At 46.0% G+C, this 62,500-nt stretch overlaps 2 protein-coding genes across 9 annotated transcripts; one reads left to right on the top strand and one right to left on the bottom strand.

Annotated features, from left to right (window-relative positions):
- Positions 1 to 7,780: 7,780 nt before the first annotated feature.
- Positions 7,781 to 12,308, top strand: Mlf2 (myeloid leukemia factor 2). The gene is made up of 9 exons (XM_028892342.2): positions 7,781 to 7,978; positions 8,489 to 8,566; positions 8,800 to 8,926; positions 9,141 to 9,176; positions 10,088 to 10,141; positions 10,461 to 10,589; positions 10,734 to 10,893; positions 11,348 to 11,560; positions 11,777 to 12,308. The coding sequence occupies exons 2-8, from the start codon at positions 8,517 to 8,519 to the stop codon at positions 11,533 to 11,535; spliced, it is 744 nt and encodes a 247-aa protein (XP_028748175.1). The 5' UTR covers positions 7,781 to 7,978; positions 8,489 to 8,516; the 3' UTR covers positions 11,536 to 11,560; positions 11,777 to 12,308.
- A 15,787-nt stretch (positions 12,309 to 28,095) lies between these two features.
- On the bottom strand, positions 28,096 to 35,854 carry Cops7a (COP9 signalosome subunit 7A). Of its 8 annotated transcripts, none has more exons than XM_028892289.2 (8): positions 35,648 to 35,854; positions 35,112 to 35,316; positions 32,642 to 32,717; positions 32,378 to 32,466; positions 31,173 to 31,375; positions 29,766 to 29,871; positions 29,475 to 29,626; positions 28,096 to 28,421 (listed from the first exon to the last, which is right to left on the bottom strand). In XM_028892289.2, the coding sequence occupies exons 2-8, from the start codon at positions 35,271 to 35,273 to the stop codon at positions 28,373 to 28,375; spliced, it is 837 nt and encodes a 278-aa protein (XP_028748122.1). In that variant the 5' UTR covers positions 35,274 to 35,316; positions 35,648 to 35,854; the 3' UTR covers positions 28,096 to 28,372. The 8 variants fall into 8 exon arrangements, with proteins under 8 accessions (XP_028748122.1, XP_028748120.1, XP_028748121.1 ...); XM_028892287.2 differs by having other exon boundaries at positions 35,751 to 35,854; XM_028892288.2 differs by having other exon boundaries at positions 35,727 to 35,812.
- Between the last annotated feature and the right edge of the window lie 26,646 nt (positions 35,855 to 62,500).

Raw genomic sequence — 62,500 nt, 5'->3', positions numbered from 1 at the left:
GTGCTCTGCCAGCTGGACTACGTCACCGGCCTGCTTTTGCTGTTTTGAAGCAGGGTTTTGACAGGTAGCCCAGGCTGGCCTTGAACTTTCTGTGTAGCTGAATTCCCTATATTTAGGCTGGCCTTGGACTAGAAGAATTTTAGTGCTTTTCTATTTCTCCCTGAACTTTCTCCCTGGTGACATGTCGGTTTCACCGCGGTTCTTCTTCAGAACCTTTGACTGGCTTTCGTTTTGAGGCAGGGTCTGGCTAAGTAGACCAGGCTGGCCTCAAGCTTGTAGGGATTCCATCCCTGTGCTCCTAGTGCGTTGACTCTGGTTCACCTCTCTGCTGTCGCCTCAATTTCTCCCTCGTATTTGCTCTCCTTTATAAACGCCTTTATAGACTTTCAGAAAAATCCATAAGAAAAATAGCATTGGTGCTTCCTCGAGCTGCACCGAACCTTCTGTGATGATAGGCAGGTGCTCTACCACTGACCTACACTGTCAGCCCTAGAAATAGTCATCTGTTCTTGTCAATACAATAGTCACGTGATCACTTAACACTCTGAAAATACGGCCTGCTCACGGGCTTGCCTCTCATGCGTACAGTCCTGAGTTGGATACTCAGCACTGCATAAACTAGGTGTGGAACCCCACCCCCCACCCCACACCCCCACCACACACACACAATCCTAGTGCTTGAGGAGTAGAGTAAAGAGGATCAGAAGCTCAGATGTCATCCTCAGGGAATTTGAGGCCAGCCTGACATATATGAGACCCTATCTCTCAAAAAAAAAAAAAAAAAAAAAAAAAAAGTGGCTAGTTTCACTAAGAAATAAAGTGAATTATTTAGGTTTTGCTGTTTGTTTTTGCTCTGCAGAAAGACATAGAGCCTAGGGCATGCTGATCAAGGGTCACACCATTGAGCTACACTATCAGTCCTACTGAAATAGCCATATGTATGTGGCTAGCAGCTACTGTATTGGACACCACAATCTTAAACTATTATAAGCTACCTCCTTAAAAAAAAAAAGATTTATTTTATCATTCATGATTTAATGTATGTCTCCGTGTGAATGTGTGCAGATAAATACAGATGTCAGCAGAGGTGGCCGAGCTCCTAGAGCTGGAGCGACACTTGTGAATCATTTTTGCCATCCAGGCTCAGTAGGTGGTGGTAACCACTGAACCATCTACCCAGCCCCTTCAACTCTTTTTTTTTTTTTTTTTTTTTAGGGGCATGCTGAGGACTGAACCCAGGGCTTTGTACATGCTAATCACATGCTTTGCTACTACTGAGCTATCCACCCAGCTTGCAGCCTGCCTCCTTGCCCACATCCAACCCCTGCAATTTGTAATTAGAATGTCAGAAGGCAACCCTGGCTGCCTGCCTTGCTCAAGTTGGTACAGGCGACTGCTGCACACTTTCCCCCGGGTGTGTGTTAGAGTTTTCACACATTACACAGACCCGGGCTCATCGGGGACCAGTAAAGAAAAAAAAAAAACCTGCTCAGAGGCTCACGGTCAACTGCAGTTCAGCTTAAGCACCTCATGATTGTCATAGTCAGTTAAGGAGTTTTGTGTCTTCACACCTTCCTCGGTTTTTTGATTTCCATACCTGCTCTATTGTACAAGCTCAAAAAAAAAAAAAGTTTCCAGGAATGTGCAAATGGCCTTTCGATTTAAAATACAAACAGCCTGTTGTAACTTCCCTGCTCACAAGGTTGCTCCACCCTCACCCTATTCAAATATCCAACTGTCCTGGGTTGGTTCCAGATGTGTGACCTCACATCCAAAGAGGGCCCCTTCTCTGGCCCAGCTCTGCCTTCTCAAGGCTTTCCTGACTGACTCCGGACTGACTTCCAGCCGGACAACCGTGGAGGCAGGAGGCACACTTAGTCCTTGTCCGGTAGCCTCTTCCCTTGAAGAAGTGGCCATCCGCCTGGGTTACAGCTTCTCCGGGAAATGCCTGTGACTGACCAACTCCCCACCTTCATTGATGGAACAAAGAAGAGAGAGAGACCGAGGCAGCCGGAGAGGGAGGGAGGGGAGGGGGGAGAGGAGAAAAAGAAGAAGAAAAAGAGGGAGGAAAAGAAGGTAGACAGGCTGAACTGCTAGTTGCTTGTAAAATTCTATCCCTTCAGTTCCTAGAGAGCTGCCTATGTATGTCACCAGGCATGCTAAAAGGGAGCTTTCCTATCTCCTTCCTTAGTCTTGCCTGTTAAGTGTGTGTGTGTGTGTGTGTGTGTGTGTGTGTTGCTGAGGATCCAAGGCATGGCCTTGTGTACAAGGTAAGCTCTCCGGCACTGGGCTACATCTCAAGCCCAGCTCAAGAACTTGTGGGAGCCAGGCGGTGGTGGCGCACCCCTTTAATCCCAGCACTTGGGAGGCAGAGGCAGGTGGATCTCAGTGAGTTCAAGGACAGCCAGGGCTACAAGGTGAGATCCAGGACAGCCAGGACTGTTACACAGAGAAACTCTGCTTCGAGGAAAAAAAAAAAAAAAAAAAGAACTTGGGCTGGAGAGATGGCTCAGAGGTTTAGAGCACTGGCTGTTCTTCCAGAGGTTCTGAGTTCAATTCCCAGCAACCACATGGTGGCTCACAATCATCTGTAATGAGATCTGGCGCCCTCTTCTGACCATGCAGATATAGCACTGTATACATAGTAAATAAATAAATCTTTTTTTTTTTTTTTTTTTTTTTTTTTTCAAGACAGGGTTTCTCTGTGTAGCTTTGTGCCTGTCCTGGATCTCACTCTGTACACCAGGCTGGCCTCAAACTCACAGAGATCCACCTGCCTCTGCCTCCCGAGTGCTGGAATTAAAGTCGTGCACCACCACCACCCGGCCTATAAATAAATCTTTTAAAAAAAGAAAAAAGACGGATCTCTGTGAGTTCGAGGCCAGCCTGGGCTACCAAGTGAGTCCCAGGAAAGGCGCAAAGCTACACAGAGAAACCCTGTCTCGAAAAACCAAAAAAAAAAAAAAAAAAAAAAAAAAAAAGAAAAGAAAAAAAGAAAAAAGAACTTGTGGGCCAGGAGAAACAAACAAACAAACCCCGACTTCAAGCTATGTCTAATAGAAGTTAAGCTGTAATTTGTAAACATCCCTAGGAGAAGAAACACACTCATTTAAAATCATGCAGAGGGGCTGGAGAGACGGCTCAGTGGTGGAGAGCACTGGCTGCTCCTGCAGAGGACCCAGGTTCGGGTCCTGTATCCACCTAGTGGCTCACAACCACCCATAACTCCAGTCCCAGGGGACCTTGACACTCTTCCGACTTCTGCATGTATAGACATATACCCCCCCCCAGTGCTGGGATTAAAGGTGTGTGCCACCATGCCTGGCCTAAATAAATCTTAAAATAAAATCATGTAGAGCCAGTGGGATAGCGCAGCAGGTAAAAGCAGTTGCCGCCCAGCCTGACAACCTCAGTCTGATTTCCTGGAACCCACATGGTGGAAGAGGAGAACTAACTCCTCCAAGTTGTCCTCCGACCTGCACATGCATGTCATGACATATGCACCCCATGCACAAATGAATGTAATAAAACATTTTAATAAAAACAAAATCATGAAAAGACAGGGCATAGCACCACATGCCTAGAATCCCACCACTTGGTTGGTGAAGATCGGAGAATCAGAACTTCAATACAGTAAGTTTCAGGTCAGCCTGGGTTACACAATGGGACTGTCCCAAATAAAAAATAGGGCTGTGGCCTTAGCTCAATGGAAGAGCACTTTCTGTCATATGCAAGGTCCTAGGTTCAACCCTGGATTCTCACACACACACACACACACACACACACACACACACACACACACACACAGAGGTAAAAATGGATGTATGAGATTCTTAGGGTTTTCTGTTTGGTAGTCATCTTTTTTGACAACATCTTACCTAGAGACTTGCTCTGTAAGGAGCTGGGATTACAGATGTCTACACATCATTCCTAGTGACATTCTTATCATCTGAGAGACAGAAGAGAAAGGGCTCCAGACACCTAAGGGCAGCAGATAAAGATACCAAATAATAGAAAAAGAAACATGGAGGTGCTGGGCGGTGGTGGCGGCAGCGGCGCACGCCTCTAATCCCAGCACTCGGGAGATAGAGGCAGGCGGATCTGTGTCCTAGGTCAGCCTGGTCTACAGAACAAGTTTCAGGACAGCCAGGGCTATGACACAGAGAAACCCTGTCTCAAAACAAACAAACAAAAACAGAAAGAAAGAAACATGGAGATACAGCTGGCCTTGCTGGCACACAACTGGAACCCTTCCAGCCAAGAAGCTAAGGCAGAATTACCATTAGTTCAAGTGCTCCCAGCCAGGGCTCTATAGCAAAACCCTGTCCCAAAACAAAGAAAACTCAGAGCAAGGAGGCTAACAGACTACACACCTCAGGTTGGCAGGGACTGTCTCACTTAGCTTTGTCTGTTTGTTTAATACACTGTACCTAGCACAGGGCAAGTGCTCATTAAATACTGATTGGTTGGCCAAACAATGAAGAGCTTGCTTTGATGGCCAGGTGTGATGGCACACACCTTAGTCCCAGAGCTACGTGGTCCAGAGCTACGTAGCGAGACCCTGTCCCAGAGAGGGGCTTGCTTTGAAAGGAGACAACGACAAAAAAGGACACGTGTAGCATCTATTTTTATTTTTTAAGATTTATTTATTTTTATGTATGAGTGCTCTATCTGCATATACACCTTTATGCCAGAAGAGGGTATCAGATCCCACTAGAGAAGGTTGTGAGCCACCATGGTGGGTGCTGGGAACAGGTCCTCCAGAAGAGCAGTCAGTGCTCTTAACCGCTGAGCCATCTCTCCAGCCCCATACCTCTTTATTTAAGTCTAGGTGGCAGAACACTCATTGAAGTAACTTTTTTTAATAATCAGATTTATTTTTATTTTCTGTGTATAAGTATTTTGCCTGTATGTACATGTAGCATGAGTGTGCACTGGCCACAGAGGCCACAAGAGGTATTGGATATCCTGGAACTGGAGTTTTACTGCTGGCTGTGAGTCATGACGCAGGTCCTGGAAATTGTATTATGTTGTATAACAGGTGTGGGTTCACGAGGGTCCGTGGAAAGAAGGCACAGAGCACGCTAAGGATGATTTTTAGCCTTTTCCCAATGCAGGGAGGATCAGTCTCTCTGGACTGACTCTCCCTTGCTTAGCAAAGGGCTTTTTTATTGTTCTCCAATAAAATTAACAAGTCAATTGCTGTATCCCAAAACCTCTTATCTAAGCCCCCCAAACAGACAATGGCAAGTGCAAATTCTCAGTTAAGGAATGCTGTAGGGTTTCCGGGTTGTCCCTCAACCAAGTTAGCATAGGCTTTGCACCCTTAGAAAACTCTCTGACAAGAGTCACAAAGAAGGTCCCGGAGACAAAAGGTAGCAATCACAAAAGGCAGATTAAAGCTAGGTGCTAACACTCCGGAATCAATCCAGCTGCAGCTCTGCTGGAATCCCCCAACAGTACTAGGTCTCTGCAACAGTGAGTTCTCTCCCTTTAGATTTAGTGTGTGTGTGTGTGTGTGTGTGTGTGTGTGTGTGTGTGTGTGTGTGTGTCAATGCCAGGGGTGTGAGCACCCTTGGATGCCTGAAGAGGGTGTTAGATCCCGTGAAGCTGGAACTCTGTAATCATACTGGGTTCTTCTGGAATAGCAAAAAGCACTTTTCTGTTTGTTTTTCAAGACAGGGTTTCTCTGTGCAGCCTTGGCTGTCCTGGAACTCTCTCTTAGACCATGCTGGCCTCGAACTTACAGACATCTGCCTGCCTTTGCCTCCCTAGTGCTGAGATTAAAGACTTGTGACACCACCAACTAGCTTTTTTTTTTTTTTTAATGTATTTTATGTATGAATGCTCTATCTGCATGTATGACTGCATGCCAGAAGAGGGCATCAGATCCCATTATAGATATTTGTGAGTTGCCACATGGTTTCTGGGAATTGAACCCAGATCCTCCGGAAGAGCAGCCAGTGCTCTTAACCCCTGAGCCATCGCTCCTGCCCAGTGCTTTTTTTTTTTTTCTTTTTTTTATGGTTTTGTTTGCTTGCTTTAGTTTTTTTTAGACCGACTATGTAGCCCAGGACAGCCTCTTACTCAGAGATCTTCCTGTCTCTGCCTCCCAGTGTTGGAATCAAAGGCCTGCCTGACCAACTGCAGGCCCTTAGGAACTGAGCTGAGCTGGCTCTGCATCCCTGAGATGATTTTTTTTTTTGGGGGGGGGGTGTTTGAGACAGTTTCCCTGTGTAGCTCTGGCTATCCTGGAACTCACTCTGTAGACCAGACTGGCCTGGAACTCAGACATCCTCCTGCCTCTGCCTCCCGAGTTAAAGGCATGGACCACCACTGCCCCACCCTGAGGTACTCTTGATAGAATGCCAAACTGCATTTTTTTGGAGCAAGAAGGGCAGTTGTCGGGTGGGATATACAGACTTAGGGTTTTATATATCCCTAGAAATATCAATGAAAAACACATTTTCTTATATTCTTTTGGTTTCACTTTGTTGATCTGCCAGCACATCTCGATGATATCACTGCTCCTCTTGGTAATACTATTTTTTTTTTTTTCATTTAGTAATGATCAAATCGAAAGGAACTGAGAATCTCTGCTCCCAATCTTTTCCTGAATAACTATGGACCCTTTTCCCCCAGGGAATTGTGGAGAATAAACCTTTCTCTTTGGATCAGGTTCCACACGGTACCAATGTGGCTGAAAGCCAGAGTAAAGAACTAGGGAGTTTTGAGTTTGGATCTCTGTGGGTCAAAGTCTACCTAATACAGTTCAGATCCTCTGACCCAAAGGGGAGGACTCTGCAGCTCAGCCAGACTTTGTGCAAGACAATTAGTATGTCAAAACACCAGTCTTTGGCTTCGGAGTCAGGCCTTTTGGGCTTACTTTGTAGCTCCGCCCCTGGGTGATTGTGCTTAATTTAACTCACCACCCTTTTATTCTTCTAAACTTTAGTCCCTTGACCTACCTACCTGCTTAGAGCAAAGAAAGCTTTTGAAGATATAAAAGCTAGAGAAAAAGAGGCTGGAATGTAGCCTAGTGGTAGAGCACGTGCTTGGCATGCACGAGGCCCTGGGTTGAATCCCTAAGCACCAAAACCAAAATAAAAAAATAATAATAAAACAAAAAAAAAAAAAACCAAACCCACACAGACTTTCAGAAGTAACGCAGTTGCCCAGGCTCGCCCTTCACAGACGACAGGTCGAGCGGCTGGCTCAGAAGCCTAAGCCAACACCGAGTCCTAAAGCGCTCAAGCTCCAGTCTGGCCCAGGAGCGCCCTCTGGCGGCCAAGCCCCCACCCTGGCTTCCCTTTCCCTGCCGGCCTTTTCCAAGCCTGAACTAGACCGGAGCTAAACTGTCGCCGCCTCCTCCTCCTCCTCCTCCTCTGCGTCACTCCGAGCACCCCGCCCGCCGGAGCGTCTCTCCCGAGGACGGGCCCCCGCGTCCCCGCGGTGAAGCACCCCTCCTGCAGTGCGTTTAAAGGTCCCCACGGGGATCCGCCCCGCCGGTCGCCCACAGACAGCCCGCCTCCCCCTGCAAAGAAGGTGCGGCACACCCTGCCCCCGCGCGGCGTCCAGCCGCTCCCTCCCGACTCCGCTCCGCCCTCCCCCACCGTCGCCGGGGCCTCTTCCTGTCCCTAGGTCCCCAAGCCAGCTTAACGAGGCCTCCCCGCGCCCCAGAGGACCCGCCCTCCCCGGCTCCGCCGCGCGCCGCCCCCTCCCAGGCCGGTGGGCGGGGCCCCCGCGGCCCGCCCCGGGGGGCGGCGCGCCGTGACGTCACTTCCGCCCGGGCCTGGCCGAGGTTCGGCTCCGCGGGCCGAGGGCGGGGGTACGGAGGTGGCAGCTGAGACAGGAGGCGGTGCGGGTGGCGAGGAGCTCACGCGCGGACCAATCCCTGCGTCCCGGGCCGCGACCCCGCTCCTGCAGCGCCCCGAGCAGAGGCCGGCCGGATGGGCCGCTGAGCCCGAGTCGGGGACCGGTGAGGCTGGGGCCGGCGCGGCCTGCGCGGTTGCAGGGTGGCGAGCCCGGGAGCGGACCTCCCTCTCCGGCTCGCTCGGCGGGAGGCACGGGCCGGGGCAGCCGGCGGCCGGCTCGGTGGGCGGTGAGGCCGGCGGAGGAGGCCTGGCAGAGGCCGGCGCCAGCAGAAGGCGGAGTAGTCGGGGTCATTAATGGGGCGGCGGGCCGCCGATCGGGATTCTTGTCTGAGCCTGGCGTCGGAGGAGGAGCTGACCATGGCTTGGGGAAGAGGATGGCGCGCGGGGGTGGGGTGGCGGGGAGCAACACTGAGAGGCTTAGGAAAAATTCCGTGACCCGTGAGATGGGCATGGAGAGCCGCTCGCTGTCAGGACTGAAAGGTTGTATGGCCCACCTGCCGAAGGGTCTCCCTGGAGTTTGGAGGGGTCAGTGACAGCGTGTGTAAGTAGCGACACTGAGCCGGTGTGCAGAAGTCTGGCCGCCTGCACGGAACTCAGCCTCCGTGTCTTCACAGTGTGGAGCCCCCTGGAGCTGAGATCAGGATGTTCCGTTTCATGAGGGACGTGGAGCCTGAGGATCCCATGTTCCTGATGTGAGAACCCCCCCCCCCCCAGCACTCTGCTTCAGGTCTGAGCAGTTCAGACAGCCCTCCGAGTTCCTGTCTGGAACTGGTTAGAACTAGCTGGATACTCAGCTGCAGCTCTCAGTTAGGGGGAAGTTGGTGTCCGTGCCACTGTGTGCCCCTGACTTATTTTGGGGATGTGGGGAAGGCTGGGTTTGACAGCCTGATCTTTTTGCTATCTGTATTGTATGCTCGCTCCACAGGGACCCCTTCGCAATTCACCGTCAGCATATGAGCCGCATGTTGTCAGGTGGCTTTGGATATAGCCCCTTCCTTAGCATCACAGATGGTAACATGCCAGCAACCAGGCCTGCCAGCCGCAGGATGCAGGTAACAGTTGGAACATACCTGAGATGCAGGGTGGTTAGTAACGCATGCCGTTGTTCTTGCCCTACAACCAGCTTAAAGAGGAAATGGTCTGTGTGGGAGGCTGAGGAGTGGGGTCAGGAGTCTGACTCCTTTTGAGAGAAGGATGGAGCAGGGACGGCCTTGTTCGGTATTAAGGTAGAATGTTCTAACTTGTGTTCCTCACGTGTTTGTGTAGGCTGGGGCTGTCTCTCCCTTCGGGATGTTGGGAATGGTGAGTCCTTATGTTCCTGTTCACGTGTATTTCAGACACACACTACAATCTTAGACTTTGTTTCCAAATGTGCCCCTTTGGGGTAGTTTCAGGGATGGCGTCAAAATCTCTTTGGATAGTTAACACATCCGGAGCCCATTTGGTATAAATCCCGGAGTTAGAGCTGGAGCACAGTCAAGAGCACCTAGCTGCTCTTCCAGAGGACCAGGGTTCGATTCCCAGCACCCACATGGCAGCTCACAACTATCTTATCTCCAGTCCCCAGGGATCTGATGCCATCTTCTGGCCTCTACCACGCATTGCATGAATGTAGTACACATACATGCAGGCAAAACACCCATACATGTAAAAATAATAAAATGTTCACCCCCCCACCCAAAAAAAAGGGAATCCTGGTGCTGGCTCCTTCTGACTCCTCGAAGTTCTTAGCCACTGAGGAAACTACAACTGTATAGCAGTTCTCTTAAGTAATGGTGCATTCTAAGGGCCAGGAAAATGGAGTCTGGGATACTTTCATGACTCTGTTAGAATGTTAGAGGTTTTAATTCATTGACATTGGCTCACTTCCCCAAAGATAAGGAAACACAGCAAAAGAAAGATCAGAGCAGCCACAGAGCCTGAGGAGGTGGCCAGCAGCTTATGAGGGAGGAGGCTGAGTGTATAGGAAGGAGGGAAAGGCCCTGTAGTCTAAGGTGGGTGGTAGTTCCAAAACAGCGTCACCATATCTACTTGGTTTTTGCCGGGCAGTGGTGGCACATGCCTGTAATCCTAGCACTCGGGAGGCAGAGGCAGGCAGATCTCTGAGTTCCAGGACAGCCAGGGCTACACAGAGAAACCCTGTCTTGAAAAAACAACAACAAAAAAAAAGAATCTACTTGGCTTTCCTAACTGTCTTTCATCTCTTTCCTCAGTCTGGTGGCTTCATGGACATGTTTGGGATGATGAATGACATGATTGGGAACATGGTATGACTCTTGCTCCGTATTCTTCCCAGGCCTTGTTCTCAGTGGCAGCCACCATACCCGGCATCCTTTGAGGCAGGGGTGGAGAAGTGTGCTAGTGAAGAGGCTGGTTTGGATGAAGTCATTGATGCAGAGCACAGGGTCCTGTGTCTGCTCTCCTACCTGTGTGCTTAGTGCTGAGCTGTGAGGAACTGGGGAAGTTAGGATGTCTTTCCATCCTCACATATTTTAAGAAAGACATGGCGAGAACACGCACCTGAGGGGAGCTCCCTTCCACGGAGTAGCTTCCCCTGTCGGTCTGACCCTCCCCTTTCCTCCTCAGGAACACATGGCCGCCGGAGGCAACTGCCAGACCTTCTCCTCCTCCACCGTCATCTCCTACTCCAACACTGGGGACGGTGCCCCGAAAGTTTACCAGGAGACATCGGAGATGCGCTCTGCCCCAGGCGGGGTGAGTAAGGAAGCAGGACTGAGCAGCACCCACAGCAGCCCAGCACCCACAGGAGCCCTGACACCTTTTCTCAGGAGGGGGTCATGGGTGGTGTAGCCGGGGCTTTGGGGGTGAAATGAATATCCCGTGTTCACGTCATCCCAGATCCGGGAGACACGGAGGACTGTCCGGGACTCTGACAGTGGTCTAGAGCAGATGTCCATTGGGCATCACATTCGGGACAGGGCTCACATCCTCCAGCGCTCCCGAAATCACCGCACCGGGGACCAGGAAGAACGGCAGGACTACATCAACCTGGATGAAAGTGAGTCTTCTGAGCAGCAGCCACCGGTCTAGCCTGTGGACTAGATCGTAGCTTTCTCCCCGTCCCACGGGCGTCTCTCAGGCAGAGCTGTGGGTGAGCCCTATGCTTAGTTAGGCCTTGTTGCCAGCTGCAGGGCTGAGTCAGGTGTTGCCAGGGAGGGGGCAGATCCTGTGACTGAAGTCAAGTGTTGATACGCTGCCGTATCTGGATCAGTGATTTTTTTCTGTTCCAGCCTTTACTTCATCTCAGATGAGTGGCTTTATTAAATTCCCATGGTGTGTGTCACTGCTGGTGTCTTTTTCCAGTAGTTGGGCCTCAGGCTTGCCTCCTGAGGCCCATTTTGTGCCAAAATGGCGCCCTACACCTGTTCTCACATACATGATCTCACCCTTTGCCCCTGACTTTTGAAAGGCTGTGACTCATGGCCTCCATGTCTGCACCGTGTCTTCCACAGGCGAGGCGGCAGCATTTGATGATGAATGGCGAAGGGAGACATCCCGATTCAGGCAGCAGCGTCCTCTGGAATTTCGACGACATGAGGCATCTGTGGGTGGGGGACGAAGGGCCGAGGGGCCTCCCCGCCTGGCTATCCAGGGACCTGAGGACTCGCCCTCCCGACAGTCCCGCCGCTATGACTGGTGAAGGCCCCAGGCTCTCGGCTTCTCTTGTAAGTGCCTGGAGGGAGGAATGGAAAGCTGACAGACCCGAGGAGGCTGGGTGGCAGACCTGGGTGCCTTTTGGGTTCCCGGCTAGTCATGCCTTTGGTAGTGTAGCTTAGCTGTCATGGGAGGAGAAACGTGCTCCCTCTGAGTGGCTGGAAGAGTCGCCCAGCCCCCGCCTCTCATCCCTTCTCCCCCTGACACACTCATCTTTTCTTCTCCAGGTACAGGCTGAGAGGCTGAGATCACCCCATGAAATAACGTTGTCCTTTCCAACCTCCACCCCAATTTACTATTAACTTAACAGGCACGCTGGCCCCCACCTCTCCCTGGGGGTCTCAGGGAGAGCCTTTTACTGCCCCCTTACCCACTTTTTCCGTCTCGTACCCCTCACCGTGATGACCCTACCCATCGTATCCACTAACTTGAGTTTTCATTCTGCCGCTCCCTCTCCAAGCCGCCTCATCTTCCCTGAGCCCCTCCCACACGTTGAAGGTTTGGGGGGCAAGCTCTGGGTTTAGGGATCTTCTCCCTCAGCTCCCCTGGACCCTTGCCCACCTCTTCCTCAGAGCCCCACTGCAGATGCCATAGCCCCTGAGGGCTGTGGAGGGAGTGGACTGGTTCCCAACTCTTTGTCCCTTCTCCCACCCCACATCACAAAAACACTTCCTCTACCCTTCTCTGCCTTTATAAAAAGAAATGATTTGTGCAACTTGTAACTAGGTGTTTATGGAATAAAGGAGAATGGGAAAAGTAGCTTCCGGTTGTGCCTTCGTTCTTCCTAGTTCAACCTCGCACACCCTAGTCACTTTCTCAGCTCTCCTCTTGGCTCCGCTGCGGCCCAGCTCTCTCAGGGTCTCTTTTGCTGTGATGAAACACCATGACCGAGGCAGCTTATAAAAGAACACATTTAACTGGGGGCTCGCTTACAGTCTCAGGTGCGTCCATGACCACCATGGTGGGGCATCAGGGCAGGCAGGCAGGCATGGTGCTGCCGCAGAAGCTGAGAGCTCACGTCTGATCTGCAAGCAGGAGGCAGACAGAGGGAGACTGGGAATAGCCTGGGCTTTTGAAAGTTCAAACCCAGTGACCCCCCTCCTAATCCTTCCTAAACTGCATCACAACTGGGAACCGAACATTGAAATATATGAACCTGTGGCGGCCACTCAATCGTCAAACCAGCAGAGCAGAACCTCAGTGGTGAGCGCCTCAGTTGCCTCAGTGCCTCAAGTCAGCTCAAGTCGTGAGCTTGGAGCTGTTGCGCTCAGCAGGGGGGGCCAGAGGAGGAGAAACCGGGCCACTTGATCCCCCACTCCCTCGCATCTGACTGACTTCACTCCAGGGTCACACTAGGGTACAGGGTGTATGTAGCCTATGGAGTTGGCCAGACCTTCCTTTGGGCAGACACTCGGACAGGTGACCTCATACAAGTCTTCAAGACGGGGGACTAGGGGTCAGCCTTTCTCAAACTCATCAGCCCCAAATGCTGAGAAGTGGAGCCAGGGAAGGAGCGCAGTGGAGAAGGTCAGCTGGAACCGGAGCAGTCTGGAGGATAAGGAGGAGCTCACGTTTCTCAGCATGCTCACTCTTGCTTTGCAGCCAAATGGGTCACTCTGTCCCTCCTGCACGCTAGGCAAGCACTCTGCCACTGAGCTATGTCCCCAAGGCAGGTTTCCCGTGTGCTTGGTTTTATTTTCTTCTGCAGACAGGGTCTCTTACAGGACCAGATTGGCTGTAACTAAGAACAACCTTAAATTCCTGATCCTCCTGCCTCTGCCTCTCAAGTGGTGGGATTATAGGCATGTAATCCTATAATCCACCATGCCTGGAAGCATTTCAGATTTCTTCTATTCAGTTATTTTTCTCTTGATAAAAGCCAAAATATAGTCGAGTGGTGGTGGCTGACGCTTTTAATCCCAGCGCTTGGGAGGCAGAGGCAGGCAAATCTCTGTGAATTCAAGGCCAGCCTGGTCTACAGAGCAAAGAGTTCCAGTACAAGCTAGGACTGTTACACAGAGAAGCCCTGTCTCCAAAAAAAAAAAAAAAAAAAGCCAAAATATAGAGCCAGACATAGTTGTGGTGAATGCTTTTAATCCCAGCATCTGAAGGCAGAGAGAGGTAGGTCTTCACAGTTGAGGCCAGCCAGGGTTGCATAGTGAGAACCCTATCTCATAAACCAAAAACAAAGAAAAACATACACAGGTAAAAGGACCTTAAAGTTCTGGGCCCTCTCAGAGAAGAAAAGATTTCCTATGACTGATAGACAAATAGATTCCAGTGGATTAGGGATTGTCTAGTCGGCCAAGAAGCAGAGAGATGAAATTGAGCCCACCATTCAGGCTCAGAACAGTCACTAATCTGGCCAGAGGGCTGGTGAAGATGGCTGCCTGGAGGGGCAGCAGCAGCATTGCCTGGGTTTCGAAGCTGTGTGGTACAGACTCAAGCGGAGCAGCCAGCCCTTTACGGATAAGCTCCGACGTGGGTGGGGAGGCACATACTTCAGGTGTAGAAGTAGCTCTCATGGGTAGCTAGGGCTGAAGACCAGAGGCTTGGTCCCCAGGCCAGTCTACTAACTTGGTCTTGGGCAAGTTTTGTACTTACCTGGGCCTCAATTACATAGTTATATTCCAACTGTAAGAAATCTCAGGATAAACTTCATGCCTGGTCTCTTTCTGCATTACAGTACTGTGTCCACATTCCAGTGTTCTTTCCGTTCCTTTGTTTTGTGGGCTGGGATCTCATATAGCCCAGGCTGGGCTTGAACTCAATGTGGAACCGAAGATGACCTTGAACTTCTGATCCTCCCAGGTGCTAGAATTCCAGGCTTGAGCTACTACAGCCAGCTTTTAAGTGTAGTTATGGATGGACTAGAGCAGGGCAAGGACCCTGGCTTCAATCTAAGTGCTACAACCAATGGTTTTCAGGTATATAGATGAATTGATTCTGTAGTGCTGGGGATGGGACCTGGCCTTCCTCACATATGCTAGTCAAGTGTCCTACCACTGAGCTACTGGCCCAGCCCTAATGGAACTAATGTTCCCCTGGTCCCTGCTCTAGGGTTGGTCCTGATCACCTTGCTTCAGCCTGAGCCATGTGATTGTAGTGCTCAGCAGGAACATATTATAGGACACAAGGTGCCAGGATGAGACTGAGTTACAGAAGAACTAGCCATTCTGGGTCCCCCCAGCATCTCACCTCTGAGATCACAATGAGGGAAAGCTAAAGATCAGGAAACTGGAGGCACACACCTTTAGTCCCAGCACTCGGGAGGAAGAGGCAGCGGATCTCTGGGAGTTCGGGGCCAACCTGGTCTACAGAATGAGTTCCAAGAAAGCCAGGACTATGCAAAGAGTCAGTCCCTCTCTCATCCTCCGCCCCCCAAGGTGGTTTCTTTGTGTAGCCCTTGGCTGTCTTGGAACTCTCTCTGTAAAAGAAGGAAGGAAGGAAGGAAGGAAGGAAGGAAGGAAGGAAGGAAGGAAGGAAGGAAGGAAGGAAGGAAGGAAGGAGACTCTCCTGAGGAATGCTGGCCAGCTCTCCATCTTGGCTCAGTCTCCCAGCAACAGCTTCCCACTCAGCCCCAGACACTGGGTAAACATACTCAGGTCTGACCCCACCCCAGAAGAGTATAGGTCAGAAGAGGCTGGTCCTGGGTGTGAGACCAAGCAGAACGATGCAGAGGAGTGCAGTCAGTAATGAGCAAGACCTAGCCAAGCTCTGCCACCTACCAGCAACGATGCTAACCGGCTCTTCATCTCTCAGCTCTAGTCCCGGAGGGCTTTTCTAGACACTGGAGGCCTGTATTCCTGGAGCCACACCGCAGGACTGTGAGTGGACTCAAAGGACACAGCTTAGGAGATACCAAGTCGTATCCTGCTCTGATGTTTCTATTACCCTCTGGTGCTCCCTGCTACTCTCTCGGCCTCCTCTCTCCTCAGAGCTCCTGAAACACTTCCGACACAAACTGGAAATCATTCTCTCAGCTAGGAACCTCTTTGGCTTCCTCCACGTCTCAGACCCCCTGCAATGGCAAGTGGAAACAAGTGTTTTGACTCTGCTCTGCTGTGGTTTGGATTTTTTTCTCTCTCCTTCCATAACGGCCCCAGGTTTGGTACTTTCTCCATCTTCCTTTACTCTGTGTCCAAGTCGTATAGATGCTGTTATCTGGAGAATCAGGAACCAGCCTGCAGGAGGGCCACGGTAATTCTAGGAGTCTGAGGAAGAGCTGTGAAATCATGACCAGCCTGGGCTACATATTGTAGTACCTGGATGTCAGCCCAGGCTACATAATGTCTCAAAAGAAACTAAACTAAATTAAACCCAGTAGTCTGTGCTGTCAGTTCAGATTTTATTTATTTATCTGTTTATTTTATTTTCTTGAGACAGGGTCTCTCTACATAGCCCTGGATGTTCTAGAACTCACTATGTAGCCTAGGCTGTCTTTGAACTCACAGATCCACCTGCCTCTGCCTCCCGAGTGTTGGGATTAATGTGTGTGCCACCACTGCCCAGGGCAGCTCATATATTTTAAGTCTTCTTAATTACACATGTCAAGACAAACCCTGCTCTTGAGGTCCAGGACTGAGGGAGCCAGAAGGGCAAGGAGTCCCTTCACACAGGCCATTCCTGTCAAGCCGGGGGCTCTCTCACTAAGCTGCATCTCCAGCCCTTTCTTGCTGTCTTTTTTGAGGTAGGTTCCTGCTGTGAAGCCTGTAACTCACTGTCCTATCTCAGTTTCCCTGTGGATCCAGGTTAGAAGCACGTACCGCCACACCCAACTACCTCTTGCTCCTTTATATCACAAGGTCTTCAGATAGGCGGGGCAGGAGATGAGAGACGCTGTGTGGGAGAAGGGATGAAGACTGGGAAAGCATGGCGGCATAGGCCCCGGGAGCTGAAGGAAAGGAGCCCCCAGCTGGGGCCCAGAGAAGGGACCTTGTGTGGCTGTTTTCCCACACAATGTTGTTTCCTCCTTAGAACCAGCGGTGGAGACAGAGCAGACCCTGCTTGACGGGAAGTTACCTTGAGGGATCTGCCCTACTGAATGCTGCTGGCCCCTGCCTAAGGCCCTGTGGGTGCCCCTGAGAGTGGGGAGTTGGACTGTTCGGAGCTCCTCGCCCTTCCTCTTCCCTTTAACATCCTTCCCCCTGAATGTGCCCCCTCTCGGCTGGGTGTAGAGCGGGCCTTCTCGCTTCTCCCGCCATCAGCATCCGCCCCTCTTCTTGCCTGTTCCCTGCCACATGCAGGGGCTGCAGGTTCTGTGCCATCATCTTCAGTGACAGTAGGGACAGTGTCCTCCAGCCAGGAGACAGACCACGTGACTGAGGGGGCTGAAGGAAGAGAGAGGATGAGGGGCCTAGGAAAGTGTTATGAGGCCAGGCGGTTCAGGAGGCAGAGCCAGGAGGATCTCTGTGAGTTCGAGGCCAGCCTGGGCTACAGAGTGAGTTCCAGGGCAGTCTCCAAAGCTACACAGAGAAACCCTGTCTCTAAACCAAAAAAAAAAAAAAAAAAAAAAAAAAAAAAAAAAAAAAAAAAAAAGAAAGAAAAAGAAAAGTGTTATGGGGTTGTGGTTGGGGCTCTAAAAGATGAGCAGAGATAGCATGAAGGTCAAGGGGACAATGAGGTGGACATGGTTTTGTGGGAGAAGCAAAGCCGCACCACTAGGGATGTAGGCAGACCTTCTGGGACTGAGGGTGCAGTCCAGTCAGCAGAGGGCTTGCCTGGCTTGTACAAGGCCCTGATTCCAGCCCAGTAAAATGTATACAGAGAATTGCCATCCTGGATTTTCCATGAGAATAAATGCCAGTTCACAGAGATTGTAGTAGGAAGGAACAAACTCATTCCCAGTAGAGAAGGGATTTAATTTATGATATACACAACAATCTCAGAATTGAAAGACTGTGATCCCAGCTACTCAGGAGGCAGAAACAGGAAAATCATAAGCTCGTTCAACTGCCAGCTTAAGTCATGCTGGGATCAAGAAAAATGGGCCTTGGCGGTTCGTGTCACTGGAGTTGTATCCATACCAGTGGATGTCCACACAATCCAGAAGAGAATTTGACATTGCTGCTGCCGTTGTTGCTGTTATAGCAACGGTGGCCACTGCTGCTACTGTTTCTGGGATTACCATTTCATAATTGCTTACTACAGCTAGCACAGTGGAGACCCTGGCAGCAAAAGTAGCTACCACAGTTAGTTAATCTTTCATTCTATTGGGCATGATAAATTTAATTCAATAGTTATATACATTTCGATTGGCTTTGAAAATTTTAAATTTATAAACTCAAGTTCCATTTGCTTTTGGGATACCATCTTACAAGGACTCCAATTTGCAGTAAGGCTCGTTAAGGAGGGGAATGGCTCAGTTGCCTTTAGCCTACTGGCTATGGGTGGGATAGGACCTCTGTTGGTCTTTTCTGTGTCGAACACACAGATTGCAAGCCCAGTGCCACTTTGAGATCTTTGGCAGCAGTTAACTCTGCAGCTCACACACGATTCAGCTTGTATGATAATGAGTATTCAGAGACAGGTAATGCCTGGAAGGCGCTCACCAACCTAAGACAGAGCACCCGTGTGGCCTGGGCAGGCGTCTCCATGACAGGTAAGGTGACCTGCTGACGTTCCAAGCAACCTAAGTCAGAAGCTCATTTTTTAGTAAGCTTGCTTGCTGACCTTGACCTTGATATCCTATGCTAATTCTCTGCTGGGTTCCACCCTCCTGAATGCTTAAGGGAAGTTCCTCGTCTGTGTATCCTGCATAATGGGCATTAACAGCTTAGATGCAAGATTGTAAAACTGTCAGTAGCGAACTTCTGCCCTGCGGGGTTCTCCCATTGTGCTGTAAGCCTGTATTTAAGACCTCTTCCCTCCTTCAATAAACAGCATTTGGCATTTAAAAAAAAAAAAAAAAAAAGCTCGCTCAAGGCCTGGGGACTGGAGAGACGGCTCAGGAGTTGGGAGCACTTGCTGCTTTTGCAGAGGACCAAAGGTCAGAATCCATGGCAGAGGACTAAAGGTCAGATGCCAGCACCCACACTGGGTGACTCACAGCTAACTGCTTGAACCTTAGTTCCACGGGATCCAACACTTCTGGCCTCTTTGGGCAGAGAGAGAGAGAGAGAGAGAGAGAGAGAGAGAGAGAGAGAGAGGAGAAACATGTATTGTTTTGAAATACGGTCTCAATATGTAGTCTAGGTTAGACTTGAACTGCAAATGCTCCCATCTCAGTCTCCCAGCCAGGATCCTGATAGCACATGCCACCACACTAGCTCTTACCTCAGCACTTGTTTTATAGCACTGGGTTGAACCCCCCATCTTGTGTGTGTTAGGTGAGCACTCTACTGCTTTTTAATTTTTGGGTTTTTTTTTGAGAGGGTCTCATTCTGTAGTCCAGACTGACCTCCAGTAAGTGGCCATCTGTACCTGAGCCCGAAGAATACTTGAGAACACAGGCATCATCACCAGGTCCTGCTGTGCTCTCTAGAACTGAGATACATTCCCAGCCCTGTTTGCTTAGTTATCGAGAGACTGGGTATCATGTAGCCCAGGCTGGCCTTGCACTCTCTATGCAGGCAAGGATGACCTTAAAATTCTGATCCTCATACTTTCTCGGCTGAGTGCTGGGATTACAGGTGTGTATGCAGCCACATCCAGCTTTCTATGGCACTGGGACTGAGCCCAGGGCTTTGTACAAGCCAGGCAAGCACTTTGTCAACTAGATTACATTCCCAGCTCCATCTCATTTATTTTAAATTTGTTGAGATTTACAAAACAGGGTATAATTGTCTTACTAATTGTCCCATGTATATTTGAAAAAAGTGTGTATTCTGCTACACTGAGGGCAATTTTTTCTTTTTTTTTAATTTTTATTTATTTATTTGTTTGTTTTATTTATTGGTGGTGGTTTTGTTTTTGTTTTTTGAGACAGGGTCTCACTATGTAGCCATGGCTGGCCTATAACTACATAGATCTGCCTGCCACTGCCTCCTGAATGCTGGGATTAAACATGTACAGTGCCACATCTGACCCTTTTAACATTAAAAAGAATATATGTGTATGAGTATTTTGCTGCATAGTATATCTGGGCACCATATGTGTCCCTGTTGCCCACGGAGATCAGAAGGGAGCATCAGATCCCCTGGAACTGGAGTTACAGACAATTCTGAACACCATGTGTGTGCTGAGAATTGAACCGGGGTCCTCCTGAAGAGCAATCAGTGCCTTTAATTGCTGAGCCATCTCTTCAGCCTCAGAATGTTCGCTGTCAATTCGATCCTGCTAGTTGGAGGAACTGGTCAGTCCTATATCTTGCTGTTTGTTTGGTTGCTGATGACTGAGGTCTGGTGCTATTCTAGTTGATTTATGTGGCTGTGACAAATACTCTGACCTGTCCCACTTGGGGAAGGAAAAGGTTCACTTCAGCTTACAGGTTAGAGTTCACCATCAAGCGCAGCCAAAGCAGAAGCTCAAGCAGGAACCTGGACGCAGGAATTGAGCGCGGGACAACACTCGCCTGGTTTGCTCTCCAGACTTGCCAGCTACCTCTCTTACAGCCCAGGCCAGGCCCACATACCTAAGGATGGCCCCACCCACAGTGGGACGGGCCTTCCGACCTCAATCAGCAATTAAGAAAATGCCTCACTGCCTACAGTCACAGGGCAGTCTGATCTTGGTAAGTCTTCAGCTGAGGCTCCTTCTTCCCAGGCTACTCCAGGTCTGGGTCAAGCTGCCAGCCAAAGCTAACTGTAACAGGAAGGCTCTCTAGCAGACCCGGGCATGGCTAACTTGGCGCCGACAGGTCTCGCTCCCTCCTCTTCTCTCGCCCTTGCTGAACTGTTAGATGACATTCCTGAAGCTAGCCACTGAAGTCTGTTTCTTTATTTGGCCACTTCCTTATGCCTGACTGAAACACCGAGGTCCAGCAATCTAAATCCATCATTTGACCACACTGACTTACCTGTCCAATCAGGACTTTCCAACCCATCCTAACAGAGCCTTCCTCTTTTTCTCCTTAAACACCACTCCTGCAGCTGGGCAGTGGTGTCCTGTGCCTTTAATCCCAGCACTCGGGAGGCAGAGCCAGGCGGATCTTTATTAGTTCGAGACCAGCCTGGTCTATAGAGCAAGTTCCAGGACAGCTAAGGCTACACAGAGAAACCCTGTTTCAAAAAACCCCAACCCAAACCTAAGCCACTCCTTCAGAGACACCTGCTGCTGTCTTCACCTGAGCCAGAGGGCGCCCCTCCCCCCCACCTCCCATCTCTCTGGGGGTTATACATTTCCTTTGTGCTGAGATTTGGTGTCTGGATGGGATCTGTGCAGACTCGGAGGCCCCTTCATAACAGATACTTTCAACTGTATTTGCGGCTACCCATGTCTCCCTTAAGCTCTGTCTTCCTAGGGCTTGAAGCTCTATAGTTAGACATAACATTTACATTTACAGACACTCTTTTCTTGGAAAACTTTTTTTTTAATCATATGTAATGTCCCTTTTTATCTGTTACTGATAATACTACAACCAATTTTTTATTGAAAAAATTTTAAGTATTTTATTATTTTATGTGTATGTGGGTATTTTGTCTGATTCTAGTCTACACACCACATGTGTGATAGCTGGTGCCTGTGGAGACCATAAGAGGGCATCAGATTGCCCTGGAGCTGCCAAATGGGTGCTTGGAATTGAGCCTTTGGAAGGACAGCCAGTACTCTGTCAGGTCCCAAAGGAATCTGGGACAAGTCTGACTCAGTACCTGCGGCTCCTCCAGCACTTCTCGCCCCGCCCCTGGGCGTTGGCTTCCCTTACAGCCCCAGCCTCTGATATTTATGTAAACTAGCCACTTTGGCGAAGCAATCTCTCTTGGCTTCTTGGCCGTTGGCTCCTTTCTTGGTCCACCAATCCCTCTCCCACTCAAGGCCGGCTCAGTCAGGACCCTTGCAGATGCCTCTGGCTGTACTCTCCCTCACATCTACAATAAAACCCTTCTCAAGCATCTCTAGGATCAGTCATGGCCTCATGGTCATTCATATCCCGAGTCATCTCTTGTGCTCCTTAATTATTTTTGCATTTATTTTGTGTATATGTGCTCTTGCCTGTGCAGGCGTGTGTGTGTGTGTGTGTGTGTGTGTGTGTGTGTGTGTGTGTGTGTGTGTGCCAGAAGATAACTTTCAGGACTCCTAGGGATGGAACGGGACATCAAAGTTGGCAGAAGGTCCCATTATTAGCTGAGCCATCTTGCCGGTCCCAATTTAACTTACTTTGTTAGAGTTGGGTAGTATATTTCCCTAGTCTTTTACTTTTAACTCACTGTAGGATTTTTGGAAATAGCATATGGTTGGACATTTTAAAGTTTGTTTTGATGAGTTCTGTTTTAATTGGAATGTGTAGGTAGGGGATTTATTTTCAAGAGCTATTAATACGTCTGACTTATCCCTCATTGTAGTTGGTATGTCTTCATATTTGTACTCCCGTCACCACTTTCCAGGTTGACTCACTTGAATGTTCTCTAGTATTCCATTTATTATTTTCAATTACTTATAGGTGTGTGTGGTGTGTGTGTCTGTATGTGAGTGCAGGTGCCTGCCGGTGACAGAGGCGTTGGGTCCCTTGAGCTGGCTTGTGAGCTGTCTGATGTGGGTGCCGGGAACAGAACCTGAGTTCTCTGGAGGGGCAGCACGTGCTCTTAACCACGAAGCCATTTCTCCAGCCCTTTATGTTGTTATTTGAGACAGGGTCTCATTATGGAGCCCAGATTAGCGATATTCCTGCCTCTGCCTCTTAAGTGTTGGGATTACAGGCCTGTATTACTGCACCCTGGAAGTAATGTATTGATTTTTTTCATTAAATTCCCCTGTGTTATTTCATCACCTCTCTGCATACATATTTTTAGTGGTTGTAGGTAGGGATTGGCAAGCTTCTTCTGTGGCCAAATAATAAATATGTTGGGTTTTATAGGCCCAACACTCACTTTTGACACTGTAATACAAAAGCAACCTTATGTAATATCTAAATAAATGAGGCATAATTATGTTAAAAATTTTATTTATAAAAAAGAAGCGCTGGGAACCAAACCTGGGTTTGTCCTCAGCAAAAGCAACAAATGCTCTTCTTAACCACTGTGTCATGTCTCTAGCTCCAGAGAACAGCTTCAGGCAACAAGACAAATCACCCCAACACCGATGCTCAGAATGCTTAACACAAACATATTTCGTATTATCTCAGTCAATATGTATTTACTAAATGTCTGACCAAAAAAACAAACAAACAAACAAAAAACCCAAAAACCTATATCCTGCCCTGTGTCTCTCCTATCTGGCAGAGCAGTGAGTTGCAGGCTAACGCCCCTGCATCCAGGAACCAGCCCTGCTCTTCTCCCTAGGATGGAACCTTTCCTCCTCATCAGTTTACTCCTACTTGGCTTCTGGTTTGTTTTAAAGCCATATCCTTTTTTTTTCCTTCTTCTTTTTTTTTAACCTCGGGCAAGATGTGGCTTTCTGGGCCAACCACTTTTCACCTCATCCACTATTTCTCAGCTCATAAACCTTCAGTTTATAACCACACACTTGAGGACATCAAAGGACAAGTTCAGTCTTGCTCACATTGCTCATGGATGCTCAGCTTCACCTTTGCTATCCTCCCAGACGGTGGCTGGGCCTTTCTCTGTTATCCAGAGCCCCGAGGTGTCAGGCTTCAGTTAGTCCACACTGTCATCCTCCTGAGCAAGAATGCTTCATACCCAGGACTTCACAGCTTAGAACTGCTGAGAGCCATGAAGAGTGCAGAGAACACATTCAGAGATTTTCACATATTTAGTGTATGTGGACATATCTGGGCATGTTCATGCTATGAACACATGAGTGTATGAAGTTAGAGGATAACCTGAGGGAGTTTATCCACTAAGCCATCTCAAAGTCCCTTTTACAACTTATATAAGCCGGGTGGTGGTAGCGCACACCTTCTATCCCAGCACTCGGGAGGCAGAGGCAGGTGGATCTCTGTGAGTTTGAGGCCAGCCTGGGCTACCGAGTTCCAGGACAGGCTCCAAAGCTACACAGAGAAACCCTGTCTCGAAAAACCAAAAACAAACAAAAAACAAAAACAAAAACAATATAAACTAATTTGATAGAAACTGGCACAAAGGTTGTTTTTAAAACAGTTTCTCTGTGTAGCAGTCCTGGCTGGCCTGGAACTCACTCTGTAGACCAAGCTGGCCTTGAATTCAGAGATTTGCCTGCTTCTGCCTACCGAGTGCTGGGATTAAAGGCATGTACTACTACCACCTGGCAATTGCTGTATTTTAAATGTATTTGGAGATCTGACTGTCTCTGCCTCCTAAGTGCTGGGATTAAAGGTATACACCACCACTGCCCAGCTTGCACAGGGATTTCCACGCTGGTGGCTTTGAAATACTGCCACAGAAATACTTACTGCCTTTGGTGGGCAATTTCCATCATGGCTGCCAGCGTTCTCTGCTTTCTGCTAGGCTTACCCTGTGTAAAAAATTCCCACCCTCTTGAGCATAGGCTGGATGGTCCAGTGGTGGAAATGATGGACTGTCACTCTCTGTGACTTCATCTTGCTGGTGTAGTCTTTCTGGTTCTTGTTAAGATGGTGAGGGCGACCTGAGTGGCCACTAACCATCGGTCAGTGTCCTGGTGAGGCCCTCAGTAGACTCACCCATGACCACTCCTGCTGACCACATTTGAGCCTTAGAGAACCGTGGCCTCATTTAACACGTTTTCCTTTTGTGGTCCTGGCGATCAAACCCATGACAGACGAGTGTGCCACCACTGAGTTACACTCAGCCCAATAGTTTACACCTAAATTATAGTCTTGTGGGAAAGCCCGAAGCAGGAATTCAGCTCAGCTCTACCCAGTTTCTTACCATACAATCAAAGACAACATGCTAAGGACTTGTTTTGTGACAGGGAGGGACTTGCTACATAGACCTGGGTAGCCTGGTACCACGCAGCCCAGGCTGGCCTCAAGCTTGCAGCAGTTCAACCTCAGCACCACAAATGCCAGCATTACAGGTGTGCATTACATCCCCAGCTAACAGGCTGCTTTAAGCCCCTAAAGTTGAGGCTGATTTGTTGAGGAGCAGTAACAGTGCTTTATATATGCCTAAACTCTGTCCTACCCACCTGTTAGACTAAGTTCATCTCAGTAGAAAACCTTTTCCTACTACTTATGAGGTTCAGTAGCTTTTTGATGTATGGATTTCACCGGGTTTTCCTGGGATATTTTTACTGCAGCTATGTGTGCATCTGTGTGTGGGCATGTTCAAGGGAATGCAGTGCCAATCACCAAGTCCTTATGGCGCTGAAATCACAGTTCTAAGGGGCTAGGAATCCAACCTGACTTGGGTCCTATGCACTCTTAACAACTGAACCATTCTCCAGCCTCTGGAAATTTCTGGTCTCTAACAGTATTGAATAAAATACTACACAAGGAGTCCAGGTCAGTTTCTGCTATATAGCAAGATCCTGTAGGTATGTATGATGGCACATGCCTGTAATCCCATGAGAAAGAAGAGGACCAGGAATTCAAGGTCACCTTTACCTACACAGTAAGTTCCAGGCCAGCCAGCCTGGCTCCAAAAACCAAAACTAAACAAAAATGAGCAGGGGGTGGGGTGGGGAGCAATCTCTCTAACAGGGTGAAAGCAAAACCAGGATGAAAAAGTCTATGGACAACCTCTACTTTGTAAGCTCATTTCTATTTTATTTTTAAATATAAAGGTTTTTAGGGTCTAGAGAGATGAGTCCTGAATAAGAGCATAGGCAGTTCTTGCAGAGAACCCAGACTTGATTCCCAGCACTCACATGGTAGGTAGATCATGACTTACTCCAGTTCCAGGAGATTTGATGCCCTCTTCTGGCCTCTGCAGGCACCGCCCAGGCACACATGCGGTACCCGGACACACATGCAGGCAAACACTTATTTATATTAAATTAAAATGCTAAAAATACAAATATAACAAGCAAAGAAAAAAACCAGACTAGGCATGCTCTAATCTGTGCGGACCATCTGCTCCTCCTCTGCCTTCAGACTTCTGCTTGTTTTTAATCTATTACATTTATTTATTTATGCACCCCCTACACACACACACACACACACACACACACACACACACACACACACACACAAATCAAGGGATAACCTGCAGGAGTCAGTTCTCTCATTCCATGTGGGCCCAGGGATCATGCTTTTATCAGACCTGGAGGCAAGAGACCCCGACATATTGACCCTTCTTTACCAGCTCAAGTGGGTACTTACTACACAGGGTGGTGGTATCAGGGATCAAAGTCATGGTCTTAAGAGCAGTAGGTAGAGTGGGGGGGTGTGTGGCAGACAGGCAGATCTCTGTGAGTTCGAGGCCAGGCTGAGCTACCAAGTGAGTTCCAGGAAAGGCGCAAAGCTACAGAGAAACCGTCTTAAAAAACAAAAAAAAAAAAAAAAAAAAAAAAAAAAAAAAAAAAAAGAGCAGTAGGTAAACACTCTACCAATGAGCCATACAGCCCCAGATCCTTTTTTTTTTTTTTTTTTGAGAGGACCTCCATATGTAGCTCAGGCTAGCCTTGGACTTGAGAGCCTCCTGCCTCATCTTCCCAAGCCGATAAGGATGTACCACTGCATCTGACTGGCTTACCCTTTTGAAGTCTTTTTTTTTTTTTTTTAAAGGTTTATTTATTGTGTATATATTGTGTTTTGCCAGGCCAGAAGAGGGCACCAGATCTCATTACAGATGGTTGTAAGCCACCATGTGGTTGCTGGGAATTGAACTTGAACTCTGGAAGAGCAGGCTGTGCTCTTAACCTGAACCATCTCTCTAGCGCCCCCCCTCCTTTTGAGATAGGGTTTTTCTGTGTAGCTTTATACTTTTCCTGGATCTCGCTCTGTATACCAGGCTGGCCTCAAACTCACAAAGATCTGCCTGCCTCTGCGTGCTGGGATTAAAGGTGTGCGCACCACCGCCACCTGGCTTCTCTAGCCCCTTTTTAAGTGTTTATGTGAGTCTGGGAGGTCAGAGGACAACCTTAGATGTCAGTCCTCACGTTCCACCATTGGAAAGAGCGTTTCTGGTCAGCACTCTCTTTCCCCTACAGTTGAGTGCCCGGTTAGCTGGCTTGTCAGAAGGCCATCTTCTGGAAGCCCTGGGATTGCAGCCATACCCTGCCAGAATCTGCAGTGGATTCTGGGAATCTGCACCAGGCCCTCAAGTTTGCACAGCAAACATGTAATCCATGAGCCATGTCTCCCTCCAGCCCCTGGCTTAATCATTTGTCATGTTCATGTGTGTGAACTCTGGACTTTCGTGGTTTAGGGCTGCACACCTAAGACCACAACACAGAGAGGCACATGAGTGTTGGTATGGTTCTTGTTGAGAGGACTCCCCTAGTGCCCTGAGCACATGGGATCCTTAACCTCTGGACAAACTTCATGATTAAAAACTGAGCCCTCGCCGGCGGTGGTGGCACACACCTTTAATCCCAGCACTCGGGAGGCAGAGTGAAGGAGATCTTTGTGAATTTGAGGCCAGCCTGGTCTACACACAGAGTTCCAAAGACAGCCAGTGCTACATAGAGAGATGCTGTCTTAAACACCCACTGAGCCCTCCTTCCCCAGCAATCACCTCCCTTCCCCTGTGCTTTGAAAGCAGAGCTCTGGGTCCCCAAAAGCACACTGCATTACTGTGTAATGAGGAACAGAACGGCCCCACTCCTCAGGCAGCTCAAATCCAGTTTGGGATTTTAGAGCTGTTAATGTTAAATGCAGAAGTAGTGTTCTGGAACCAACCTCCATGAAAGGAGATAGTAACTACATTCCAAGGGAAAAACTGGGGCATGGGTAGGAGTCAGAGGGGAGGCTCAAAATACCAGAAACCAGCACCTTCTATACACTGGAGGGTCAGGGACAAAAAAGGTTTATTCAGAAGAGAATCAACCAGCTCATCGGGGCGAAGCTGAGGAACCAAGAGAGTCAACTACAGCACGTTTGGTGGTGCATGCCTGAACCAGCACTCAGCTGGAGTCAGGAGGATCATAAATTCAAGGTCATCCTTAACCACACAGTGTGTTCAAGGCTGGCCTGGGATGCAGGAGACTGTCTCAAAACAACTACCCACAAAACAAACAAAAAACAAAACACCAGGGCTCTCTAGTTCAATGACTACTAGCTTTAGGAGCAGTTAAGAGTAATTTGTCTACAGCCAGGCATGGTAGCACATGTCTTTAATCCCAGCATTCTGGAGGCTGAGGCAGGTGGATCTCTGAGTCTAGGCCACCCTGCTCAACATAGGGAGTTCCAGGACAGCCAGGGCTACGTGAGAGAGACCCTGTCAAAAAAAGAGCAATCTGTCCTAAATTCCCAGCTGAAGAACAGCACGGGCCCAGGCGAGTCGACCCACCAGGCCCCATCAGACAGCACTTCACATCTGAGTGAGGCCAACTGCCCACCTTCAACTGTGTTCCCACCTCTAGGAAGCAAGCAGCGCTCGAGGACCATCTCCTGCCATACTTCTTGGGAAACTAATGTAGACAAAAGGGCCAAAGACCAACAAAGCTAATAGTTTTATGTGTTTTCAATGTGAAAATTCAAGTTCACTACCAACACCCCCTTGTCACTCTGTGAGGTCAAACAGACTGCACTGCAGGTCCTGAGCACAGGGACAATGACGGTCAGTCTGCATGTCCACTCTTAGGACACGGTGGTGCTCAGTAGGTGCCCATTACTTCTGAACATGGGCTGAGGTATGGAGCAACTTGTCCAGGGTCTAGGCCTCCTGGCTGCTAGCCAAGAGTCTGCCAACAGTATCTGGTTCTTTTCACTTTCCAGCACTTGGCTTTAGAGTGGACTGGGGATTAATCTTCTCCCTGTTAACAGACATCAAAGACAGAAGAGGCCCAGTTCCTGGCATTTTTGTACACAGATTTCTCATAGATTTATTTCTGTGTCATGTTATATATAGACCTATTCATATATACCTTTCTTTAAATATACAATCTATATTCCCTTCCCCACCAAAATCACAAGAAGAGATCTAAATCCTTCCAGGATTTCCATTGGGTCTCCTAAAATGATTAGCTAACAAAGAAACATTTCTCAACATCTCAAAAAACAGCTGTTCTCGGCTCTGGGCCCACTGAAGCAGCAGTGTTCCCAGGCTCAAGAAGACGAGAAAGGATGAGAGACAACTGTAGTGTGGTGGGATTCTGGGATCAAAGTGTCCAGCGACTCCCAGAATGGCAGACTGGCTCCAGAACTCTAAGGCTGGGATGAAGGTGGAGGACACCCTTCCCCATGGCTTTTCAGATGCAGCCCAACAGGCACGGGGAGGGAGGAGAACTGCAGATGAGGCATGCAGGGGTAGGTGTGGTAGAGAACCCCTGTGGGTGGTGACGAGCCAGCACCCTCCAGAGGACTGCCAACCTGCTCAAGGACGTGGGTAATGGGCAGAAACAGAGCTGAGTGAAGAAGGATGACCGCAAGCGTGGCAGGAAGAGGCAATGGAACACATAACAAGTACCAAGAGAACATGACCAGTACTGGCCTTCTCCCTACAGAGGGTGTGGCTTATGTCTGGGGGTGGAGGAGATGAAAAGTCATGAGCTAGGATTATCAGCTGGCCAGGGGCACAGGAAGGCTCTCTGAGGACTCCTAAGGGGTAGGCAGGTAGGCAGCTGGGACCCCACATTCCCAGGGAAGAAACAAGTCCTTTCAGTTCGACTTGGACCAAATCTTGGCGCTCCCTCGGAGTCTGGCAAGGGGAAGAGAGAGAGAGGGGATGCAAGGGGTCTCCTAATTCCTGGAGGTCACCCCCATTCCCGACCCCATGCAAACGACTAAAGCAGGTGGAGCAGCCAGGCTGACGTCCCTGAGGTAAAAGTGGGGTACCCAGACACAAGCGGCTCCCCGCACGGGCTCACCCCTTGCCCTTTGAGGCTTTCTTGCTGGGCTGGCGCTGGTTGGTGCCAGGAGCTGGTTCTCTTAGCTCTGTCAGGTGTTGCTCAGGATCCTGAGAAGTGGCTGCAGCAGCTGCTGCTGTTGTGACTTTAATGGTTTTTTTAAGGTTGGCAACCTATCAGGATAAAGGAATGGAGGATAGCAAAGAAGGTTCCAGAACCTGACAGGTCCCGATTATTTTATCAGTTTGCCTCAGGCACATCCCAGCCCTGTGCACAGGCTGGGGAGCTGCAGTTGACCTGTTGCCTGCTCACCTCACTCTCGATCTGCTGCTTCAGGCCCAGCTGCTGCTCCTTGTGCTGGTTGGCACGGCTGACTTGCTCCTCGATGCCGGACAGCACCACCTCACAGCCTACGCACCTGTGGGAGTCAGGGCAGGAGGAAGAGGGCTATGATCACAGACTCATTACAAACAAACAAACAAACAAACTCAAGAAGCTGGAGAGATGGCTCAGTGGTTAAGAGCACTGGGTGCTCTTACAGAGGACCAAGGTTCAATTTCTAGCACCCACTTGGTGGCTCACAACTGCATATAACTCCAGTTCCAGGGGCTCCGATGCCTCTTCTGACCTCCACAGGCACCAGGCACACACGTGGCAAACAGACATACATGCAGGCAAAACATTCATACACAGAAAAGTAAAAATATTAAAAACAAAACAAAACAAAAGCTAAAAAACCCACCAGCTCAAAAGCAAGCCTCCAAGGTAGACTCAAACCCCTTGTCTAAGCTGGGCGCCCTCACCAGGGCACCTGGGAACCAGCTACAACAGTATTCTCATGAGCAAAATCCCTGGAGTAGGATCAGAAAGGGATAAGGAAGTAGCAGAGCGATACAAACACCGTGGGTGGGGGGGTGTTGGAGAAATGGCTCAGTGGTGGAGAACACCTATTGCTCTTGCCCAGAACCAGAGTTTGGTTCTCAGCACCTACACCAGGAGGCTCCCAACCACCAGCTCCAGGGAATCTGACACCTCTGGCCTCTGAGCACCTGCACTCACCTGCATACCCATTCCCACATACACACATAACTACAAACAATAAAAGTAAAGGAAAACAGCAATAAAAAGATCAGAGTGGGAACCACACAGCACTCGGCAGGCAGAGGCAGGCGGATCTCTGTGAGTTCAAGGCCAGCCTGGACTACAGAGAGAGATCCAGGAAAGGCGCAAAGCTACACAGAGAAACCCTGTCTCGAAAAAATAGAAAAAAACAAAACAAAACAAAACCCCCCAGGAGTGCCAGGCATGGTGGTGCACAATACTGCAGCCTGTAATCTCAATCCTGGGAAGCAGAGGCAGAGGATTTTGAGTTCAAGGGCAGCCTGGACTACATAGTGAGATCACACTAAGGTTAGCCAGGGATACGAAGGGAAGAGAGACCATGGCCCACGGTGTTATGTGCCATTGGACTAAATTCAGCCTAGGAGAGTGACAAGTCTCCCATTAGGAACCCTCAAGTGCACCACCTCCATTACCTTTCCCAGCTACTTCAACAATCCTGCCTCCTCGCACCCAGAGTCCCCTTGAAGCCTGTTCCCTCGGAAGCCTCTGGAGGAAAGTACTGGTCTTTTTCTCTCCTCCAGGGCTAACCCTCTGCTCCTCAGTCCCGGCTTTCTCCTGGTTGTATAAGGGAGAGGTCAAGGTCTGACAGGTTCTCACCACTCCTGCAGGGTTCGGGCAATGGCACTGAGGTCCTGGCGCTGGATGTCCCGCCCAATGCTGTAGTCAACCTCTAGCCGCTGATTGCGCTGGTCCAGAGAGCCTCGAAGGACATCGGCATAGACAGCCTCAATCACAAGGTCTTCCAGCTGGCGCACATTCCGAAGGGCAAGGGCCTCCAGCAACACTGCATACGGGATACACTGGGCCCAGGGGTCAGACCAGGGTTGGTAGGGTTCAAAAGCAGAGAAGGACTTCCCATAATCCCTTTCCCTCTTTTCCCCACTACTGAATCCTGCATGTCCTCCACTTTTATCCCTAAACCATTTCCTAGAAAACATTAGTTCTAAAGCAAAACGTATACCACCTCAAAAACATCATCAGAAAAGGTCAACCTTTTTTCTTTTTTCTTTTATGGTATTTGACACAGGCTCTCATTCTATAGTCCAGACTGGTTTGGAACTCACTAGGTAGCTCAAGCTAGACTTGATCTCACACTAATCCTTCTGCATCAGCCTCCCAAGTGCTGGGGTTACATGAGACATGGCACCAGACTCAAAAACGACACTCTTAAAACACATGACAGATGCTCACCTCCCACAGCACAGCAAAAGAAATGGCATCTTCCTGGTGCCCTTTCTTTGGTAGTAGCTAAGGCTACTGGATTACACCAGCTTGACATCAGAAGATTATGGGAAGGGTCTGGAGTTACTCTGTCTAACACTTAAGACTTAGCCAAGTTACAAGCTGGCATCACCTCTGAGGCATCCACAACCACAAGCTGGATTCCAGCAAGTCACCAGGACTCAATTCTAATTAACTAGGAGACTGAAGACTAGGGAAACATGACGTAATGTGTGACAAAAGCTGCGCCCACAAGGACACAGACACCTCTGAGGTACATATATGTCTCATTTTAGCAAACAAGTCTGGTGCTTCACAGGAGAAGAACCCCAAAGCTGAGGCTTTGTTGGCCTGGAATTCTGTATGGTGAATGAAACATGATGGATGTCCTAGTGGCTATTTTGACACCAGACACAAAAGATGGTAACTTAGAACTTCGGGTCAAACTGAGAGACTATCGGCCCGACTGACTGCAGTAATGTTGCTCTAGTTTGGACAAGACAGAGGGTGGTCAATGGCTCTTCAGGTGCAGACAGACTCCCAGGGACAGACAACAGGGAGGTGGCAGGACTGTCACTTACCTTGACTTTGGCAGCCAGAGTGACAACTGACAGATGTCGAAGCTTATTCTTCTGAGCCTCAGTGAGTGGGGGAAGGTTTCTGGCTTCAGCTAGGGAAAGGGATAGAAGCCCAGGAGTCTTATTTTTAGCAGTTTCTTACATGTTTTCTGCACCAATTAGGCTGCCCAGGTTCATTTACGGCACCTAAGTAGGGCATCCCAGGAATTTCTTCCACGTCTCTCCAGAAACCACCCTTCTGGCTCCACAGCTCCAGCCCCTATTTACCTAAGTAGTCAGCATAGGTCCCATAGGCAAACACTGTGAGCAGCCTGAAGGTGGAGGCAAAGTCGCTGTCTGCCAACTGCATAAGAACATAAGGGAGGTGACAGGAAGGAACTACTGAACCCACTTTCTGACCCCAACCCTCCCAACAGTACCTATCCTGGGCCACCAAGAGGCTTTCTCTACATCTCCAAACGTACAGTTTCTCTAAGGGCTCATGTCTACCTTTAGCCCTTGTTATACTATGCATCCAATTCCTACTCTAAATCAGGTGTAAAAAAAAAACATTTAGTGTTCCAGCCGGGCGGTGGTGGCCCACGCCTTTTATCCCAGCACTTGGGAGGCAGATGCAGGCAGATCTCTGTGAGTTCAAGGTCAGCCTGGTCTACAGAGTGAGTTCCAGGACAGCCAGGGCTATACAGAGAAACCCTGTCTGGGGGGGAGGTGGGGGGTGGGGGTAGAAACAAAAACCCATAAACATTCAGTGTTCAGAGCATCACACACATATACATTAGACATGGTAAATATGTAATTTTGGCCCTCAGAGGGCATAGAATTTATGGCCTCTGTTTCAGATTGTCCGCAGTGAGGTGGTTTTATATCATCCATCATTCATATCGCCACTCACTCATCCTGGCATGTCATTCCTGCAAGTTCTCACCTAACAGTATCTTCTAACAAGGCTATAGACCTAGCTTCCGCTAGCCTACAAGGATGCAGCAGAACTGCAACCTGTGAAGTAAACTCTTGCCAAATGTATAACTGGCTTATACATTTTATCCATTTATCTGATCTCTTTGACTGAATACAAGCTTGAAGGGAAACCTGCTGTCTTGTACTTTGCAGAATACTAAACACTGTCAGGCAATTGGGAAATGTTTCTTCTACTTGTCTTAAGGATATACTTTAGTTCACTGTAGATAAATCAGGAACAAAAGATAGACAGTTTTCTATGAACGGCAGTACATAACACATTGTACCCTCTGATTCAACCACAGGTCTTCTAAAACAGGGCTCAGTTTAGACACACACTACTCTCAGGACACAGCCTGGTGCCACAGCATTGGCAATCATTTGCTCTATACTTCAAGCTCTTGACTCGGCCATTTCTGTGAATGGTTCTTTGCTGTGTTCATAGCAGTTTACCACTGTCTTTGGAAAGAAGGCATTGTCTTCATTATCTACCTTAAATAAATTAGTATATGCAACATTTGGACACCTGGGGAGGCAACATAGCATAATATGCTCATTCTTTCCATTTTCAGTTGACGTTAGACTTTCCCACAATTGTGCTTCTGTAATTGTGAGGGGGCAGCACTTTTTAGTTTTTTGTTTGTTTGTTTTGTTTTTGCAGTTCTGAGAATTCAACCTATAGAGAGCCTTGTGTACTACAGACAAGGGCTCTGTCACTGAGCTACATCTCTCCTCCTTTTTGAGATGGAGTCTAAGTTGCCCAGGCTGGCCTAAAATTTGTGGTCTCCCTTGCTTTAGCATCCCATGTTCTGAAATGGAACCCAAAGCCCCATGAATGCTAGGCAAGTATTCTATCAACTGAGTTATGTTCTAGTTTCTCATAACCATTTTTAAGAGAAAACTGAGCCTTTTAATAAGGTTTCTCTGATCAAGGTGACCTTTTTTTTTGTTTTTGTTTTTCATGACAGGGTTTCTCTGTGTGGCCCTGGCTGTCCTGAAACTCTGTAGACCAGGCTGGCCTTGAACTCAGAGCTCCACCTCACTCTGACTCTTGAGTGCTGGGATTAAAGGTGTACCCCTCCACCACCTGGCTGATGACAAGATTAGTAAGAGGGATCACACTGGTGGACAAGCTGGAACTTACAAGTAGTATTCTGAATGGCATGCTCTTTTGCTTAAAAATTAAAAGTCCAGCTTTGTGGTGGTGGCGGCACACATCTTTAATCTCAGCACTCAGGGGCAGAGGCAGGTAAATCTCTGTGAGTTCTAGGTCATCCTGGTCTATAAAGCCAGTTCCAGGACAGCCAGAGCTAGTACACAAAGAAATAGTCTTGGAAAACAAACAAACAAACCCAAAAGGAGAAAAAAAAAACCCTGCTTGTTTCAGCAGCACACGTATACAAAGAAGACCAGCATGGTCTCTGAGCAAAAATGACATAAATTCGTGAAGCATTCCACATTTTTAAATAAGAAAACGTTAAAATTCTGCACAAGGCATAGGCAGAAGGACTACCCCAAGGCCAACCAGGCGACGACGACTTCTACTAGTCTCCACAGTGAAACCCTGTCTCAAAAAGGGTGTGTGCAGAGGGGTTGGGCACTAAGTTTACAGACCCCCTTATCCCCAAAGAGAAAATGAAGGCCTTTATTTTGATTTGACAGTTAATTATCACTGCCCTGTTCACCAGAGCGGTCACTGGCTACAAACTGAGCCCAGGCACTCTTAGAGGAAAGCTTCGGCCCCAAGGTTCTCTGGGGACTACCCAGGCAAGCAACCTACCTCTCTGACATTGGGCATATCCAGCAGTTCCCCAAACACGTAGACACCAGGGGCCTCCAGCACCTGATGGATGAGTGTGGCCAGCGCGGCCCCCTTGGCCGACTTGGCAAGGAGCAGGAACTGCTCCTGGTTCTGGCCCGTCACCTTCACCTCGGCACTCATGGCTGCACCGAGGGACGGGGCTCTGGTCTCGAGCTGTCTGGAGCTGCAAGGCAAGAGGAAGGCGAAGCTGAAGGTGCCCGGGCGCTGTCAGGCCAAGGGCAGGGGACTGCGCTCAAGCGGCCCTAAGGCCACTTCTGCAGTGAGACATCAGGTCACCGGTTCCTTAAGGTCCGCCACATCCTGGCTGCCACGCCCACCCTCTCCCCCAGGCCAGGGCCTAACCCCAGGCCCCACCACGTGCACCCCATTGAGCTCTACTACAGAAGAGGTGGCCGGGGAAGCGGCGGCACATGGTGTCCACCCCAACGACGACGCTCTCCCCGCCGCCGCTCGGAACGCGCGGCCTGCACGTGCCCGCAGCCACGTGACCTCACCTCCACGCTCGTGGCTCCACCCCCTCCCCTACAGGCGCACCCCGGGGACGGCGGGTCCGCGCCCAAGGCCCGGTCCTACCCTGGGGCCGAGTGCGGTCGCTACCTGGAAGCCTCGTCTTCCAGCGCACGGGGCGGGGCGGCCGCTCCGTCACCTCCGGCCGCCGCTCCCAGCCTTTCCTGCCACCTCCCGCAGGGTCGCTCTAGCCACCCGCCTCTATGGCCAGCTTCCGGCCCGGCTTCCGCTCTCGGGAGGCGGGTTCCGGGCGGCTATGGCCTGCTTCCGCTGGCCGGCGGCTGGAGACGTGATCGCTTCCGCTCGGTTGGTAAAGGCTCTTTGGTGCCAGAGCGAGCGCTGGATGCGCGGTGACGAGGAGTCCCCAGCTCGGGGGAGATCCTGGGTCGCCGGGTAGCCCGGGAGCGGCGGGAGGGGAGAGGAGAGCAGAGGGCGGCACAGCGCGGCTACGGCGACTTGAGCTTCGGTGGCAGGCGCGGAGACGCAGACGGGAGAAAATGCGGAGAGAGGAAGGAAAAGTGACGAAGTTAGCGGTAGACATAGTGTGGGTAGTTCAACCACTCGGGTGTTTACGAAGAAAAGTTTGAAAACGTATGGGAGCCCGGAGTGGTGGCACATGGCCCCTCTCCTTGCATTTGCAAGGTAGAGGCCGGAGGATCAGGAGTTCAAAACCAGCTTCAGCTGCACAGCAAGTTCCAGGCCCGTCTGGGCTATTTGAGAACCTGTCTCAAAAGGAAACAACTCAAAACCCCAGATGGTAAAGGGAGGGGGGGGATGTATTGGTCAGACATTTTTTTTTTTTTTGTGATATATATTTTTTATTTTACAATACATTCAATTCTACATATCAGCATGGTTCCTATTCTCCCCCCCCCCTCCCTTACCCCAGCCCACCCTCCATTCCCACCTCCTCCAGGACAAGTCCTCCCCCGAGGACTGTGATGGTCAGACTTTTGACAGGAGAAAATTGTAAGTGGAACGAAGGCAGTTGAGGAAATTTAAAAAATAAAGGATTTAGCTGGGCACTTGTAATCCCAGCATTCTGGAGGTGGAGGCAGGAGGATTGCTTTGAATTCGAGGCTAGCCTGAGCTACAGTGTGAGAGACACTGTTTAAAGAAACTACATCTCGGGGTGGCGGTGCACACCTTTAATCCCACTACTTGGATTCCTGAGTTGCAGGCCAGCATCTTCTACATAGGGAATTCCAGGATAGCCAGGACTACTACACAGGAGAGCATGTCTCAAAGCACAACAAAACAAAACAAAACAAAACAAAACAAAACCAAACAGAAACCCTTTAAGGTAAGGTAAAGCCAGGTGGACTGGTACATATCTGTAATCCCATCAAACAGGCTGAGGCACAAGAATAGAAAGCACATGGGAAGAGAGACAGAGGCCTAGAGATGTGAGCTTCCTAAGTATCCTGTGAGAGGAAGACACACAGCACCCAAGTTCATGCTTATCTCGTTCTGTCACCTCCTTAAAGAAAGCCAGACAGAGTGGGATATGCTTTAATCTAGCACGTGGGAGGCTAAGACAGGAATATTTTAGGTTCAAAGGTAGTCTGGGCTACATGGGTTCCAGGCCAGTCTGATATACTGAGCTGAGAGGAGAAGGAGAGAAAAGGATTAGGAAAGAGGGCAACAAGGAAGGAGAAATGCGAAGGAATCTGAGATCTAGTATTGATTCGCCGTAAACCACCTGGCCTACTTGGCCTTCTATTGCCATAAAACGCTGTCCAGAAACAACTTGAGGAAAGCGTTTATTTTTTCTACATGTCCTGCTCACAGTCCATCTTGAAGGGAAGTCAGGGTAGGAACGTAGTGGAGGACATGAGGAATGCTACTTAGTAACTTGAGCTCCAGGGCTCACATTCAACACCGTTCTTACACCTTCCAGGACTACTTGCCCGGAATCACCCACAGTGGGCAGGGCCCTGCCACATAAATCATTAATCAGGAAAATAACCCCAGGGCTGGAGAGGTGACTCAGCATTTAGAACACTTGTTGCCCTTGCAGAGGATCTGGGTTTGATTCTCAGCACCCACAGTCTTCTTTAACTCTAGTTTCAGGGAGTTGAATGGGCGACGAGGCACCAGGCACGCGTGTGGTGCACATACATACATGCAGGAAAAGAAACTCAAAGTCAGTCATTGTTTGCTTTCCAGACAGGGTTTCTCTGTGTAGCCCTGGCTCTGCAGACCAGGCTGGTCTCAAATTTACAGACACCTGCCTGTTTCTGCCTCAAAAAAAAAAAAAAAAAAAAAAAAAAAAAAAATCCAGAAAATGGGAAAATGTAGAATGCTTATTCTATAAGGCCAGAACTATTTTGATAAAACCAGACAAAGGCAAAACTAGATTGGAAACTGTAAGTCAGCATCACTCATTAACCGATACTGAAATTGTCAGAAAAATATGAATCCCGAAGTGTGAAAAGTGGAGGGTATCAGGACTATCTTGAGGCTCCTGCCTATCGTGCCAACATTTAGGATGCCAAGGTGGGAGGATGTTCTGAGTTCACGGCCAACCTACAGTATGAGATGAAGTCTCAAACCTCTCAAAAAAGGCTAATTCTATGATTACACACCTATTAGAAGTTATGGCCATCATGGGAATACCTGTACGAATTAAAACTGACAATGCCCCAGCATATGTCTCCAATTTTGTGTATTACAATATAAAGCATATTACAGATATACCCCACAATCCTAGAGGTCAAGCAGTCATAAAAAGATCTAATCAGGGCTAGAGAGATGGCTCAGAGGTTAAGAGCACTGACTGTTCTTCCAGAGGTCCTGAGTTCAATTTCCAGCAACCACATGGAGGCTCACAACCACCTGTAATGTGATCTGGTGCCCTCTGACCTGTAGTCATACATGCTGTATACAAAATAAATAAATGAATCTTTAGAAAAAAAAAAATTAAAAAAATTTGTTCTATGCTGTGGTTTGGTCTGTATGTCAAATGCTCTGATTGGTCAGTAAATAAAACACTGATTGGCCAGTGGCCAGGCAGGAAGTATAGGTGGGACTAACAGAGAGAATTGAGAGAACAGGAAGGTAGGAGGAGACACTGCCAGCTGTTGCCAGGACAAGCAGCATGTGAAGATGCCAGTAAGCCACAAGCCATGTGGCGAGGTATAGATTTATGGAAAAGGATTAATTTAAGCTATAAGAACAGTTAGCAAGAAGCCTGCCACAGCCATACAGTTTGTAAGCAATATGAGTCTCTGTGTTTACTTGGTTGGGTCTGAGCGGTTGTGGGACTGTCGGGTGACAAAGATTTGTCCTGACTGTGGGCAAGGCAGGAAAACTCTAGTTGCAGTTCTATTTTTATAAAGTTTGTGTTTGGTTTAGGAGCTAAATAGTAATTTGTGAAACCAGCTGTCTTATATAAAACTGCCTAAGAAACTTGTTTTTTTTTTTTTTTTTTTTTCCAGTCTTCTTCCACTAACAGTGATCAGGACACAGAAAATCAAAGTTGGAAAGAAACAGAAATGTACTCAGTGAGAAGAGATGAGACCATGATCTCAGGTCTGAGAAGCACAAACAGGAAGAACTATGGAGCTTTTTGCAGGATTAACAGTGTCCTCTCCACTTGCCAAGACACAGGTTACCACAGAGCAGTGGTTCTCAATCTGTGGGTCACAGTCCCTTTGTCAAACTTCTGCCTCTAAAAATATTTATATTACAATATATAACAGTAGTAAAATTACAGTTATGAAGTAACAATGAAATAATTTTGTGGTTGAGGGTCACTACAACATGAAGAACTATATTAAAGTGTCTCAGCATTAAGAAGGCTGAGAACCACTGCCATAGAGATCTTCCTGCACAAAGTGGGAAGCAGCCAGTCTGCACTGTGAATCAATGGCAAACCGTGACAGACAAACATTCAATAAAGAAAAGAAAGTTTGGAAATAAAAAAAAAAGTTCTATTTTTAAATATGTGTATGTGTGTGTGTTGGGGGGTATGTGCAAAGGTGAGTGTAGCCGCCCTCTGGAATCCAGTAGACCAGACTGGTCTCCAACTCACAAAGACCTACCTGCTTCTGTTTCCCAAGTGCTGGGACTAAAAGCATGCACCACCATGCTTTTATCTATATATGAAGCATCGTATGGATCTCGCTCTGTAGACCAGGCTGGGCTCAAGCTCACAGAGATCCGCCTGGCTCTGCCACTGAGTGCTGGGATTAAAGACATGTGCCACCACCACCCTGTGAGTTCTAAGCAAGCCTGGTCTACATAGTTCCAGGCCAGAGCTACACAGAAAGGTCTTATCTGGCGGGGGGGGGGGGTGGAGGGGGGGGGGGGGGGGGGGGGGGGGGGGGACGGGACGGACGGACGACACTCTACAAAGAAGAGAAATCAGATTTTAAAATAGCCATCCCTACATAATGAGCCATCCCTGTCTCAAAAGAGCTAAAAAGGGGGTAAGAGGGGGTGTTGCTGGAGAGACGGCTTGGCAATTAAGAGCACTGGCCGCTCTTCCAGAGGACCAAGGTTCAATTCCCAGAACCCACAAGATGGTTTACGACTATCTATAACTCCAGCCCTGAGGGATCTGATACCCTCTTCTGACCTTCGTGGGCACATGCACACAGGTAGTGCACAGAAGAAATACATGCAGGAAAAACACCCATACACATAAATAATAATAAAAAAAGAAGCCATCCCACAAAAAGCCAATTAGGCTGATGTTCCTAGATAAAAACTTGGAGTGAATTAAAGGGTTACTTCCCCTACTAGAGTAAGCAGAAAAAGAAAGAAAAGAAAGAAAGAAAGAAAGAAAGAAAGAAAGAAAGAAAGAAAGAAAGAAAGAAAGACCATATATGCTTGAAATTACACACGGTATAAAAGTCAGTCAGTACATGACTGGTGTCGAACGTCTTTAATAATTCACCGACTGAAATCAGCTGTCCCTGAAAAAACAGCCCAATAGCACCAATTTAACCAAGAACCCCTACTAAACCAAGACTAAAAATTAGAACAAGAGAGGCACTCTCAGACACAGACACAACCTGCACCTCACAGAGGAAAAGATGAGTAGACGCCAGAGCAAAAATACAGGCAACAACATAAAGACCTATATGGCAACATCAGAACCTAGTGATTCTACACCTGCAAGACCTAAACATACCATGACAGAAGAAACAGAAGAAATCAACCCTAAAAATGACCTTAAGAAGATGATAGAGGCCCTTAAAGAAGAAATAAAACATTCCCTTAATGAGGAAATAAAAACTTTCCTTAAAGAGGAAATGAAAAACTCTCTTAAAGAGGAAATAAAAACTTCCCTTAAAGAGGAAATGAAAAACTCCATTAAAGAGGAAATAAAAAAAACTCCCTTAAAGAAATGGAAGAAAAACGAACAAAAATGGGAAGAAATCAAATCAAGCCAAGAAAAAGCAATTAAACAGATGAAAGAAACATTCCAAGATCTGAAAAATGAATTTGAGATAATAAAGAAAACACATGCTGAGGGAATGCTGAAAACAGAAATCCTGACTAAACGAACAGGAACTACAGAAACAAGCATAACCAACCGATTGCAAGAGATGGAACAGAGAATCTCTGACACTGAAGACACGATAGAGAAAATAGATTCTTCAGTCAAAGAAAACACTAAAGACAAAAAAGTCGTAACACAAAACGTCCAGGAAATTTGGGACACCATGAAAAGACCAAACCTAAGAATAATAGGGGTAGAAGAAAGAGAAGAATACCAACTCAAAGGCACAGAAAATATATTCAACAAAATCATAGAAGAAAACTTTCCTAACCTAAAGAAAGAAATACCTATGAAGATACAAGAAGCTTACAGAACACCGAATAGGCTGGATCCAAAAAAAAAGTCCCCTCGCCACATAATAATCAAAACACTAAACACACAGAACAAAGAAAAAATATTAAGAGCCACAAAGGAAAAAGACCAAGTAACATATAAAGGTAAACCCATCAGAATAACACCAGACTACTCAATAGAGACTATGAAAGCTAGAAGATCATGGACAAATCTCATGCAGACACTAAGAGACACGGATGCCAACCCAGACTATTATACCCAGCAAAACTCTTAATCACCATAGCGAGTAAACAAAATATTCCAGATAAAACCAGATTAATCAATACCTGTCTACAAACCCAGCCCTACAGAAAGCACTAGAAGGGAAAATTCAACCCAAAAAGTCAGTCAGTACATGACTGGTGTCGAACGTCTTTAATCCCAGCACTCAGGAGGCAGAGCCAGGTGGATCTCTGTGAGTTCGAGGCCAGCCTGGTCTACAGAGCAAGATCCAGGACAGGCACCAAAACTACACAGAGAAACCCTGTCTCAAAAGAAAGAAAAAACAAAAACAAAACAACAGCAAAAAAGTCAATACATGGCTAGTGTCACATACCTTTAATCCCAGCGCTCGGGAGGCAGAGGCAGGCAGATATCTCTATGAGTTCAAGGCCAGCCTGGTCTACTCAGAGAGCTCAAAGACAGCCAGGACTACATAGAGACCCTGTCTCAAAACACCAAAAAAGAAAAAATAGTCAATAAACAATACTATTATAAATGTTAGGTATAAATAGGCCTTGTTTTCTTGTTGAGTTAGGATCTTCAGCAGCCCAGGCTGATCTCTAATTCACTGCTTGAACTCATGGTTATCCTTCCTCCACTTCCCAAGGCCTGGGATTATAGGCAGACCCCACCATACTCATCTTAAAGCTTTTCTGCAAATGGATGTAAATGTAAACACTTGTCTGATTTTACTTATTGTCAAACAAACTCCATAAATGTGACAACTTATGTGGTCTTCCAGAATGTTTATTCATTATGAGATTTGTTCATTTAATATAAGATTTTAGGGGCTGGAGAATTGGCTCAGTGGTTAAGAGCACTGGCTGCTCTTCCAGAGGTCCCAAGTTCAATTCCCAGCAACCACATGGTGGCTCACAACCATCTGTAATGAGATCTGGTGCCCTCTTCTGGCATGCAGGCATACATGCAGGTAGAATGAATAAAGAAATTAAAAAAAAAAAAAAAAAAAAAGACTGAAGGGATCTTTATTTAAAAAAAAATTTTGTGCTGGTGAGATGGCTCAGCAGTTAAGGACACTGGCTGTTCTTCCAGAGGGCCTGGGATCAATTCCCAGCACCCACGTGGCAGCTCACAACTGTCTGTAACTCCATTTCCAGGGGATCTGACACCTTCACCCCAATGCACATTTAAAAAAAGTTAAATAAAAAAAAAAAAGTTGCACTAATAGCATCACAGAGCAAGATCTCTGTAGTCAGCACTGTCTAAAGTGATCAGAAAGCAAAGCACACAGAAAACGAAAAAAAAAAAAAAAAAAAAAAAAAAAAAAAAAAAAAAAAAGTTAAATAAATTAAAAAGCTCTAATCAAACTTTATAGTATAACTAAATAGACAGAAAGAAGTAACAATGACTCCTAGAAATAGATTGTATAATGCTTTATTAACCTTGAATTTTCTCAATGCTGATGAGAAAGGAACAACAGCTGAGGAGAGACATTGGACAACAGAAAAAACTCCTGAGCTAAACCAACAGGTTTACTTCAAAGATGTGTTGAGCTCAGAATGGAAACCAGGATACGTAGTCCTACATTGGGGAAGGGGTTTGCTTTTGTTTCTACCAGAGAAGAAAAGCTATGGATATCAACAAAATTAATAAAAATTCAGTTTGAACAGGAGAAACCCCTTGATGAGAAATAATAGCTCATCCACCAATGTGACATCTCTACAAGTTGTAAAAAAAAAAAAAAAAGTAACAAACAAGGGTTGGGGCAGGGTTCTGTTTTTGTCTTTACAGGATAACAGGAATACCCATCTTCCAGAAATCATAAGGCCTTGGATATCAGATGTCTACAGCAGAAGGAAAGAACCTATTGGTACCAATATATACAGGATAATATCTCACTGCCTAACATCTATATCTCTCTAACTCTAAAAAAGTTATAGTTCATATTCAATTTTAAATCAAGCTATCTTTTGTGTTGGAATATGGCTCTCTCCATCTCTAAACCCAAGCATGTTGTTAAAAAAAGAAGTTTCTGTCCCATATCAGAAGAGCCGCCTGATGTGGGACAGTAGAAAACCAATAAAAAAGGGACCATTGTCGTCAAGATTCTATTTCTTTCCATGCTTGTCCTTGCTTTTAGAGGACTTTTTCTATATCCAAAACAAATCCAAACTTTCCATTTCAATATTAAAAATGTTCAAGTTGCCAGGCAGTGGTGACGCACACCTTTAATCCCAGCACTCGGGAGGCAGAGGCAGGAGGATCTCTGTGAGCTTGAGGCCAGTCCGGGCTACAGAGTGAGTTCTAGGAAAGGCTCAAAGGTACACAGAAAAACCTTGTCTCAAAAAAACAACAATAAAAAATGTTCAAGTTTTCCATAATAAAAAATAAGTCTTTCTTTTTTTTTTTTTTTTTTTTTTTTTTTTTTTTTTTTTGTGGCTGGAGAGACAGCCGTGGGTGCTGGGAACCAAACTCTTATATTTTTGGTTGTGAGCCTAGCCTTTAACAGCTGAGCCATCTCTCCAGCCCAAAATAAGTCTTTCAAATAGCAATCTCTAAAGTCTCCAGAAGGAAGATGGGGCCCCACAACAACGACTCTACCCAGTCCAGAATGATGCCATGATACTCATGAACATTAGTCAGTGGTCAGCTTTGGACTGAAAACTCTTCAGGACAGTTCCAGGATGAGATGGTGTATCAAACCACACTTCTAGCTAGAATCTCAGACAACCTTATCCATTACTCTGAGTCTGGCTGCAGAATCTAAAGATAGCCCTATTGAGACCTAACTATATGAGCTTTCTTACAGGACCCCACAGAGATACCATTGTCCCCTAAACAGCAAGAAACAATTCTAAAAAGACAATGCCCCCTCTCCCAAAGTTTTCATGTTTCTCAGGGTTAGGGATGATGGTTATAGGGTTGGGGATGGAACAAAAAATTAGACTCTATTCTCCTTGAAAGAAAAAGGAGCTGGGAGGTGGTAGTGCGTGTTTTTAGTCCCAGCACTTGGGAGGTAGAGACAGGCAGATCTCTGTGAGCTCCAGGCCAGCCTGATCTACAGAGCAAATTCCAGGACAGGCTCCAAAGCTACACAAAGAAAACCTGTCTTGAAAAACCAACCAAACAAACAAAAAAAGATATTAAGGTAGATTATTGTATATACTAGTAAACTAATTTAGTAAAATAGCAGCCTTAGATAATTTGCATGGTTATGGATTCTTGTATATTGATACAAATGTAAACTATTTTTATATTCCTATTTAAGATAATTTGTATACTGATGCAAACACAAAACTGTATTTCTTGTATTGTACATATGTTTTTACTCCTATTTGAAATACCTTGCATATTGATACAAATGTAAAATTATATTTATCATACTGTATGTATGTTCTACCTCTATTTAGGATATTTTGTATATTGATATATATTGTCATATTGCACTATACATTTCTACCTCTGTTTAAGATATTTTGTGTATTGTCACAATTTTGAGGTTATTGTCCTTTTAATGTACATTTAGTTACAGACTATTTACCTTGTTTATATAAAGCTTTAGTCCTTAGGTTATTTAGGTAGATAAGACTTATAGATTTATATCACCCATGCTTATAATCTCTATTGTTATGTTACTTAGGTTTTTTAGATGTATAGATACATAGGTCAGATGGACGAGTAATCTTCAAACATTTCATAGACCTAGGAGAATATAGCATTTAAATAACTTAGAATTCTGTTGATGTGAGACACAATCCCGGCAGCACCAATCTGATCCCAAGAGAATGTTGGGCTTTTAAGACATTTCCATTTGGAAGTTCATCTTCTTCCTGGTGCATAATGGCCTGCTGGGCAAAGAACTGCCCTTACCATGACTGCTCACAGTATGAACACTGTCCTTTCTGGACGAGCAGGACACAAGGAAAAGCAACTACTGAACTCTGCCAAGGCAGGGTAAGATGGTCTCTCAAAATTCCTGCTTCTGAAAACGGTCTGTCAGATAGTCTAGGCCTGTAGCCAAATTGGATGCCCCAACAATGCTGAGAAACTAGGTGACTGTCTAGGCTGCTAACTGTCTCTGTCTATTCTTGAAATGTTTCCAAAAGTTGCTTGTGTGCATTTCCTGTTTTCCCAGGTATTTTTATATTCCTTCTCAGGTCTTTGATGGGGCTGAAGACTAACAGTTACAGTTACAGTCTTCTCATATCTTAGCTAGAACATACTAAGTACTAAATTCAGATTCTTCAGGATAGGACAGCTTTTGGAATAATCTCTCTAACATACCATTTACTTATGTTCTGGACATCTCTGGATTTGAGTATGTGTCTCTTGATTGATGTTGTTCTTGCTGGTTGTTGTTCCATTTTACTTAAGTTATTACCCATTATTTCTCCTAAACAATACTTAATAATCATTCCTATTGTACATAGTTTTGTATTAGGTTAGAACCTTTTTATTTAGACAAAAGGGGAAGATGTAGTAAGTGGCCATTTGAGCCATGCCCTAAAGTACCACCTCTAGTGAGGGAGCAGGTAGCTGTTACACCTGCCTATGACCTTGAGGTACATGGCCCTGGGGCATGGCCGCTGGGGGGACTCTTCAGATCTGGGATGCATGTATGCTCTCTCTTCGCTACCTCGTGGTTTTGGATGCTGAGATCTTGGACCAGGCAGATCAGCGTGGGACATAGCTCAACTTTCCTGTACCCTACAATAAACCTCCCATGGTTGTGAGCTAATCCCCAAATAAGTTCCTTTGCTCATTAAATAGACTCCATGAATTAATTCGATTAAAGAAATAATGTACATCCCACTGATTCTGAGAACTAGATATATATGAAGAAAGATAAAATTGAATCCTTACCTCAAGTCATATACAAAAATCTATTCCTGCGGGCGGTGGTGGCACATGCCTTTAATCCCAGCACTTGGGAGGCAGAGGCAGGCGGATCTCTGTAAGTTCGAGGCCAGCCTGGGCTACAGAGAGAGATCCAGGAAAGGCACAAAGCTACACAGAGAAACCCTGTTTCGAAAAAACAAAAACAAAAACAAAAATCTATTCCCAGTACACTACAGAGTACATATAAAAGGCTTTAGGGGATAATTTAGAATATATCCAGAATTCAAGACAGAAGTATTTACTTATTTTTGCTTTTTGAGACAGGTTATCTCTATAGTCCTGCCTGGCCTGGAATTCTCTAGACCTCTTCTTCTGCTTCTGGATTATAGTCTGGAATATAAAACAGGTGAGGAGTAGTTAATACTCATTCTAACTAAGGTGAGAAGATTGATACATTTGGGGACATTTGTTTATCAAAAGACAAGCCACCAGATGGGGATATGGGTCAGTTAGTAGAGTACTTGCCTAATATTTACAAAGCACTGGGATCAATCCCTGGCACCACAGAAATCCAGTTTGGTGGTACAAGCCTGTAAACCCAGCCCTCAGGAGACTGAGGTGGGAGAATCATCTTGGATACCTAGTGTTTGAGGCCAGCTGGAGTATGTGAGACCCTAGCTAAAAAAGACCACCCGTGTGAAGAAGACTCTGGGGCCAGGGAGATGCTCAGGGAGTAGAGTGCTTTTCCACACAAGCATGAGTTGACTATCAAGTCCTGGTACCCATGTAAAACACGCTGGGCACAGTAGCATCCACTTGTAATCCCAGTTCTGGAGATCTGGAGACAGGAGTTCACTGGCAGCTCAGGCTAGCAAACTGGCAAGCCTCAGCCCAGCGAGAGACCTCTTCTCCGAACAAGGTGGACAGCTCCTGAAGAGTGACACTCAGGGTTGTTTTCTGGCAGCCACATATGCATGCATGCACGCACATAGAGAGAGAAACGTGACTTAACAAAAACAAGACGTGGTCGGAGTGAAGCCCCAAGTCCAATCCCAGTACTACAAAGCGAGAGAAAAGATAATGCTTCAATATGCTTGTCCTTATTTGAAAGATGTGTCCAGGATGCAGGAAGAACCTCACAGGAACAAGAAAAACAAAGCTGGAAGCCTTAACAATAAAGTCGTAAATGTGAACGAGAGGTTTGAACCAACACTTCACAAAAGCAATCTGCAAGGTCAACAAACAGAAGAAAACTTCCTCCGTTTCATTCGTGATGATGGAAATGCAAATTACAGCCACAATAAGTAGCATTGTCCACACCAGAGCTGCTAAAATAAAAGCCTGAAAATACCAAATGTTGACTGGGATGCAGAACAAAGGAACTCCTACACAGACAATGAGAGTACTAGCGCTTAAACATTTTGTTTTTAAACAGAACTGTCCCAGATTGCCCTCGAACTTAGCTGTTCCCTGACTCAGAGGGTTGGAGTACAGGACTATAGTGCCATGGCTGGGTACTTAAGTCACTTTAGAAAAGGTTAGCATTATAATTATTAATAAAGTGAGATAATTTAACACCCACGCATATAGAAAATACATGACATTATTACATTATCTCCAAAATTGAACAAACTATATTAAGGAATACATACCCATTCATAGAAACTATTAAGACAAAAAGGGGGGGCTGAAGATAGAGCTCAGAAGAGTCTTCCCTAGCATGCACACACCCTGGGTTGAGACACAGCATGGTATAAACTTGGCATGGTAGCCTGTGCCTTCTGAGCTACACAGGCAATTTGGGCTATGTGAGACCAAACCCATGAACTGTGGACTGGTGGCTGTGGAGCCCCCATGGGACTGGACTAGGTCCCCTGGACACAGAAGATAGTTGTTTGTTTCGAACTGTTTGGGGGGCACCCAGGCAGGGGGATCGGGATCTGTCCCTGGATGCTGGGCAGGCTTCTGGAATCTGGTGCCTGTGGTGTGACATCTTGCACAGCCTTGGTGCAGTGGGAAGGGGTTTGGACCTGCCTAGGCTCAGTGTGCCTGGCTCTGCTGACTCCCCATGGGAGACCTCGATTTGGGGGATGTGGGGATGTGGGGTGGCTTGGGAAAGAGGGCTGGGGGGTGGGAGGAGGGAGGGGGGTCTGTGGATAGCATGAGGAGTGAGTAGAAAATTTCTTAATAAAGAAAAAAAAATAAAATAATTTTTTAAAAAAAGGAAGATGGTAGTGATATCGCCTTTAATCCCAGCACTTAGGAGACAGACAGGGGCAGTGAGCTACAGATACAACAACAAACAAACACCACCAAAAAATGAAAAAGGGACTAATTTTTATAAAATCATTATACTCCCTCCTGCTGGTGAGGAATGAATAATATGATTGAGCAGGACACACTGTCTTTTGAACTACACACAAAGCTACTTTTATATGGTGATTACACAGTGTGGATGCTGTTACTCAGTTTATAACTACTCCCTCTGTAAGTACTCATATTTTATGTTTTGCTACCTTTACATTTCTGCCTCTTACATTTTAAAATAAGAAAGGATTTAAAAGCATTTGACTCAGGGCTGGAATGAAAGCTTCAGCTGTTGTGAACACAGATTGCTCCTGCAGAGGACCAGAGTTTGGTTCCTGGTATCCATTTCAGCTGCCTCACAGCTGCCAGTTCCAAGGGACCTGATGCCCTCTTCTGACTTCTGCAGGCACTTGCATGCCTGTGGCACACATAAAGTCATGTGGGAACACATAAACACATAAATTAAAAGTAAACATAAATCTTTAAAAAAAAGAGATAGACTTTAGTAAAAAAAACAAAACAAAACAAAAAAACATTGAATTAAATATCCCTACACGACAGAAGTTCTAGCAAACTAGAAAAGTCTTCCTTAATTTGTAGTAAATGTTATATTCATTGTTCATTTTTTTAATATATCTTTTTAAATATGCATTAGTGTTTTGCCATGGGTGCCAGATCACCTGGAACTAGAACTACAGACAGTTGTGAGTTGGGAATTGAACCTGGGTCTTCTGGAAGAGCAGACAGTGCTCTTAACCATCAAGCCATCTCTCCAGCTTGTTTATTTTGTTTTTTGAGGTCTTTTTGTTTCTTGTGGTCTGGACTGGCCTTTGTTTTTTTGTTTGTTTGAAACATAAGTGCTCACAAATTGTGGGTATACATAAATATAAATATAATTAAATTGTGAAAAGCAAAGAAGGCCTAAATAAATGGAGAGATAGCCCAAATCCATATCAGGAAATTTCAATATCAAAAAGAAGTGGTTATGGGTGGTTGGTGGGTGGGGCGGTGCACGCTTTTAATCCCGGCATTTGGGAGGCAGAGGCAGTTGAATCTCTGTGAGACTGAGGCCAGCCTGGTCTACAGAACAAGTTCCAGGACAGCCAAGGCTACACAGAGAAACCCTGTCTCAAAAATAAACAAGGAAATAAATAAATAGAAGGGGTTAGGGACTGGGGACATAGCCCAGTTAGTAGAGCGCTGGCTTAGCGTAGGGCAGCCCTGGGCTATCCCCAGCATTGAATAGAACCTAGCATGTTACCCAATGCCAGTAATCCCAGCACTCAGGAGCTGAGTAGGAGGGTCAGAAGTTCAAGGTCATCCTCAGCTACTTAGTGAATTCTTGAATATTTGAGACCCCTTCTCAAAAAACAAGCACTGGGACTGGGGGATGGCTCAGTTGGTAAAGTGTTGGCCATGCCAATGTGAGGACCTGAGTTGGGTTCTCTATCACCCAGGTGAAATAGCCTATCAAGGAGGTCCACACTTGTAATCACATCTGGGGAGGCAGAGGCACTATCCCTGGGGCTCGCTGGCCAGCTAGTCTAGCCCAATCAGTGAGTTCCAGATTCAGTGAGAGATCTAGTCTTCAAAAACTAAGATGGCTGGGTATGGTGGTGGCATACGCCTTTAATTTCAGTACTGCCAGGAGAGGGCAGAGACTGGAGGATCTCTGTGAGTTCAAGGCCAGCCTGGTCTACATAGTGAGTTCCAGGACAGCTAGGGCTACATAGAGAAACCCTGTCTCCAAAAAAAAAAGTGGGAGGAGAGAACTGGCTCCCCAAAAAAGTAGTTCTATGTCTTTCACACATGCACTGTGGCACGCACATACACATTCTCTGTCTCTGTCTCTGTCTCTCTGTCTCTCTCTCTCTCTCTCACACACACACAAATGGATGGATGGATGGATGGATGGATGGATGGATGGATGGATGGAATGAATCTTAAAAGATAAAGAGGAACTCAAGGTTACATTCAACTATTTACCTGTTGAGGCCAGCATGGGATACATGATCTTGCCCTAAAGTGGAGGGCTGGTGAATTAATAAAGTAGCCAACAGAAGAACAAAAGATTGTGATATATTTGATGGAAGAATGTGAATTCCAGGCTGGGTGGTGGTGGCACATGCTTTTAATCCCAGCACTTGGGAGGCAGAGGCAGGCAGATTTCTGAGTTTGAGGCCAGTCCACAGAGCTAGGACAGCCAGGACAGCCAAGGCCATACAAAACCCTGTCTCGAAAACAACAACAACAAAAACAAAAAGAATATGAACTCCAGCTTCACAAAATAATATAATATGAGTAGATCTTTAAAATCTTTTTTTTTTTTAGATTTATTTATTATGTATACAGTGTTCTGTCTGCAGGCCAGAAGAGGGCAACAGATCTCATTATAGGTGGTTGTGAGCCACCATGTGATTGCTGGGAATTGAACTCGGGACCTCAGGAAGAGCAGCCAGTGCTTTTAACTGCTCAGCCATCTCTCCAGCCCCTAAAATCTTATATTGAATAAACATTCTGGAAGACCACATAAGTTGTCACATTTATGGAGTTTGCTTGACAATAAGTAAGACCAGACAGTATGTTTACGTTTACATCCATTTGCAGAAAAGCTTTAAGATGAGTAGGGTGGGGTCTGCCTATAATCCCAGGCCTTGGGAAGTGGAGGAAGGATAACCACGAGTTCAAGCAGTGAATTAGAGATCAGCCTGGGCTGCTGAAGGTCCTAACTCAACAAGAAAACAAGGCCTATTTATACCTAACATTTATAATAGTATTGTTTATTGACTATTTTTTCTTTTTTGGTGTTTTGAGACAGGGTCTCTATGTAGTCCTGGCTGTCTTTGAGCTCTGAGTAGACCAGGCTGGCCTTGAACTCACAGAGATCTGCCTGCCTCTGCCTCCCAGTGCTGGGATTAAAGGCGTGTGACACTAGCCATGTATTGACATTTTTGTTGTTGTTGTTGTTGTTTTTTGTTTTTTGTTTTTCCGAGACAGGGTTTCTCTGTGTAGTTTTGTTCCTGTTCTGTATCTTGCTCTGTAGACCAGGCTGGCCTCAAACTCACAGAGATCCACCTGGCTCTGCCTCCTGAGTGCTGGGATTAAAGACATTCGACACCAGTCATGTATTGACTTTTATACTGTGTGTAATTTCAAGTATATATTATATAGTCTTTCTTTCTCTCTCTTTCTTTCTCTCTCTCTCCTTCTTTCTCTCTTTCTTTCTTTCTTTCTTTCTTTCTTTCTTTCTTTCTTTCTTTCTTTCTTTCTTTCTTTTTTCTGCTTACTCTAGTAGGGGAAGTAACCCTTTAATTCTAGGAACATCAGCCTAATTGGCTTTTTGTGGGATGGCTTCTTTTTTTTAATTATTTATTTTATGTGTATGGATGTTTTTCCTGCATGTATTTCTTCTGTGCACTACCTGTGTGCATGTGCCCACGAAGGTCAGAAGAGGGTGTCAGATCCCTCAGGGCTGGAGTTATAGATAGTCGTAAACCATCATGTGGGTGCTGGAATTGAACCTTGGTCCTCTGAAAGCGGCCAGTGCTCTTAATTGCCAAGCCGTCTCTCCAGCAACATCCCCCTCTTACCCCCTTTTTAGCTCTTTTGAGACAGGGATGGCTCATTATGTAGGGATGGCTATTTTTAAATCTGATTTCTCTTCATTGTAGTGTCGTCCGTCGTCCCCCCCCCCTCCTCGAGATAAGACCTTTCTGTGTAGCTCTGCCTTGAACTATGTAGACCAGGCTTGCTTAGAACTCACAGGGTGGTGGTGGCACATGTCTTTAATCCCAGCACTCGGGAGGCAGAGCCAGGCGGATTTCTGTGAGTTCGAGGCCAGCCTGGTCTACAGAGCGAGATCCATACGATGCTTCATATATAGTAAAAGCATGGTGGTGCATGCTTTTAGTCCCAGCACTTGGGAAACAGAAGCAGGTAGATCTTTGTTAGTTGGAGACCAGTCTGGTCTACTGGATTCCAGAGGGCGGCTACACTCACCTTTGCACATACCCCCCCAACACACACACATACACATATTTAAAAATAGAACTTTTTTTTTCTATTTCCAAGCTTTCTTTTCTTTATTGAATGTTTGTCTGTCATGGTTTGCCATTGATTCACAGTGCTGGCTGGCTGGCTGCTTCCCACTTTGTGCAGGAAGATCTCTATGGCAGTGGTTCTCAGCCTTCTTCTTCTTCTTTTTTTTTTTTTGGTTTTTCGAGACAGGGTTTCTCTATGTAGCTTTGCGCCTTTCCTGGAACTCACTTGGTAGCCCAGGCTGGCCTCGAACTCACAGAGATCCGCCTGGTTCTGCCTCCCGAGTGCTGGGATTAAAGGCGTGCGCCACCACGGCCCGGCGGTTCTCAGCCTTCTTAATGCTGAGACCCTTTAATATAGTTCTTCATGTTGTAGTTTCCCTCAACCACAAAATTATTTCATTGTTACTTCATAACTGTAATTTTACTACTGTTATGTATTGTAATATAAATATTTTTAGAGGCAGAAGTTTGACAAAGGGGCTGTGACCCACAGGTTGAGAATCACTGCTCTATGGTAACTTGTGTCTTGGCCAAGTGTAGAGGACACTGTTAATCCTGCAAAAAGCTCCATAGTTCTTCCTGTTTGTGTTTCTCAGACCTGAGATCATGGTCTCATCTCTTCTCTGCTGAGTACATTTCTGTTTCTTTGCAACTTTGATTTTCTGTGTCCTGATCACTGTTAGGGAAAGAAGACTGGAGAAAAAAAAAAAAACAAGTTTCTTAGGCTGTTTTATATAAGACAGCTGGTTTCACAAATTACTATTTAGCTCCTTTTAACTAGACCAAACACAAACTTTATAAAAATAGAACAATTTTTTTAAAACCTTCAAATATATGGCATATAAGAATTATACAGAAACACATACATACTTGTAGCAGTAGAATTCTAGAACCAGATGGTGGCATGGCAGTTGCCTGGGACAAGCAGGACTGGGGAGGGGGTTATTGTTTGATGGGAACAGGGTTTCCGTTTTACAGAATGAAGATAAGCTGTATACCTATAATGCTAGCACTCAAGAAATCGAGTCAGGAGGAGCAAGAGTTCAAGATAGCTGGGTGGTGGTGGCACACACCTTTAATCCCAGCACTAGGGAGGCAGATGCAGGGGGATCTCTGTGAGTTCGAAGCCAGCCTGGTCTACAAATCAAGTTTTAGGACAGCCAGGGCTACACAGAGAAACCCTGTCTCAAAAAATCAATAAATAAATTTTAAAAAAAAGTTCAAGTTTAGGTTGGAGAGTTGGATCAGCTGTTAAGAGCACTTGCTGATCTAGCAGAGGATGCAGGCTTGGTTCCTATAACCTAAATAGTGGCTCTCCACCCTCTGTAACTCCCATCCCAGGGAATCTGGTGACCTCTTCTGGTTTCTGCAGGGACTAGGCACACATGTGATGATTATACACACATTCAGGCAAAACTTGTACAATATAATAAATACATCTTTTTGTTTTGTTTTGTTTTTCATGCAAGGTTTCTCTGTGTAGCTTTGGAGCCTGTCCTGGATGTCACTCTATAGACCAGGCTGGCCTGGAACTCACAGAGATCTGCCTGCCTCTGCCTCCCGAGTGCTGGGATTAAAGGTGTGCACCACCACCATTTGACTGAAAGGCCATTTATTAAAAGATGAAATGTTGAGGCTGGAGAGATGGTTCAACAGTTAAGAGCACAAACCTCTCTTTCAGTGGGCCCAAGTTTGTACCCAGCACCCACATCAGGCAGCTTACCACTGCCTTTTATTCCCTGGATCTGTCTCCTCCAATCTCACTGGGCACCTAAACTCAGGTGTACATATCCAGACAACACATGCACATAATTTAATTATATTTATTTGCTTATTTTTAGACAGGTTATCTCTATATCGTCCAGGTTGTCCTGGAACTCACTCTGTAGACCATGCTGGCCTCAAACACAGAGATTCACCTGCCTCTGCCTCCCAAGTGTTGAGATTAAAGTCATGGGTCACCACTACCTGCTCCATACATATAATTAATAATAATAAGACAAATCTTTTTTTAAAGAGGAAAGGTTTAAGAAGGGATAAGTAGATAGTTGGACAGAAAGACTAGATGAAGTCAAAAGACAGAGATGGAAATAATACTGGAAAGCTATGAGAAAAAAAATTTATATTTAGAACCTGGAAACTAAACAATCTGGGGAATGACCATTGACATAAGATAGAGCAAGACATCTGATGTGAGATGAGGAACAATAATCAGACCTAGGAGGAGAGGTAAGAACAACCAGAAGAGTAGAGTGTCAAAATATATGATAGAGAAAGTCTTTCTAGGGGCTGGAGAGATGGCTCAGATGTTAAGACCACTGGCTACTCTTCCAGAGGGCCTGGATCAATTCCCAGAACCCAGATGATGGCTCACAGCTGTCTGTGACTACAGTTCCAGGGGATTTGATGCCCTCTTCTGGCCTTGGAGGATACTGCATAGATGTAGTGCACTTAAATGCAGGCAAAACATACACATAAAAATGAATAATAAATATTTCTTTTTCATAAAGAGCAATTACAAATTTATACTGGAGCCTACAAAATGGCTCATCAGGTAAAGCCTGAGGACCCTAGTTAGACCTCTGGGATCCACATAGTTAAAAGGGAGACCCCACTCCCAGAAGTTGTCCTGTAACTTCCACACATGGTCTGTGACATAAGCACCACCCTCAACACATGAATGTCTAAAAAATTTTCAAGAGCATTTATATGTTAGTGCTAAGCATACTTGCTAGCTTGTGTGAGGCTGCTGGGTTTCTCCTCAGAACAGAGAAAGGGGAAAGGGAGAGAGAGAAAGAGATTTTTTTTATTACTATTTTTGAATCTGTGTTTTGTTTTGTTTTTTAGATTTATTTTCATATGTGTAGGAGTATCTTTCCCGAGTGTATGTATGTGCACCATGTGTGTGCCTGGTGTCAGAAGAGGTCTGAAGAGGGTGTTAGATCATCTAGAACTGGAGTTACAGATGATAGTGAACTTCCATGTGGGTGCTGGGAATCTAACTAAGGTCTTCTGGAAGAGCAGCAAGTGCTCCTGATCACTAAGCCATCTTTCCAGCCTCAGAGATATCTTTTTGTGTGTTTGTTCTTTGTTTTTTGAGATAAGGTCTCACTTTGTAGCTCTGGTTGGCCTGGAACTCACTAGGTAGAGTAGGCTGGCCTTGAACTCACAGAGATCTACCTGTCTGTGCCTCCTGAGTATGGGAAGCCAAGGAAGAACTGAGTGAATGTGTCAAGAGGAGAGGTAAGGCTCAGAGGGGCTGCAAGGCCTTACTGTGGTGTAGACAGACTTTTCTTTTGGCCGCCAGCTAACAAAAAAACCACATGAAAACTTATTAATGAAGAAAGCCCAGCCTATAAGATTGTCCCACAAGCTCTTATAACTTAAATACCCCATTTCTATTCTTCTACGTGCTGCCACGTGACCCACGGCTTTTACCTCTCCTCCTGCATGACTTGCTCTGCTCTTCATCCAGCTGGTGACCCTGCCTTTCTTCTTCCCAGAGCTTTCTCTGTCCAGAGCTCCCCGCTGTACCTCCTCCCTAGTTGGCCAGTTATCTTTTTATTAAAGCCTTCACAGTGACACATCTTCACACAGAGCAAAGGAATATCCCACAATATTTCCACATTTTTTGTCTCAATAAAAAAGAAAGGTTTTAACTCTAACACAGAAAAACTATATACAATAAGAACAACTATCGGGGCTGGAGAGATGGCTCAGCGGTTAAGAGCACTGGCTGCTCTTCCAAAGGTCCTGAGTTCAATTCCCAGCAACCACATGGTGGCTCACAACCATCTATAATAAGATCTGGTGCCCTCTTCTGGCCTGCAGGGACACATGTAGAACACTGTATACATAATAAATAAATCTTTAAAAAAAAAAAAAAAAAGAACAACTATCGCCGGGCGGCGGCAGTGGTGGCGGTGGTGGCGGTGGTGGCGGTGGTGGCGGTGGTGGCGGCGGCGGCGGCGGCGGCGGCGGCGGCGGCGGCGCACGCCTTTAATCCCAGCACTCGGGAGGCAGAGCCAGGTGGATCTCTGTGAGTTCGAGGCCAGCCTGGGCTACCAAGTGAGTTCCAGGAAAGGCGCAAAGCTACATAGAGAAACCCTGTCTCGAAAAACCAAAAAAAAAAAAAAAAAAAAAAAAAAACAACTATCAGGTAAGAATTACATTTACAGTGTCCGTCCAGTTCATTGGTATTTGGCAAATTTAGAGAAAATACTCCATTATCTATTCATCGTAGTCCAAAGTTTTATATTTAAACCATTTTTTGTCATAACTTGTATTACCATCCTAAAAATATTTTTTTAGACCTTAAAAGATATTTTTGGATAAACAACTTAAGTTTTTATGTTTCTCAATCTTAAAAACTTTACATCTCCTACGCAAGTTTCTTTTTTGATTTTGGTAACAAGGAAAACTGTAAAACTATAACTATCTAGTCTTCAATAGACTCAAGAAGATAAAATATGACCTGAGAAAACAGGAATTGCAGAGAAAGCAACTTCCTCAACTATAGAAATGACAGAGACAGCCGGCTGCCTGGACACTCACCCAGGGTTCCTCTGGAACCAGCATCCATCTTTGTCCTACAGGCCTAGAATATCTGACAGACTTTTTTGTGAAGCAGGAATTTTGAAGGACTGTTCTAATTTATCTTGGCAAAGTTTGGCAGACACTTTCCTTTGTGTCCTGCTTGTCCAGTTTGGACAGCATACTGTCAGCAGTTGAGGCAAGGGCAGTTTCTTTGCCCAGCTTTTGCCACAAAGAAGGCAAACTCCATACAGAGGTTCTTCAATGCCCATCATCCTTTCTGGAAGTAAATTTGTGTTGCCAGGAGCAGAAGTGTCTCACTGTCATAAAAAGCCTTGTTATTAAACAACAAAATGCCATATTCTGTTGGTCTCTGAAGTGTTTGAAGAGTACCTGTCTAAAATATACTTCTGCATGACTTTGAAAACATACCTAACATGACTATAAGTTTGATTGTTATAGATGACTATTAATCTGTATTTCTTTATTATCCTAAATAGCTTTCAAGGACTAAAACTTTACATTTTTAAGTGAGCTGTATAGATACAATATCTTAAATAAGAATAGAAACATATATATATTATAACAAAAATAACCTTAGGTTTGTATCAATATACAAAAATTTATACCGGTGTAAAATATTTGAGACTATGGTTTGTTCAAAAGTAGACTTGACAATCTACCCCTTTATCCTGTTATTTCTGTACTATACCTTCCCTTTTCCCTTTGTTCAGCTTTTTTCCCAACCATGACCAACAACAATTTGTAACCAACCTCCCTAAACAATGGCAAGCATCCATAACTCATCAAATGACCAAAAATCACCCACCACATCTTGTAGTGGCATTCCTGCTGAGCTCCTGACTTGGCTTCAGAGAGCAGCACCTAGCCCTAATCCTTCCTTTGTTTAACCACACCTTTTGTTTCTCTTATCGCCCTATGTGAATCTTATCTGAGAGTCAAGGATCAGAGAGTCCCTCAAGGATCAAAGGCCTATGCAAAACTTGGTCTAGGAAACCCGGAAACCGAGGTACCTGAGAAATCAAGTAATTTGCACCTGGCATTTGGTCTCTGGAAGCTCCTTTTGGTTTGCTTTGAAGGTACAGAAATTAACTATCTAAACTGTAAAAAAGAGTAAATAAATATGTCTTAGGTGAAGGGAAGAGTGCTTCTGTCCTTTGAGGCTGGACCCCCCTGCAGCCATGAAAGACTAAATTCATTCTTAAGATGCCTCTGTGTCTTCATTCCACGGACCCGCGTGAACCCACACACTCGTGTAGCGACCACACAGCTACAGCATCTCTTGGGAATGTGGGCATCATGTTCTCTAGACTGCATTCTGTTGTCTGAGGGCAGTGACATCTTTGGGAGACCATGAGAAAGTTGGGATAATGGTCAAGTCCAGAAAAACTAGCCATAACATTTGTTGTCCAGGCTCTGTGCCATAGGAAAAGGTAAGGGTTTTCTCTGGTTCTGTGAAGCTGGACCACCTCATCCAGCAGCCTTGAAGCTGTTCTGGATACAGAACTCTGAGGAAACTGCAACAGAGGCACTCTGAGAGGCTGGATCACCTGGGCCACCTGTTTTCATTGGTGTCTTGTCCACGTTCTCTGAAAACACACAAACTTTCAAAGATAACTTATATATCTACATTAACACAAGTATGGACTCTGCGTTGTACACAAGCCAGTAAAAGATGATTTTTTTTTTTTGTTTGTTTTATGCTTGATATCACCTGTCTTGTAGTTTTTCTAGGTTTATTTCTTTATGTCTATAACCAGGATTTTCAGGGGTCTCCCCTGATAATAAAGTCTGTCTTGAATGAATTCACAGCCTTTTGTTTTCTGTGGAAACGAAAGCAAAACCTCTTCCCCAATGCAACATGTTTTTTGACTTCCATTTTGAAGTTAAGACTTTTTTTTTTTTTAGATTTTTACTTATTTATTATTTATACAATGTTCTGCCTGCATGTATGCTTGCAGGCCAGAAGAGGGCACCAGATCTCATTACAGATGGTTGTGAGCCACCATGTGGGTGCTGGGAATTGAACTCAGGACCTCTGGAAGAGCAGTCAGTGCTCTTAACTTCTGAGCCATCTCTCCAGCCCGAAGTTAAGACATTTTAAAAATATATAGATTGGTTTAATTTAGCAGTTTCCACAATCCAATGTCTCTCAGCAGCTATTGTTTGTTCACTCATCAGCAATCAAAAAATTAAAAGTCAATACAATACCACACAGGATCCAGACTCTGTCTATTTTTTATCTTTACATGGCTTGTCCTTTTTAAATTATTTTATTTTCTCTTTAAAGACTTTATTTTGTCATTTATAATTTTTCTATGACTGTCTATACCTATTTTCTTTTCTTTTTTTAAGCCTATGCACATTTTTTAAACACACTGTAACCTGTTAGAGTTTCTTTAAATCTGGACCTGTTTTTAACTGAGCATCTGCAATGTTCTCTGATCTTGTGAGACAAATTTTAAACTGCTATGTCAGCCACCAGTGAGGCTCAGTTTAGTGCATGAACTGGTGGCTGGTTCCAGCCCCAGGCAGTTTTTAAGCCAAGCCAGCCCAAGAGCCCTTGGTCACCAGGAAGCTACATTTGGCTGTGTGTTTTGAATATTTTTGTTAGCTTTTTCAGGCCTTATGTGGATATACATGCCCCAACACTGGGTGCCACGTGTAGTTGTATTTTTATTTAAGCCACCGACTTATAAAAAACGACTCAGAGACTTATTAATTATGAAAGCCAGCCTTAGCTTAGGCTTATTTCTAATTAGCTCTTTTATCTATCTATCTATCTATCTATCTATCTATCTATCTATCTATCTATCTATCTATCTTTGGTTTTTCGAGACAGGGTTTCTCTGTGTAGCTTTGGAGCCTGTCCTGGAACTCACTCTGTAGACCAGGTTGGTCTCAAACTCACAGAGATCCGCCTGCCTCTGCCTCCCCAGTGCTGGGATTAAAGGCATGTGCCATCACTGCCCAGCCCCTAACTAACTCTTATAACTTAAAATTAACCCATATTTTTAAGTCTGTGCTCTTCCACGTGCTCGTTACCTCATCTCCATTCTACCTATCCTGGTTATTCCATGTCTGGCTGGTGACTCTGTCTTTCTTCCCCCCAGAGCTCTCTGTCCAGAAGTTCTGCCTATACTTCTTGCCTAGCTATTGGCTGTTTAGCTTTTTATTAAACCAATCACAGTGACACATCTTCACATTGTGTAAAGAAATATTCCACAACATTGTGGTCTGAATTCAAAGGTTGATAGTGTATATAAAATCCAGCAACTACAGCTTCTTCTTCCAGGACGTTTGCTGAGAGTGCTCACAACACAGACCTCCCTCGGAGGCTAGCTAACTCTGTAGTGATATAAGTTAGGATAGAAAGGGAATCAGGTACATTTTGGACTTACCAAATAGGATAGATAATGGAATTATTTTCTCTGAATTTGTCAAATGCAAATGGACTAGACATTGTTTATGTATTTATTGCTTGTATATATAGTATATAGTTATTGTATTTTGTATATTATTTTTCTTATATTAGTTATAACTTTTTCCTTTTTTCTTTTTATTAAAATAGAAAAAGGGAAATATGGTGATATTTTATTTTTGTACTGAAATGTGATTTTATTTGTATGTTAATAAATAAAGTTGCCTGGGGGTCAGAGCTAATAGCAAGCCATAGCAGAGCTGGGCGGTGGTGGTGCACACTTTTATTCCTGATCACATGACAGGCAGATCTCTGTGTGTTCAAGGACACAGCCAGCATGGAGACACATGCCTTTAATCTCAATACCAACCATAGAAGACCTGGAGGTCTGTACAGACAGGCAGTGACGAGGAGGTCATGTGGTTGGGTTTACAACCAATGAGAAGGCAGAACAGGAAGTCAATAAAAAGACAGACACACAGGAAGTAGGTCTCTTTCTGAGGGGAAGGACAATAGCAGCCAAAGGGTAAGAAAGGTTTTTTAGTATCGGCTCTTAGCTACTGCTCTGACCTCTTGGGCTTTTAACTCTACAATTGGCTCTGTGTTTCTTATTTAATAAGACTGTTACATCTACATTTAGCGCCCATGTGGCAAGAATTCATTAAAAACCGCTCAGCTTGGCTTGGCGTGGCAGCCCGCGAGTTCTCCGGCTCCCCAGCTCCCCAGCTCGGCCTAGACCCCAGGCCCGACTGACCGTAGCTACACTGATGCCACAGACAACTCAGGCCTGCTGGAGCTACCGCTAACTGCAGCGGCCACACGCAACTGCAGATAGAGCTGCTCTCGGCTGAAACGCCAACACATGGTCAGAGTTTAAGGAAGCTGGAGCCCAGGCTCTGACTCGGCTCAAGCGGGAACACATGGCTGGATTTAAGCTTTTAGCCAGAACTCGTGGCTACGCTTTCTCTCTCTCTCTCTCTCTCTCTCTCTCTCTCTCTCTCTCTCTCTCTCTCTCTCTTTGGATTCACACCTTGGACACTACGTAGCTGTTTGGAAATTCCCTCGGATTTCTACTGTTCTATGCAGATTTGGTAAAACAATTAAGATATCAGGTATTTTAAAGGAAAAAACTATTAAAATTTTCCTTCCACATTAAAAAAAATGGGTTTTATGTGTACATTGGAGCAAAATTGGTCTTTGTTTGATAAAAATTTTAGGCAGTCTGACAATGGAACAACTATATGAGAAGATTAATGTTGATGGGATTATGCACATTATTACTTTCCTTATCCTTATTTTACTATTTAAAAAGATAGTCAATTTAAGTGCCAGGATAAAAGCTTTAGAAAAACCTATTAAACCTGTTTAAATGAATTATAGAGAAATTCAGATTCAGACAGAAGAAATTAACAGTGAAATTGTTTCAGGATTGGGTTATAAGGTTACAGAAAGAAGGCCTGTTTTCACACAATCACCCTTAATTTATCCAGTAACCGTACAGCAGCTACCTGATCAAGTGAATGCACAAAATATCTGGACTCCAATTGAAATGTTAGATTTACAAAGGTTTAAGGAGGCTAGGTATGTTATGGCATGCATCCCCCATTTGTAAAGCAAATGTTAAACTCCTGGTCAACTTATAATAAGATTA

This window comes from Peromyscus leucopus, chromosome 3 (genome assembly GCF_004664715.2).
Source record: "Peromyscus leucopus breed LL Stock chromosome 3, UCI_PerLeu_2.1, whole genome shotgun sequence".
Classification (NCBI taxonomy): Eukaryota; Metazoa; Chordata; class Mammalia; order Rodentia; family Cricetidae; genus Peromyscus; species Peromyscus leucopus.
The sequence above is the reverse complement of the archived record's forward strand: the minus strand, read 5'-3'. Positions and strand labels throughout refer to the sequence as shown.

Excerpts from the sequence above, each read along its gene's own strand:
- Mlf2 (XM_028892342.2), top strand. The coding sequence starts at position 8,517 with ATGTTCCGTTTCATGAGGGACGTGGAGCCTGAGGATCCCATGTTCCTG. Across the intron at positions 9,177-10,087 it reads CCTTCGGGATGTTGGGAATG|TCTGGTGGCTTCATGGACAT; the intron begins GTGAGTCCTTAT and ends CTCTTTCCTCAG. Across the intron at positions 10,142-10,460 it reads ATGACATGATTGGGAACATG|GAACACATGGCCGCCGGAGG; the intron begins GTATGACTCTTG and ends TTTCCTCCTCAG.
- Cops7a (XM_037204135.1), bottom strand. Across the intron at positions 32,718-35,111 it reads ATATGCCCAATGTCAGAGAG|TTGGCAGACAGCGACTTTGC; the intron begins GTAGGTTGCTTG and ends GTTCTTATGCAG. Across the intron at positions 32,467-32,641 it reads GACCTATGCTGACTACTTAG|CTGAAGCCAGAAACCTTCCC; the intron begins GTAAATAGGGGC and ends CCCTTTCCCTAG.